The following is a 60948-nucleotide window of genomic DNA, read 5'->3' on the forward strand; positions in this document are numbered from 1 at the left end:
TTAATTTTTCTCTCAAGACACTATGTATGCTCTGTATGCAAGTTCCATGTTTTGGCAAGATTATATAACTTGAAGCTATCGACCATTTACAACTACATGGTCTCTTCCTTTGCCATAGCCCAAGTTAACAAGAAATAGACTAGTATTGTATAAAATTTTATCTTATTTTATTTGCTTTGAAAAATTATTTTTTTTAAGCTTGGAGGAAAAGACTCTCTCTCTCTCTCTCTAAATTTCACTACTACAAAAGGGTTTTTTTATGTCGCCGTATCTACATCAATTATAAAGAAACCGATGTAGTAAATGATACGGTGACATTTTTGTAAATTAAGCAAACTTTTTAAATATAACTACAACGGTTTTTATAAAACCGCCTTCGATGTCAACATTACTAAGGCGGTTTTATAAAAACCGTCTTTGTTAGTGGATCTAACTACTGTGGTTTTTAAAAACCGCCTTTGATGGAGGTTATAAAATTTTAAATTTTTATATTTATTTTATTTTTCCCTCTGAATTAATAAAAACAAAACACAGTCAGGAACAACGCAACCCTAACGCGAACCGAAGGTCTCCGCAGTCTCTTCCCCTTCCTTTTTCTCTTCTCCTTGGCTCCTAATCGAGGTCCCTCTGCACTCTTACTCTGGGGCCTTTGCTAGACCTCGCTCCCTCAGTCTCTCTGCTCCGTCGCCACAGAGGTTGATTTCGGCCACCATAAGCCTTATCTTCTGATTTTGCCCAATCCAAGTTGCGACCATCAAAGCTATTTCCACCCACACGGTAAGCATCTTACAAATCTACTTTTTCAGTAACTCCTAATTTCAAATCTCGTCAAGTACAACACCGAAAGATTGTTGTATATCTCAAATCTATTAGATAGAACTACTATTGTAATTTTTATTTCCATTTTTATTTAGGGATTGCATGTTCTTTGGATTTGAGATTGTGTGGATGTACTGTTGGTATTCAAAGCCATTGTATTTTGCTAAGAGATTGGTAGCACCAGGGTACAATCAAGGTCTGAAGGGTTTTTTGCCAAATGACATTTCCAAACTTCATAATCTGCAAATCCTTTGAGTATGAAATAGTTTCCTTTCATGAAAACATTATGATTGTAATTGCAGAAAATGATATTTTTTTAGTCCTTGCGTTTTGCATTCATTTTGGATTATTATTATTATCATTATTATATGCAGGTTTCTTCTCCTACAATAATTGTTGAAAGAGTAGGGTCTTTTGCTTGGGCACATAAAAGCTGGAGAGTCAGAGAGGAGTTTACACGCAGCTACAATTAATCTATTTGCAGCTACTGAGCTTCCACTTCAACAAGCTATCCTCCCCCCTGTATTGACTTTTACAAATAAGCAGTACATATCTTTTGTACATTTAAATATTGTTGGCATGTAATAATAACTCCTTCCAAAACATGATTGATTGTCAGGTTTTGCAATTGCGTAATGATCCAAATCCTGCTGTTAGGGAAGCAGCTATTTTGTGCATTGAGGTAAGCATGCTTTATCTTTCAGTCATTTAGTATTTTGTATATATTGGCTAAAGGACTCACTTGCATTATCATGTTACTTGCCAAAAACGGGGTTCATGCCATAGCAATGGCTAATTTCAAGCTCAAATAACCTCTTTCAAATGTAGGAAGATTATTATTAAGTTACTGTTACAAGCTCAAATAACCTTTTTCAAATGTTTCATATTAAATAAATTTTTAATATAACATATTTGTTTGTTTATTTGGGAAAATTATCATATTTTTTTTCTTCTTTTCAAATTCATATGTACTGGAAATTTTGGATTTCAATTTCTATTTTCAATAATAACAGGAGACAAAAAATTAAATAAAAAAATTAAAATAATGACATTTTCTGTAATTATTCAAATAAAAAAAATATTTTCTTAATTTCTTGTACATCTTTTATATCTATGAAAATCGACTGTTAATTTCTCAAACTCTTCGAATTGTGCAATAAATTAAAATCAAACAAATAATACTAATCACTTTCTCTGCTTCACAGGCAATTCTAACTCGTTCTTTTACTGAGAAAGACTATAAGAAAATAACAGTAGCTACAACAAGGACACTCCAAATGATCAAGAAAGCCAAAGAGCTAGCAATCCTCTGCACTGCACAAGTTGGCCTTGTCATATTCTCCTGCACGAGAAAGCTTTATGAATATGCCAGCACCAGCTTTACAAAGGTCCCGTTTTCCTTATTTTTTTAAAATATTTTTCCCTACATGAACTTGTGTTTAATTTTTAAATAGTGTATAATTGCTAAATGTTGCTCCTGTATTCCTTTTTTTTTTCAGAGGCCTATTGAAGGAAATGCAACAATGAATTAGGATTTAAGAAGCTGACTTCACATATTGGAATATAGTAAAGCGCTGCATGTAAGTACTTCAATGCATTTTGTTTTAATTGTGGCATAATTTCAAAGGCCTGTTTTTATACGCTTGTCTAATTTCAGAAGCGACGAAGTGGACCATGAGAGAAACAATTCAGCTGCAGTTATATTTCTTACTATTATTTTTAGCTAGTTCTTATAATTGAATTTGTGTTCAATTTTTTTGTAGAATGCGCCTTACTTGTGTAAAAAAGATGGGATTGTTCTTCACTGCCTGCATGTAAGTTCTCTAAATTAAAGGACTAGTGTTTTGGAGTTTCGTTTCTCCTTCTATATTGTTCATTGTCAATGGTGTTCTTTTCCCATTCACGACTTCCTTCAGCACAATCCTATTGTAGATGTAACTTTCTTATGCACCTAAATGCTTTTTATTCATCTGACCAAAATACTTGTGTTGTTGGTTAGCTTGAGTACGTTGGATTATTATCTCAACTTGAAAACATCTAGCTGAAAATATTGTGTTTAATACAAAATTAACTTTATTAAAAAAAGGTTAAAATATTATTGAAAATAAATATAATATATTTTCTTGATTATTCATAAGTATATTATATTAAATATTTTTAAGATAAATTAAAGCACCTAAAATTAAAGTACGTGTAAAATAAGACATGTGAAGTATATATAGAGTTAGGAATGGGTATTCAATATTTAGGATTACAATGAATATCTTGATTACCTTCTACGTACCCAAAATGTATTGACCGCTAGTGATTGACATCACTTTTCTTCCCTTCATTTTTTATAGATAAATAAAAAATAGTAATGTGACTTTGTACAGATAAATAAACTATTATTTTGATTTTATATAGAACAACACTTTGTGTAGCTTTTGATTTTATATTCTAATAAACTATTATTTTAAGAATCTAAAAATTACAATAATTTTCTCTTAGTGCATAAAGAAGATATTACAACTTGAAGTTAAGATATGTTCATAAATCCTCCTTCAAGTCAAATGTATGAATAAATTGACACAAGATTTTAATTTAATTATTAGTTTTGACTTTGAATCTTTAGAGAAACATTCTCACTCACACCAAAAGCCTATGCCTTGATCCCTAGCTAGGCAGCCAAAATGTGTTAAATTAATCAGTAGATTTATTGCTCTGTTAAACTCACAATTATACTTTGAAGATACGATGTTTGTCTCTTTTAATGTGCATTATACACTTTAAATTAAATGTATCTTTCTTAGAATTTTAGGAGTGAAAATGATTTTAATTAAGGCAATATTATCAATCATCTATAAAAGGAACATCTTGATATACAAATGCTTTGAGGCAACATGAAATCTTTCAAATTGTTGATTGATATAATTCAAACTTTCATGCTCAAGGTAAATATTGATTATCTAAGATGGAAAGCTATACAGTTCTGGTTTTGCTATTTTCTTGTTATAAAATTGACAAAAGGTTATCGGGGTTGAATGCTTGGAATTTGGAAAGCAAAATAGCAAATATGAAATCTTGTCAAATTAAAAATAATTAATAATTCTATATCGGTTCAGGACACAACTAATGTAGAATGTCTAGCATTATACATCAGTCATTAGAACGACCGATGTTGAATGATGACTTTCTACATCGGTTATTAGGACAACCGATGTAGAAATCTAGCATTCTAAGACGGGTTTGGAGATCGACCCGTCTTAAAATGGGCAGATTTTTACATCGGTTGTTCTAATAATCGATGTAAAATGTCAGAATACAACATCGGTCACTCAATCGTCATTGTGTTTCAACGACACCGGGTTACAATAACGCGTAATAACCGATGTAGAAAGGCGTTGATAACCGATGTAAAAAGTCTATTTTCTAGTAGTGTCTTTACTATAGGAAATTTAAAGATGTAGATGTGGCAACAAGCATAGTCAGATCCGTGCCAGAGTCTTGCCCAGTGCATGTCATATCAAAAGGAAAAGTGCAGAATATTCAACCTCCAGGCCATTCTTAAAATATTAGTAACGCACTATCAAAATATTTAAAAGACGTCAAGGGAAGTATTTAGTCTCAAGATTTAAACAAGTGCGTGCGTGCACAAGTTTTACACTTACAACTTCCATAATCCTTTAAGCTATTGTGTTTAAAATATTTTAAGATTTGATGTTGGAAAATAAAATGTTAATGAATTATCAAGTTGTTATCCCGGACTTGTGCATTAAAATTTGTAACAATACTTTCCAACTTAACTGCAAACCTTAACTATTTACTACTAATGCATTAGCTTAACATAAATATATCTATATAAATTGAAAACAAGTTTACTATATTTTTATTATAAATTATTGATATTTTTTAATAATAATATTTTCATTATTTTAATTTTTTTTATTTTTTTAATTTTAAAAAAATATTCTAAGACGATTTTTGGAAAAATCATCTTAGAATATTCAAATTTTTTTAACTTTTTTTTGTTTTAAAAAAAATACATTCCAAGACAATTCTCTGAAAAATCGTCTTAAAAAGTTGATTTTTAAAAAAATTGTCATGAAATTCTCATCAATTTTAAATTTTTTAAAAATGATTCTAAGACGGTTCTTTTAAAAACCGACTTAAAAAATATACTTTCTAAGACAGTTTTTGAAAAAACGGTCTTAGAATTCTTAATTTCTTTTTTAAAATACATTCTAAAATGGTTCCTAAAAAAATCATCTTAGAAATTGTACCTTGTAAGATGGTTCAAAATCATCTTACTTAAAATATATTTTTTCTACTAGTATCAAAATTCTTGACCCCAATATGACCTTTTGGAAACTCAATATCATACAATGATCATTGCAATTTTCCTTGTCAAAAAAAGATTAATTAGTATGTTCAAAACTTTTAGACAAAAAGTAGTCGACTTAATATGATTTTTAGGCTCTAGACAAATTGAGTATGATATGCTAGAAAGGAACACTATTAGTGATTATGAAAGTATCATTATTTTAGAGATAATCTTCACATTAATCTGCACATAAAAGATTAATTAGTATTATGCAATTAGCTATGGAAAATATTTGCATAGTCATTCTTAGTAATCTTTTAGATAATTCAAGCAAATGCGTTAAAATAGGCTAACTAAGTAAGATTGAAAGTAAAAGAGCAAAGTATGAGAACATCAATGATATGAATTGCATACCATATAAAAAAAGATATTGGAATTACCATGGCGAAGATTTGTTCTTTGTTGAAAGTGTACAATTGTTGAAATTTTAATGGGGTGAATTTATGTGTATGGGAAGTTGCTGCTTTTATATATAGTAAATGGCTTGATAATGATATATCTGGCATAACTAAGTGTGTCAAATTGACACATATAATCATTGTGTCTTTTGTTGGATGTATAAAATGTTTTTTTGAATTTACAAGATATTGGTTTAAACCAAATTTGTTAAGCATTGAGCTAGCTATGCATCTTTGCAAACTATTAGTCAAATCTTATAGCTATTTGTAAATATAAAAACAACTTGATATAGTAGTTTATTTGAGCACACTCGCCTAGATAGCAATCTCCTCTAAATGGTTAAATTTTTTTTTTTAAGGCTTTATTTTTTATTATTTTGTTCTTCAATTTTCTTTCTTAATTAGCAAATATGCAAACATTGTTTTGATATTTGTTTAACTTAAATAATAATATTTAAAAATTTTAAATAATATTTTTCATCTATATCTTTTAAAAAAATATGATTTTTTTAGAAAAAATCATGTTAAGTATGTTCAGAAAATTTAATAAATTCTCCTTAAAAAACAAAAAATTATTAAATTGGATTAAATTGTTACTTAGCAAGTAACAATAGTCAAGAATCATTAACAAAGAATATATTTTCTGATGTTAGGAAACTAAAAGAAAAGTCTAGTGTCATAACTATCTTAAAAACAAAATTTAATAGTTGTCTAGTGCAACCCAACATTTGATTTAATTTGTTTCTGGGCCATATGTTTAGATTCATACTCTTGAGTCAAGAATATGTAGGAGCCTCACAAAAATATTTGTCATAAAAATAAAGACAACAAGGAGAATAATATATATATATATATATAAAGAATATTTATGATAAATTTTTTACTTTTAAAATAATTATATTAAAGTTTGTTAACATTTAATTCTTAAATTATTTACAATCATATGAATATAAAGAGAAGGATACCAAATTCATGTAAATTTAATTATTTGTCACCTTTAAAATACCAATGACAAATTATAAAATGGAAAATACTATTGAAAATAAAAATAAATGATGTTTGAATATTTTGTCTACAAGTATAAAAAAATTGGTAATCTCCACAATAAGGAATAAAAAAATATTTATCTAAGAGGATTAAAGAATATTTGTATCCTTACAATAAAAACTATTGAAAGAGAATAAAATATTTTATAAAAAAATTAACACTTCATTTTTTAATCTTAAATATTATATTTAACTCCAAAATAGAATAATTAATATAATATTAATCTACTATATATAAAAAAGAATATTTGATTCTATAAGGTGATGAAAGTGATAATCCCATTTGCATTCCCTTCTAATAATTCAATTAATTAATGTAAATTTTATATTTATTTTTTTCGAATAGAATCTTAAATCAATTATAATATATATTGTTCTATTGTAAAACATGCAAGTGTAAAATTACTATATATTAATATTTATTGTATTTTTTAGTTATTCAGATTATTCAATGTAATTAAATCAATTGAATTATTATATATTAATATTTATTATATATATTAATATTTATTATATATATATATAACGAATAGTATACATTGAAACATTCATTTCTTTTATTTATTCAATTTTTCAAATTTAGATTATTCGGTGTAACTAAATTAATTAAATTTTTGTAATAAAAAAATTAATTGAATTTTAAATCAATTATAATAGATAAAATCGTATAAATTGTGCAATATGAATGATATTAAAAATGCGAAAATAGTTTATTTATATTAATAATTTAATGTCTGGAATTAATATGCGTAACAATTATCTATTTCTATATCAGGTTATCTTTTCTCTTTTTTGAATTTATTATTTATCATACAAAATTATTTCTAGAAATAAATTAATTTAAGAAATTAATAATTCGACTTTAATAATTTAAAATTTAACATTAATCATGCAACTGTTTTCATATACAATGTGATTATTTTTGCAAGTAATTATTTCTTAATACTATATTAAAAAAGGATGGGAAAATTGTTAAAAAATAAAATATATTGAAAAAGGAAATAAATCCAACTGTTTTCTTACTAATATATTTTTAGAAATATGTTAAAAAAAGAAAAATAATTTTTAAAAATAGTTAGTTTTGGGAATAATTTAATTCTGAAATTAATACGTGTAACAATTATGTATTTCTTCTAATTTCTATTTTAAATTCCACGTGCATTATTTCTCCACCCCTTTACATGCTTCATTCCCTCTTTTACTATCTGACTTTTTTTCTCAATTTGTTTCAGTGTCTTCCAGTTTACATTTTTCTTCTTTTTACATTATTTGCATAATAATATTTTTAATGTTTTTTTTTCAATTTCACGGGTGTGACAGAAGATGTTCTTATACATTCATGTAACAATTTCTCTCCTTTAATTTTGTTTATCACCTACTTATGCAATAAGTGTATACAAAACAAAGAGATTATGACTATGAATGATGTTGATGACAAAGCTTGGTGATGATTGACAGTTTTGTGATGATTTTTTTTTCATTATTTTTTTTAATGTTTCACAATATTATTTATATTTTTTTTTCTTTTTCATCCATATTATTTCCTTCAAATCATCATTCTTATTTTGTTGATAACACAAAACTCTATGTTGTAATAGTAGTCATCGTTCTCTCATCCATATGAGAAAAATATACAAAACACGTATTACTCCATTTTCAATTAATTTTGCTCAAAAACCGCACATATCAATTTTGCTCTTTATTGATTATTTGGACTTAAAAAATATAAATATGATACTAAAAAAATGTATATCTACGCTATCTATTAATATAAATTGGCAGAAACTTATTATTATTATTATTACTATTATTATTAATGTAATTAAAATAACTATCATCATCATTATATAATTAAAATCATGATATTGTGCATGTTTAATTGAGAACAATATTACTATTTAGTATTAAAATCATATGAACGAAATACACAAACAACAAACGTCGATTGCAATAATTTTTAAAATAAATATTATTAATTAAAAGATAAAAAAGATAAAAATAAATTTTGATAAAAAAAATCATACTTATGTAAATTTGACAAAAAAAATCATAAAAATAAAATTTTTATTTGAGAATAATTATGATTTTAATTAGCATGTTTATAATTCAAACAATATAATACTTTTATGATAGAAAATACAATTTATTATTACGAGTCAATTTAATACTTTGGTGACAAAAAAGATGGAGAGGTTCGACCATTTATACCACAACACATTTATTATTATGATTTTAATATTTAATATCTCCAAAATAAATGTATTACGATTTTTATTTGTAATTTAATAATTTCCTGAAGTAAAGAAATTTTAAAAAATGATATAAAATCATTTAAAATATTAAATTCAGTATAATTTTATTCTTATTTAAATATATACAGAACATAATTTTTATTAAGAATTGAAATATATAGAAACTTACTGTCTATAATATTGACTGTATTAAATTAAAAGAGATTCTTAATATAACAAAAATCACGGTCAATAATATTGACTATATACATTTGTTTAAAATTGATATAAAAAAATATATCTTTTAGAATTAATTAATAGTGTCATTTGATTTAATGAAAATGTTTGATATAGAATCAAAACTCACAAAACAAGTGTTCATGGTAAAATAAAATGTTCAACTAAGAAGGGTAAAACATGTGATGTGTTAAACCTTGTTTTTATTTGATTGAAAATTTTAATTAATTCACTTTTTAAAACCTAAAGTATGTGGCACATTATCCGTTCCGCAAAAGTAGAAAACTTAAATTAAAGTATATTTTATAATACACACATTTATATTTAAAACTATTTTATCAATTTTTTAAAAATACTTGTATATATATAAAATAATTCATAACAAAATAAAATAAAAAAACTATATATTGCAAAGTATAAATTTAATATCCGTGCAAAATTATACATTTTATTTATTGTGATTTTGCTTCCTAATATTTCTAGATTTTTTCATTTGGGCTTATCATTGGCGTGAGTCTAAATTTGTTAAGTGATGACATAACACATAAAATGTCATGTAATGACTGCCACATCACCCCTTTTAATTTCCACAGATTTTTTTTTTGTTTTTGAAAAAGACATGCCTTTAGAGTAGGCTTGGGTGACTTTAAAACCAACTCAAAATCTCCCCCTCCCCCCCCCCCCTCCCTTTTTGAACTAGATCTTAGAACGATCTCTTTAGAATTGACACCCACCAACCACCATAGCCACCACCAACCACCATCTCCTCCCCTAACCTTTATTGTACTGCCATCTCTCTCCCAATCCCATCACCACTGTGACACAGGCCGCCACATGACCTCCCTACACCATCACCACTCTACCATCATTATCAGATTTGTCGAATCCACGCCCAAAACCATCACCCATCATTTGATCCGAACAAAACAACATCAAAACCACTACCCCTTGTCGCAACCACCTCAACGACTCTACCCATACCCAAAATCATGCATGCAACCCTCCCTCTATCACCATAAGTGTTGCGCGAGCAAAACTCTTACCGTTGACTCTAAATTCAAATTTTTATTTGAATCTAAAATTGTATTTTTGATTCGGGATTGTGAATTTGAATTTTAGGATGACACAAGATTAGAGATGCAAAGTGGCTTGTCGATTTGTATTCTGGTATGTGCAAGATCTGAGATCGATTTGACTTTGTATTGTTAGAGTTGGCAAGGCAAACTCTAAACACATTTTAAAAAATCATTTAAATATATTAATGGCATGGGAAAAGCATAATATGGTGCGACAAATACATGACATTTTGTGAACCATGTCACTCCTTAACAAGGCTAACAAAGGGTACCAAAGATAAAAATTTGAAAAGATCAAGTTTAAAATAAAAAAAAATAATAAATAGCAAGATGAAAATGGATATATTTTTATATAAAAAACATAATTAAACCTAAAATATATATTACAAACTTTAAAATAAATAAAAAAAGTTAGGGAAGCCAAGGCACCCCTACCCCCTGACGTAAGTTTCTCTTTGGCCCCCAAGTTAAAGCTCCTTGTATGTGTGGCTTAGACCTTTCTTTTAGTGATAACGCTTTGGTTCAAGTCTATTACATCATTAGGATCAATATTATTAAAATTGGTCTGGTCATTGATCCGATTGAGGCACTGGATTAATGGATCAAAGATCCAATAGGTGGATAATTTATTGTTCGAATATATCTATATTGAACAATTAATATATATATATATATATAGTATCTAATAAAATGTGATCAATTCATATTTTTATACTCTAAAACTAAATTTATTATCATGATCAAACTATAAATATTATATAATCATTTGTTATTATAAATTATTTTGTGGGTATTATCATTAAATAACTAAGAAAACTCTTATTTTTTAAGAGTAATTACAAAAGTTATCGAATGATCATAAATAAGTATAGTGAAGAAGTATAAAATACATAAATATTACAATATATCATGATCAATATGATAATAATTAGTTATTATATATTGTTATCAAGATAAAAAAAATAATATGAATATTTAAAATTAAAATCTCGCAAGAAAATAATAAAATTAAAAGCCAAAATCGTGCTCTATGCAAAACGTGGCATATTGGGGACTTTTACCAAAAGGGGATAATTTTTTTTTTCGATCTTTTCCATTTGGGGGTTGACTTTAAATTATCATAAAAATTGGGGTAGGTCCTGAGAGGTGCTGGGACGTCTCAGTTAAAAGTTGTAAGATCTCTTACGATTTTTATTTATTTTTTATTTTTTTTAAACTAGAGTCATAAAAAAATTCATGACTTCAGTTTAATTTTTTTTATTTATGGCTTCAAAGGTGTATATTTTTTTTTAACTTACGACTTTGAAGTCCTAAGTTTTGTTTTTATTTTTTTTAACTTAAGACTTTGAAGTCGTAAGTTTTTTTTTTTTTTTTACGTTTTAGGATTTTTTATTTGTATTTTATTTTCTTTTGTTTTCAAATTTTTTAAAAATTATAAATAATTTTATTAATTAATTATTAAATAGATATTTTTAATTTTACTTGTTATTAGTTTTATCTAATATCTTGTATATATTTTTTATATAATTTTATTTAGTATGCTATATATTTTTTTAATATTTTTTTCTTTGAAATATTTTATATATTTTTAATATTTTTTAATTTAATATATTTTCTATATTTAAAATTTAGATAATTTTTTAATAATTTTATTGAATTTGATTTTTTTTTTGTAAATGAAATAAAAAGTATCATAATGATATTTAATATATTTTTTTGAATATTATTTATATTTTAAATACTTAAATTTTAAAACAAATATTAAAATATTTTACTACAAATATTAACTTATAGTTTATGAAATAATATTATTTATTTTGTATAAAGAAATTTACTATTAAAAATATCTAAGAATTTAGTAATAAAAGTAGTTGTTGAATTAAAAATAAAATAATACATTAATATAAAATGAAAAATAAAAATTAAAAAAAACATAAAAAAGTAAAAGCTATATTAGTCATCTACTTGTTTGTATAGACAGACAGTTATTACGATTATGTTAAAAATAACATGTAATTTTTATTTAAATGTCTTATATTTTTAAATTTACTTGTTTTAAAATTTAAGTATTTTATATTAAATATACAAAATATATTAAATAAAATATTATTAAAAAATTATATAAAATATTTTAAATAAAAAAATATTAAATATATATATTAAATAAAATCATATAAAAATTAAAATATTTATTTAATAACTAAAATTATTTACAATTTTTAAAAAAAAATTGAAAGCAAAAGAAAAGAAAATAATGAGAAATATAAAGGGGCACATGACCGAAATAGGAAAGTTAAAGGAAAAGGAAACGTTAACAGAAATAGGAAAGCCAATAAAAATAATAAGAAATATAAAGGGACACATGACTCACACCTAAATTGTAATTAAAGTTTTACTTGATTATAGAAATAGAATTTATGGAGCAGTAATATGTAATCAAAGTCTAATAGTTTAAAAAAAAATAATTGTACCCAAAAAATAATATAAGTATATATTGGTACCTAAAAAATAATATAAGTATATATACATATATATAGGTCGGCCTATCAGGCTTATAAGACTTTTTAGTAAGCCTAAGCCTGGTCTATTTAATTTAATAGGCTTTTAAAAAAGCTCGAGCCTAACCTTTTAATTAAATAGGTCAATTCAGGTCAGGCTTTATGTAGGTTAGGTCGTATACCCCTGTAGGCCGGTCTGGCCTATTCCCACCCCTAATGTTGACTGTATGTAATCATAATACTAGACTAGTAATGTGGTCCAGCCCAACGGCAACGGCTCTTCACGCATTCCAAATGTTTTGCTATTCGCTATTTTCAAGTTTTCGAGTATGTTGATGGTTAGAAAATAAAATAAAATGAAAGAAATAAATAAGAAGAAGATGTATAGTCGTTAATTAAATAATAAAATAACAGTAGAAAAATAAATTTAATTGACAGCACATGAATATTGCATTATAACATACAATAAGCAGAAGAAAAAAACAAAGCAGGGAAAGAATTATTGAGCCTGGATTGAAACGCGCAAACACAATCCTTAGAGAGAAAACGCCCCCACTGCATGGATAAGAAATTCTGATTGCGCTTCTTTCCCAAGATACGACAACCCATTCGTTCCAATCATGTGTAGCGAAAGGATCCCCGAACCTTATGAACACCAAGGCTTTTGCTCTCACAAAAATAAGTTTTTTATAGGAAAAGAAAGAGACAATTTTTTGGGGAGAAAGAAACCATTGCTCTGTCATCTTTTTTTAGAATGGAGGATATATATATATATATATATATATATATATATATATATATATATATATATATATATAGGCACAAATCACCTTGTGCAACAAACAAAATATGATTGTTGGAAATCAACCTACAGTTGTCAAAACAAACATAATAAACTAGTTGACTCATTAAAACAAAATCTTAAGAAAATATAAAATAAATATTTTATTTTATAAAATAGAATTAATATAATTAATATATATTTATAAATTTTAAATTAAAACATAAATATTTACCAACGTTCCCCCACATAATTTAAAATTTTAAAATATATTTTCTAAAAGACAATTTGTATAAAAACATAAGAGAAAGAGCATGTGATATTGTATTTCGGTATAAGGAACCTTCCGGGTTTGAGTCTTATACCTAGTGTTTATGAACTTCAACCCAAGAAAAATGTAGTGACTTAATTGGTCTTGAACTACATATTCTTTAACCGGACTTTAGTACACAACCCCTACAATATTGGCATTCAATTAAGTTCTAATCAGTGGTAGCGCGTTACACGGCCTTGCGCTTGTATCTTGTTTCGTGAGTATCACTTAGAGATTAACCCATATCTCACAATGGCGACCCCACCACCACACTCACTAGGTGAATCCTTAAAGAGTGGGTTGTGACCCCCACCCCTACAATAATTGTCATCGGATTCATTAAGAGGTATTTTTTTTACCAAAAATACACATATATAAATACCTCAACCTTAATATTGCCACAATTTATAATACATCTCGTCATAGGAATGAGAAATGGAACAACTCCGCCAAATTTTATTTTGGTGTACTTTAGTCAGCAAACAATTTCGTTGTTACCCGTTGAACTCCATTCATGGGATTACCAATCACATGGAGACAGGTGTCCATTGTTGTAACTAAATAATGGGCTTTAATCTCATTCCCCTCGATGACTCAAATACTTGTTGACATGTCAACATTTTTGTAAGCGGATCTGCAATATTATTTTCTGACCTGACAAAGTCAAGAGAAATGACACCATGAGAAATCAAATTTCTTATAGACTTATGTCTCACTCTTAAGTGTCTTCTTTTTTCATTAAAATTTTGCTTGTCACTTTAGATATAGCAATTTGACTATCACAATCCATTGGAATTGGAGGTATACGTTTATTTAACAATGAAAAATCGCATAATACATTTTAAAGAAATTCAGCCTCACTAGTAGCAGTATTTAAAGCAATAATTTTTGCTTTCATGTGAAATAATAATTTGTCTAGTAGATTTTCATGATACTGCACAACCAACTAAAGAAAAGACATAACCACTTGTCAAATTTATTTCATCAAAATCAACTTCAATTTTGTATCACTAAATCCCTCAATTAGTTTCCAATCTACCAATTGCATGTGCAATATCAGACGGGCCTATAGAAGTTTGTCAAATGCAACAAAGAACCGATACTTTGAAAATATTTATGTGAAGAAATTCCTTTACTCAAATTTTTATTTAACTTGATGGATGAGTCATAAGGAGTAAAAGCATGTTTTGCATCAAAATAATTAAACTTCTTCAATAGCTTTTCAACATAATAAGATTGGGTAAAAGTCATGCCATCATTTTTCTTTATAAGTTTAATTCCCAAAATCACATCTACTTGACCAAGGTATTTTATGTCAAAGTTTCTAAACAATAAGGACTTCACATCATTTATGAAATGCATATTACTACCAAATATCAATATGTCATCCAGATACAAACATAAAATGACACATCCATCATCATCAAATTGTTTCACATACACACATTTATCACTATCATTAATTTGAAAATCATACAAAAGAATAACTTAATCAAACTTTTGTGTCAATGCTTTGGAGCTTGTTTCAAACCATACAAAGTTTTAACAATCTATTTTTTAAGGAAAAAGATTTTCAAAGAAAGTGACATCTCTAGATTGCATAATAGTAACATTAGAAATTCAGTCACTTCTAAATTAACAACTAAGAATCCATAAGTAGTATTATGTAAAAAATATCCAATAAAATACAATTAACATTTTGTTTCAATTTTCCTTTTCTTATTAATAAAGATGTTAACCTTTACTAGACTCCCCCACACTTTAAGATATTTCAAATTTGATTCTCTTTTTCTCCATATCTCATAAAGATTTTTTTAAAAAAAAAATATAAGATACCATATCAAGAAAATGACATACAAAATATAAAGCTTCACTCAAGTGTTCATTTTATTGCTTTATGTGTTGTATTTTCACATGTTTATTATTATTATTATTATAGCAAGAAGCTACATATATAGAGTTAACCAGTCACTAACGTGTAACAACAAAATATTTACAACAATAACGTTAAGAAACAGAAAATAAAAATCGAACAAACTTCCTAAAATTAAATATTTGTAATGTTCAAAAAGGAAATTGACCAAGTAAAACATCGCTTCCTAACATATAGGAATGAAAATTAGTGGGATGCTTTTAGTTTTTCACATAAACTAATTCTAAAAGCATTTTATCTTTAAAACCATCATTAATAAAGAAAATATATTTTAATAATAAATTTAAAATTATAAGAAAATATTTTTCAACATTTTCACACTAATTTAAAAATTTTTAAAAATTAAATAATATAAAAAAATCATTTTTAATGGAGCATAAAGACTCAATGTATGATGAGGACAAAGCAAGGAATAAGGGCAATGAACCTTTAGAAGGACTTGGAGGACCTATGGCAAGGGTTAGAACAAAGAAGGCCAAGGAAGCTCTTCAACAAGTGTTAACCAAACTATTTGAATTTAGGCCTAAGTTACAAGTGGAGAAGCTTCAGATTGTTAATTGCACCATGTTCCAAGAAGAGTAGAGGGTGTCACTTTTGTTGAGTGGTTTTATTAGCATTTTGTTAGTTGAAATAAAGACCCAAACTTCTGTTAAAGTGGCTGTCAATTTTCTTGGGATTTGCACCACCTATGGGCTTGTTTTAATTTAAAGAAATTAAGGTTTAATAAGGTGAAAACTCTAGGATTGTGGCTGCCTCTTGGCTGACCAAGGAGTTGCACAATTTTCCATATGTTTATGTGTCTTAATTCTAGTTTTAATTAGGTATAATGACACCATCAATTGTTGTTATCAATTCTAGTTTTAATTAGGTTTAATGACACCATCAATTGTTATTATTGGTGATCATGTTACTTGTGTAACCAACTTGATGTCATTCCTATTTAAAGAATGCACATTTTCTAATAAAAAAAAAATAGACCTTGAATTTGAGTTTTTAATCACCTTCTAAAGTGTGAGAGTGAATCTTCTTAGTTACTTGAGTGATTCAAGAAATTGGTTTATCAAGGAACACCATCTTGTGTGTGACACCAACTCCGGAGGAGTGATTCTTCCAACCTCCTTCTTCATTTTCCTTCTTCATCTTTCTAAACCTTCATTCTTTAATCCTACTTGAACACCATTGTTATCATCTTCATTTTTCATCCAAACACATTCAAACTTTGAACCAAATACCTTACATTCAACCCTCCATAAACTCGTCACTTTCTCTCTCATTCAATAAATTTCATAAAAAGAAAGAAAGAAAAACCTTTGAAGATCCATCTTCAACCCTTGTGCAAATGGGCTTACCTCAATGCATTCATTATACACATTTTGATAAAACAGGATGTTACCGCAAAAAAGACTATGCAAGAACAAAGTATAAAGCTTTTCTCTCTAAGACTGTTAGAAAATAAAATAAAATGAAAGAAATAAATAAGAAGAAGATGCACAGTCTTTAATTAAATAACAAAATAACAATAGCAAAATAAATTTAATTGACAGCACATGAATAATGCCTTATAACATACAATAACCAGAAGGAAAAAATAAAGCAGGGAAAGAATTATTTAGCCTGGGTTGAAGCGCACAAACGCTATCCTTAGAGAGGAAAACGCCCCCACTGCACGGGTATGAAATTTTGATTGCGTTCCTCTCCCAAGATACGACAACCTGTTGGTTCCAATCGTGTGCAGCGAAAGGATCCCCGAACCTTACGAACATCAATGCTCTTGCTCTCACAAAAATAAGTTTTTTATAGGAAAAGAAAGGGACAATTTTTTTGGGAGAAAAAAATCAGACGTTGTTCTGTCATCTTTTTTTAGAAAGAAGGAAATATATATATATATATATATATATATATATATATATATATATATATATATATATATATATGCACAAAACCACCTTGTACAACAAACAAAAATATGATCGTTACCGTTGGAAATCAATCTAAAGTTGTTAAAACAAACATAACAAACTAGTTGACTCATTAAAATAAAATCTTAAAAAAATTTAAAATAAATATTTTATTTTATAAAATAGAATTAATATAATTAATATATATATATATATATATATTTATAAATTTTAAATTAAAACACAAATATTTATCAAACACCAACATGGAGCAACAGTACTAATAGACTAATAGTGTTCAGTGTTCACACTTCACAGCATGGAGTATGTAATACTAACTTTTTCAAGTTTCAACGAACAAAGCAGACTCTATTCACATGTTCAATCATTCAACTAATTAGAACTTTTGAATGAAAATTCATCGCTTCCATTTTAATTATACTTAAAATATATCTGAAATTTGATTCATCTGATTTTGATCTAATGATCAAGATTCATGATTTGCATCAAAGCAGAGCTTCCCCTGTATACCATAGCAAAATCCCATAATTTTACTCATGGATGGCTTGACCAATAGCTGTAATTACATACAAATGTATTGTGTTTGTAACTCTGTTAGTTAAGTCTATGTAATTATTATGTTTTCGAAAAGGTATTTATGATAGTAATTTATGTAACCAAAACTGTAATGTTATGTTTAAAATTGGTTTCTGAAGGCTTCGAGACATAGGCCAAATTCATAATTTAGAGCGTAAACCACAGTAGTTGGCTTTCAAGTCTCTCAACATGCATTTGTGAGAATAAAATATTTCTTCCTTCTCAAAAAGAAGCTTTTGGTTTCACTATTTGACCTAATTCTGAATTTTGGGCTAAAACATAAGTAACGAATTTTCCTAAATGACGATATATTTTATCCTTAATATATATTTTTTATCCCAAGAATCTGAAACCAAATTATAATGAATTTAGAACTAGTGCACCCTGATCAACTGTATACCCCCTTGGCAAAAAGACATATTATTTCAAAGTATCTTCTCTCGTATATTTTACATGAGCATTGATAGATTTTTTTATTTTTTTTTAAATGAGTAGATATAGTTTAACTTCTACGAGGAGGCATTCATCTTGTGCAATTTTCTGTTCTCATGGCTTAGTGAGATTCAGATAATTGATACATACAAGTTCTAAGTTCAAACTTTATAGTGTCATTGAAAAATAAAAAATAACTGTTGTAGATGAAAAAGTTGTGACATTTAATTGGATTATTTGTGAAAAAAAAAAAAGAGAAACTGATCTCATAATAACACATTTCATTGCTAGTGATAAAAAAAGAAACATACATTTCAAACTAAGTAGTTAGCATGTGCTAGGAAAAATTCTAAGATCATTAGTATCTCAGTATTTTGGACGAAACACACCAATAATTCTTAGAAAGTTGACAACAGCAAATAAGAAAACAGCAGTTCCTACAATAGTTGAACTGAATCTCCAAGGGTCACGGAAGTACACAGATATCAGCATACCCATATAGTGTTTCCAACAGCAGTTATAGTGTTCATTGAGTTCCTTTGTGGTTTTGCCGTAGTAATTTGAAGTCACCACAACATGCTTGCAAAGACCATTTATCATAGTTGCCAATTCAGTGTGGCTGCCAAGTTCATGCTCAATGATTTCTGTGTCAACCAGCAGCTCCACATCCTCTTGAGTGTGAATCAGTGAGTCAATTAGAGTCACATAGTTGCATATGAAAGGTTGGTCTGAATAGTGACACTGCTCCAATGCAATGAGGTTCCTTAGAACACATTCTGTGACTTGGTTTACTTTCAAATGGGGTATTTGCAAGCGAGCTTTGAAACATTTGGAGAATGGTAAGCAACCAAAACACAAGAACCAGCTGAGGATTGGAGTCTTCTCAAACTTTATGTCCAAATAGCTCCTACCTTGAACTTTCTCAAAGTTAACACCAGCCTCATTCAACTTTGTTGCAGTTCTAAGAACACATTCCACTTGACAAGGGGTGAAATGTCGTGATGGACTCACATTCACCCCCTCAATCTGGAACTTTGTAGGCAAGTAGGTGAATCTGATCAAATCAGTAAAGTGTTTGCAAGATTTACAATTCTTGATCATCTCCACTTTAAAACTTGGCTTGTGTGAAAAATAATCTTCAAAGTAGTTAAAGGCAAGCTGAACAAATTTGACACTGTTATCTTTTGTGTCATTGTCTCCAAGGATGACCCTTGTGTGCAATTCCTCCAACACAAACATGGGAATCTGATTTTCAAGTAGTGACAAATCGCGTTGAGTCATCTTGCACACCCATGATGTGGTGAACATTTGATCATTCTTCTGTTCAGATTTGTTTGCTTTTCTAAAAAACAGCTCCATGATGAAGACTGAGTCTAATAGGATCATGTCAACAAACTTTTCATCCTTGTGGAGTTCTGGCTTGGAATAACAAATACCTACCTTCTCTCTATTCTCTTCAAGGAAGGATTTATATTGTGACAAAGCTAAACCTTGCTTGTGAGATAGACGTTTCCAAAAAGCATGAAAATACCTTTGTTTCTGCTTCTCCTGCTTTAGTTCTGGTTTGTCACTGTGAAGAGGGCCTATTGAGATGAACTGTGGTGTATAGGCTTCTGCATTCAATTTCAGGAGATGAGGAGGAACCTTGTAAATGCAACATTGGTCATGCACCTCAGGCTCAATCTGTTCAGGAATGTTAATTATGTGCTGGATCTGAGGTTTGTTTTCAGGTAAAGGAGTATAACTAGTAGCAGAAGTCATTGAAATTTGAAACACAAGTTTCTCTTCCCTGAGAGTAAGAGGAAAAAGAACATGCATAAATCACTTGCAATACATAGAAACTGAACTTATAGCTACACTTTCAAGGTTTTAAATTGCAATCACAATGCTTGATATTACTAGAAATGCAGAAAGATGTGACCAATGCAGCTACAATTGCTATTACTTTATGGTTGCAAAAACCTCCAAAACCTTTAAAGACTGGCTTTTAAAACCTTGTCACTTTTCACTTCTCACAATGGCCTGCATAGCACTTGCATTTGATAAAAGACCAGCTAAACTTTTGTGAAGAAAAATGACAAGAAATTTGAACTTGACAATGCAAAAGAGTACATACTTACGCCCACGCAACACCAACACCAACACCAGTTGAAAGATTTGTTTCACAAGATAGAAGGAATCAAAACAAGCATGCCAACACAAAAGTCTTTTTCCATTGGCAAATGAGACCAAGAGTTAAAAAACACAAGCCTTGGCGGTTTTGGTAAAGTGGAATAGAAAGTGTTTTGTTTCTCAGATATGGTTACAAAACTTTCAAGGGTTAATATGCTGCTACCTTGGAATGTGAGTCATTGTGAATTATGATGCTCTATTTTGTCTGTTTGCGCTTTTGCATGTGAATTTGTTTTCTGCAGAGTGAGAATTCTTACTTGTCTGTCGCTAATGGGAATATTTTATTAGAACAATTAAGACTAATACTAAATTATAATATTTGATTTGATTATTATCATTATCATCAGATTAAAAAACTAGTTCAAAAATCATGTATTTAGCTACAAATCATGCCTGTATTTAACCAAAAACATCATGCCTGTATTTAAATATTTTCATTTATCACAATAATCTAGAATTTTGTATTTAGGTTTCGAACGTGTGATTTGAATTTTAAATCAAATCAAATTCATTCTAATTTTAAATTTTATTGATGAAATTTAGGATTCTAAATATGGGATAATTATAGTGAAGATTATATTTTAAGGTTGAAATCATTGTGAAAAGATATATGTCTATATTTATTATTTGACAATATTTACTATAGATTTGTTTTCGAAGGAAAATATCTATACAGAAAAGGGAAAGAAATATTATATTTTTATCTACAGATATAGTGAATAAGAAACCATAGATATTAGATTGTCTTCTCAACGGTTTTATAATCCTGTGGTCTTTCCCACTTGCTATTTGTTTTATTTTGTTCTATTTTATTTTCTCACTTGCATTTAACATTTGTCGACCAATTTAAAAACTTAAGTTCACTTCGTTCATTAATATTCATTTAAAAAATTGTGTTGAAAAGGAAAATCACAATTTCAATTGTACTAAATTTTTTTATCAATTATGAGTAATTGAGTTCGACCCTTCAAGAGAAAATTAATGCCCTGTCAATGTGCAGTGTTACTTTTTATCTTTTGGGAATTAGTAGTATGTCGGCCAAGGCTCCGGTGAACCAATAAAATATATGTTCCATTATGGACCATGTATTCTAACGGGGTATAGAAGGTTGTTTTTCATTTTTTTTTTATATGTGAGTCGTGTCAGTAATTTTGGATCATACATGTATATAATTTTTCATCTTTTCATTATGCCTAATTTAGATATGTTTGTTTTCGTATTTAGTTTTTATCATAATTTTGAGTATGAAAATACGATGGTTTCATTCATTTTTATACAATAATTTTTTCTTTACATAGAGCCCTGGCGCAGCGGTAAAGTTGTGTCTTGGTGACTTGTTGGTCATGAGTTCGAATCTGGAAATAGCCTCTTTGCATATACAAGGGTAAGGCTGCGTACAATATCCCTCCCCCATACCTTCGCATAGCAAAGAGCCTCTGGGCAATGGGGTACGAAGTTTTTTATAGATAGAAAGCATGCGATTAAGATGATTGATCGACTACTACTCAGGTTCACATCATCTGGTATCAGAGCTTCGGCTCTTGATACAGGTTCTATCTTATCCTATTATTTTTCTTTGTAATTTGTCCTGGTTCGTGTTTTGTCCTTGTTCTGTTATTTGTTTTTCTTGTTTGCGTCTTGTTGCGTTCTTGTTTGTGTCTTTGTTTCGTTCTTGTTCTTGTCACGTTTGTGTTCTTGTTGTTGTTCTTGTTTCTAGTGTCTTTCAGACTTTGTGTCAAAAAAAAAAATTGTTTGGGTTCTGTTTCAAGTAAAAAAAAAAAAGTTGCAGAAATTTTGAAAAAAAAAAAGAGAAGAAAAGAAGAAAGAGAAAAAAGAGAAAGTGAGTGTTTGATCTTTGAACACGAAATTGAGGCAGTTAGAGGCTTTTTTTTGGCAGAAAATCGTGTACCAAATCCCCTTATCTAGATTCTCCTCTGAATTCTGAGCGTTTTGATATATAGTGGGCCTCAAACGGATAACCGTAGCAAAAGTTATGAGCATTTGAAGTTTACTTGTCATATCTGTTATCTTATCTGCTATCCTATCTGTTATCTTATTTGTTATAATATCTGTTATCCAAATTAAATCTAATTTGTTATCCAAATCTGATCTATTATCCAAATCAAATCAAATCAAATTTTTTATCCAAATCAGATTTGTTATCCAAATCTAATCTGTTATCCAAATCAAATCCAATTTGCTATCCAAATCAAGTCCAAGTTGTTATCCCAAATCTAATTTGTTACTCTGATAATTATATTGTCTTTCCTTTTATTTTATATTACCTTGTGTGTTTAATTCAGTCCATCCAGGAACTTAAGAGGGAGTGAGTGGTAAAAGGCAAGAGTGAAAACATCACACAAAAGCCTATATTGAGAGCATCAAACACGAGTGAACTACCATTAAAGAGAGAAACACGTGAGTAGAGTGTGGTGAGGTCCTGAATTTTTTTTAATTTACTGCAAAATTCTTTGTTCCTTAATCATGGCAAGAGCTGGTGACAATGGTGGTGTATATCATCAACTGGACGAATCTCAACGCTTATTTCTGGACGCTTGGACTACACAAATGCAACGTTTGTTGAACCGTAACAAAGAAAAGCCCTACAGACGAATAGCCAAATCTTCTTCATTTACTCTTAAACCTCTATCCCCTAGAGAAGTGTGTGATGACCAAATCAGAATGGGAGAAAAGAGAGAACAAGAGAAAGAAAATAGTGAGGCACCACAAAGGAATATAAAAAAGAAGAGTGATACACCCGAGGAAAAGAGTGATACACATAAGAGAGAGAGTGATACACATGAGAGAAAATTTAATTATTTTGCAGAGGCGAGTGAAGTGAGGAAAGTGTTACCTGCTCATGAACCACTCAATCTACAGTATTAGAAAGACAGTAAAATTTCTACTGATAATTCTAATGAGTTTACTATTTCTATTTCTCCTAGTGTTCAACCATTATTGCAGGAATTTAAAAATGTCTTTCCTAAGGAGATTCCTCATGGACTACCACCTTCAAGAGGCATAGAACATCAAGTTGATCTCCTCCCCGGAGCTTCATTGCCTAACAGGTTTTATTTATTCAGGCTGCTGCTATATTCTAAATTTTAAATGAATTTAGATATTTTACATATTGTTGTTTGATCTTACCTTATACTAAAGCATAACTTCCAATAATATTTAAATGCACCACTCATTTGAAGGTTCTAGAGCATCATTAATATATATATATATATATATATATATATATATATATATAACTTTGTGCATGTTCTTATTTTTAGAGGTCGACGTAGTAAATTAAAATAACAATCATGGGCTTCTAAAATTTAAAATAAATAAATAAAGTTAAAATAATTTACTCTATAAATGTTTTATTTTTGGATTTGTTGCATCAATGTTCAAAATTTAGTTACGGTATATCATTTTAATTGTTTAGCATTTAAATAAACTAATTGAATCAAGATATGATCAAAGTGACATCTCTCGTGTAGATTACTCATAAAAAATGTTAATGTGTGTAATTATTTAGATGAGTGATGATTGCCCCAAAGGAAAGTTACCATTTAATTAATTTAAATACACACATGTGATGTTAAACGTGTGATAATTATGAGGTTTTCCATGTGAATGATAAATCAGATCAAAATATGGGTTTGTTATTTGATATGCTTTTATTATCAATGTTTGAACATCACAACAAGGATTTCACTAGCAATTAATACCATTGTCCAAAGACTTGATATTAATGGTGCACTAGATATCTTGAGATGGGTTATAACATTACTTAAATGCATTGATGACTGTTATGTGAGTTTATTGTATTATTTGTTTTGATCTTTTTAGTTGTTGCTAATCTGAATTCGGTTTGGGTTCTTAATGGTACAACAAATTTTAAGGACTGGAAAGAAAACATGCAAATTGTTATGGGCTGACCTTGCATTAAGGATTGAGAAACCCCTTCTCCTACGGATTTGAGTACCTCACACAGAGGAAACTGTGTGAGAAGTGGGATCACTCACTCAAATCGCATGAGTCTTATGATCATTAAGCATGACATTCCTGAGGTCTTTAGGGGTAGTGTTTCAGATGATATAACTAGTGCCAAAGAATTCCTTACTGAAATGGTATCGTATTCATTTAGTGCTAATTTCTCTACCTTCACAGTTTATTCAGTTTAAGATCTCTTATAACTGTCAGAAGGAGAAATGGTATCTTAATGAGCTCATTTCATACTGTGTGCAAGAAGAGAAAAGGCTGAAGCAAGAAAGGACTGAAAGTGCTCATGTTGTAAGTACCTCAAAAGACAAGGGCAAAAGAAAAAAAAAATCGAGGAGCCCAACAATGAAGCTATTAAGGGTCCAACACAAAAGAAACAAAATCAAGGTGACAATTCTTTCTTTTGCAGTAAGCCTGGACATGTAAAGAAGAAATGTGCCAAATATCATGCTTGACATGCAAAGAAAAGTGTGTTTCTTACTTTGGTCTGTTCTGAGGTCAATTTAGCTTCAGTAGCCAAAAACACTTGGTGGTTAGATTCTGGTGCCACTACTAACATCAGTGTTTCAATGCAAGGTTGCCTAAGCTACCAGAAGCCAATTGATTTTGAAAGATGAATATATGTTAGAGATGATAAATCGGTGAAGGAGGAAGCTATAGGGCATTTTAGATTATTATTATGTACTGATTTTTATTTGGATTTGAAAGACACTCTTGTTGTACCGTCATTTAGACAAAATTTGGTTTCAGTTTCTTATTTGGACAAATTAGGTTATTTGTTTTCATTTGGAAACAATGTGTTTAGGTTGTCTTTTAATTCAAATATTGTTGGAACTAGTTCACTCTTGACTTGTGATGATCTATATTTGATAACGTAGCTTCCGGTGGTGAATCCTTTAATGCATAATTGTGTGGTACTAAGCGTAGAATTGATAATACAAACTCAGGAGCATTATGGCATAAGTGCTTAGGTCACATTTCTAAGAATAAAATTGAATGAATTATGTTAAACAAAATCTTGGATTCCATTGATTTCACAAGCTTTGATGTTTGTGTTGAATGCATTAAAGGTAAACAGACCAAAAGCAAGAAATTAGGTGCATATAGAGCTACAGACGTGTTGGAATTGATACATACAAACATTTGTGGGTCATTTCGTACACCTTTATGGAATGGTCAACAATATTTTATATCATTCATAGACGATTACTCTAGATATGCATACCTGTTTCTTATACATGAAAAGTCACAATCTCTGGATGTGTTCAAAAAATTTAAAGTTGAAGTTGAAAATCAAATCAACAAAAGAATCAAGAGTGTCAGATCTGACCGTGGTGGAGAATACTATGGAAGATATGATGGTTCAGGTGAACAACGTCCGGGGCCTTTTGCCAAGTACCTAGAGGAATGTGGAATCGTCCCACAGTACACCATGTCGGGGTCACCTAGCATGAATGATGTGGTTGAAAGGCGAAACAAAACTCTTAAGGATATGATAAGAAGAATGATTTGTCATTCCAACTTACTATAGTCACTCTGGGGAGAGACACTAAAGACTGTAGCTTACATTCTAAATAGAGTGTCAACCATGGCAGCTGCCAAAACACTTTATGAGCTTTGGGTTGGGCGAAAGCCTAGTCTGAAACATTTTCATATATAGGGATGTCCAGCTGAGGCAAGGCCTTATAAGCCAAATGAAAGGAAATTGGACTCCCGAACAATGACAACTACTTTATTAGTTATTCTGGAAGATCCAGGGGCTATAAATTTTATGATCCCAAATTAAAGGCAATTTTTTAGATAGGAACTGCCACATTCTTTGAGGATATTGAGTTTGGGGGAAGAATAAGGTTAGAGACTTTGTCTTAGAGGAAGAATCAATAAAAATTCCAGAACCGATTTATATAGTTGCTTTTGATAAAGCAAATTTGGAACCTCTACAAGATATTGTTATTGAATCTCCCACTCAAGATAATTTGGTTGCTCATGAAGAACAAACTCAAGATCCTCAAGAACCTATGCTTCATGAGCCAGTACCTTTACGGAGATCTATAAGAGAAAGGAGAGGTGATATTCTAGATGATTATGTGGTATTTCTCGAAGAACATGAGGAAAATAATGGTATGATGGAAGATGACCCAGTCAACTTCCATAAGCCATGCAAGATTCCAACTCAAAAAAGTGGATTGAAGCAATGAATGAGGAGTATAAGTCCATGCAAGACAACAAGGTTTGGGAACTTGTCCCATTACCAGAAGGTGTAAGACCCATTGGTTGCAAATGGATATTTAAGACCAAGCGGGATTCCAAAGGTAATGTGTAGAGGTATAAGGCTCATCTTGTGGCAAAGGGCTATACCCAAAAGGAAGGGATTGAATTTAAAGATAATTTTTCTCCAGTTTCATCGAAATACTCTTTTAGGACAATCGTGACTCTTGTTGCACATTATGATTTGGAGCTTCACCAAATGGATGTCAAGACGACATTTCTCAATGGCAACATTGATGAGACAATTTATATGGTACAACCAGAAAACTTTGTATCAGGAGATCCAAAGAATATGGTTTGCAAACTGACAAAATCCATTTACGGGCTAAAACAAGCATCTCGTTAATGGTACCACAAATTTCATCAAGTAATTATGTCATTTGGTTTCGAGATGAATCTTGTTGATGATTGTGTGTTTCACAAATTCAGTGGGAGCAAGTATATTTTCCTGGTCTTATATGTTAATGACATACTGCTTGCCACTAATGATATAGGTATGTTGCGTGAAACCAAGAGATTTCTATCAAGAAAATTTAAAATGAAAGATCTTGGTGACACCTCCATTGTATTAGGAATTCAGATACACCGAGATTGATCTCGGGGTATTCTAGGATTATCACAAAGGAGTTATATCGAAAAGGTACTTAAAAAGTTTGGCATGTAGGAATATAAATCCAGGGATACTCCAGTTGCTAAGGGAGACAAGTTCAGTCTCAAACAGTGCCCAAAAGGAAATTTGGAAATTCAGAAAATGCAGAAGATTCCCTATGCATCAGCTGTAGGGAGTTTGATGTATGCCCAAGTATGTACGTGTCTAGATATAGCATACATAGTTGGGATATTAGGCAGATATTTAAGCAATCCAGGAATGGATCATTGGAAATCAGCCAAAAGAGTTATGAGGTATTTGAAAAAAAACAAAGTATTATATGCTCACATACAAGAGGTCAGATCAGTTGGAGATCACTGGGTATTTTGACTCAGATTTTGCAGGATGCCTAGATAGTTTGAGATCCACTTCAGGTTATATTTTCATATTAGTTGGTGGTGCGGTTTCTTGGCACAGTGCCAAGCAAACCCTTACTACTTCATCAACTATGACGGCAGAATTTGTGGCATGCTATGAGGCATCAAATCATGGAATATGGCTGAGAAAGTTTGTCACAGGACTGCAAATTGTGGAAGGAATTGAAAGACCACTTAAGTTATATTGTGACATTAAATCAGCTGTATTGTATTCTAACAACAATAGGAGCTCGATCAAGTCGAAGAATATTGACATCAAGTTCCTAGTTGTTAAGGAAAGGGTACAGAGTGGACAAATTTCCATATAACACTTATGAACAAACTCCATGATAGCAGATCCTTTTACTAAGGGACTTCCACCCAAGGTCTTTCATGAGCATGTTGCTCACATGAGTGTTTTACCGTTCGAGGAATCTTTGGTTTAGTGGGAGTTAGTCACTTTTATGTATTTTATGTTCTATGTTAGATTTTATGTATGTATACATTGACTTTTGGATATATTTGGTTATGTGTGTATATATATATATGTGTGTGTGTGTGTGTGTGTGTGTGTTTTATTATTCTGTTATTACACTTTGTATATTAAGGTTATTAAATGATCTCATTGAGGTAAAGTAGGACCAGTTGAAAATAGACGTGTACATGCCATTTTCACGTAATTTTCATGCTACATATTTCATGATGAGTCTATGTCATTTGATTCTGTCAGTATTAGTAATCATTGATGGGTTTAGTTGTGATTGATACAATGAAAATTGTTTTGGTTCTATGTGCAGATGTAATCAATGGACAATATTTTTTGAATATGTTCAAGACATGTAATGACAAATTTTGAGCTCATAAAGTCTAACACATTCATAAGGATTGTAAGGATATATATATATATATATATATATATATATATATATATATATATATATATATATATATATATATTACATAATTGAATGAGTTAGGGCCATTATTTTATTAGCCAAAATATTAAAGTGGTCTAATCAATATAAAATTATGGCTAAGGACATATATATGGTATGAAAGGCTAATTACGCAGATACCATTAGCGATATTATAATTTGATGAGGGCCAAATTATAATGATCAAATTTGGGGTAACTGATGACAGTTACCAATACTAGAGGTTATGATCCCCATTTGTAGAGAGAAGTGACAGAACGTACAATTTGAATTCTTTTTCTCTTTATCCCCATCAGAAGAAAAAATACACTGAAGAACATAAAGCTCTCTACATTTGGAAGATCATAAAACCAATCTTGATCCTCATCAAACTTTCATCACTCCATTATGGCTAATCCAAGTACGCTTCTGCATTTAGTTTTCATCATGATTTTGAGTATGAGAACACGATGGGTTTCATTCATCTTTATGCAGTAATTTCTCTCTACATGGATAGAAAGCATGTGGTTAGGATTGATGATCGAATATTAAAATCAAATTAGGTTGATTGATTGAATCCCTACAAGCCATTTTTATAAAATTAGACAATGAGCTTATTATTCTTATCTAAATTAAGGTTATTTAGTTAACTCTTGGGACTGAATTCAATGATCTCATCTCCTGCAACGTCATCCAACCCCAACAACACCAGCATGTTCGATGAGAATTTCATTATTAGGAATTGGTGGGGAAATTGGGAAACTTGATCCTTTTGAAATAATACCCTTAAATAAATAAAATGCAACCAAAGAGCAAGCCAAGCCAAAAAAGCCAGTAGTTTTATTTGCTATATGAAACTCAACGCTTATGGAAACGAAAAATTGTCACTACTAGAACTACATGATTATTTCACGTTTTATATAACTAAAAAATAATATAATTTTCATATTCAAAATAACTCAAATGATAGCAACGTCAATTTTTCAAAGGTTGTGGTGACAAGGAAATATAAAGTTGATTCAATGGCAAAAGGTAAACAAAAACAGACCGTTTTTAGATTTCAAAATAACTCATTGCTTAAATTTTTGACTTAATTAAGTTTTTCATACCTAGAAAATAGACTATTTTTAGATTGACTTAATTAAGTTTTTCATACCTAGAAAATATATATTTTTTAGATTACTACCTAATATTCATTTTTTTCCAACCAAGTACCTGAAAAAAATTTATGTTTCATTTTACTACATGCTGTTATTCCTCTTCCGTTAAGTGATGACATGACAGATAGAGTGTCATGTCATCAAGCCTTATCATTAACACCTCAACACCATGCCATCACCTTTTTCCCTTTCTCCAATGGAAACGACCACCACCATGTCACTACCGTTGACCATGCTACACCACCACCGTCATCCACTGCCACCATCATGCCGTCCAACACCTTCTCCCCTTAGAGTAGGTACCTTTTGATATTTTTTCTACCTAAAATGCCATCACCCCCATTCTCTCCAGCTCAATCACCCCAACAATGCAAGAACCAATATCTTCCACAAGTTCAAGCGGGACCAAGAGCAACACAAAAAAATAAAATGAAATATTGTTGTTTACTTAAGCTGGATCCAATTCGAAGAGAAGTTGATAGGAAATTAGAGCAATTGGGGTGAGATGATGAGGATGGGGAACTTGGGTTTGCTTACCACTTCTACTCTTTATTCATCACATCGATGTAACAACTCTATGCATGTGTTAATTGTTCCCATGAGAATGAAGCATGATGTAGGTGGTGAGGCGCGACAGCGTGGGAGATTTTGAACCACCCTTGGCTACGGCAACCACTGTGTGAGATGACATATGTGATTATTGCACGCCTCCCCCGCTTCAACTCCCCCGTGTCTCTGCCTTCGCACAAGCAACCTTCTAACACGCCATCTTCATCATTTTTTCACTTTGCAAATCTTTTTTTTTTCTTTTCAAAAGTTTTTTCTAATGCCATATCTAGTCTCATAATCTCATTTGCAATTTTTTTCCTGATTATCTATCTGTTGTGGGTTCAATATTTTATGTTGAGTTTATTGTTCATTGAAGAAAAAAGAGAAGGGGTTAAAGAAAGGGACAAAGTGGGTTTAACATAAATCGAAGAATTTTTTATTTCCATTTAATTTTTTGTTGCTTGCTTCCTCACTCTGTACCCAAAACCGACACTGTTATTTTTTGGCTTCCTTACTCGGTTGGACGACGCGGTGGTGGCATAGCATGATCGACAGTGGTGGCGATTTCCGTTGGAGAAGAGGAGAAAGGGAAGAAGGAGAAGGGGAAGAAGGTAATGACGTGGCGTTGATGTGTCAGTGCAAAGATGCGATGACGTAACACTCTGTCTATCACATCATCACTTAATGGAAGGGGACTATCATGAATTAGTAAAATGAAATATTTTTTTTTCAGGTACATGTTTAAAAAACAAAATGAATGTTAGGTAGTAATCTGAAAATGACCTATTGTCCAGGTATAAAAACTTAATTAAGCCTAAATTTTCCATTAACAAAAAGGTTAAATTAGTATTTTGATTCTTTAATTTATTATTTAGTTTTAATTTGATTTTTTTAATGTTTTTAGGTTTAATTTGATTTTTTTTAATTTTTTAAATCAATTCAATTTAATCTTTCAATCCAAATCGTAAGAAATTACACTTTGTGTCAGTTCAAAATCGTTACTAAGAGGTTTTAAACCATCATAAAATACATATTTTTTTTAAAAATAAATCAATTTTAAAAATTAGAGGAATTAAATTGAATCTAAATAAAATTAAATAACCAAATTGAATTAGTTTTAAAAAATAAAAGATCAAATTAAACAAAAAATTTAAAAAATTAAATTAAACTGAAATAATAAATTAATAAACCAAAATATTAATTTAATTAAAAAACTAATAAACTAATCACTAATATTTATAGATTAAAAAAACTTAGTTATACTGTCACTCAGACGTCAATCTATTGAGTTGCGTTTCCAGATGCTTCTAAATGTCAAGAAGTGATTTGAGAGTAAGGGGTAAATGAGATGTAGGGCAAAATAATAAACTACATGTATGTTGCAAAGGATTTTACAAGGTTATTGGAAATCTCAAGAACCGTGGGTTGCTTGGGGACTGGATGTAGGCACGGGTCGTTGCCGAACCAATATAAAACTTGTGTTTGCTTTCTTCTTCCCTACGCTCTTTACTTTTCCTCTGTGCACTTTTTATTTTCGCTTTACTTTTGTCTAGGTTATTGTTTTTGTTCCTTACTTTCTCATAACTTAGTAGTAAAGCCTAATTGAATCTAGCAACATTAAGAAGGATAAATTTTAATTAGTCAAGACACATTCATAATTAATTCAACCGCCCCCCTCCCCCATTCTTAATTATTCTGAGGCCACTTATTCCAACATGTATATATTTGAAGGTCAGTGAGAGCAAATTTATATTTCTTATTTTGTATGTTGATGACATCTTGCTAGCAACTAATGATCTTGGTCTATTAAGTGAGACTAATAAGTTTCTCTCTAACAACTTTGAAATGAAGGATATGGGTGAGGGAGGCTATGTGATAGGAATAGAAATATTTCATGATAGATCACAAGGACTGTAAGGCTTGTCTCAGAAATCATATATTAATAAAGTTTTAGAGAGATTTAGAATAGATAAATGTTCAGCATCTCCCGTTCCAATACAGAAAAGAGACAAATTTAGTCTCATGCAATGTCCAAAGAATGATCTGGAATGGAAACAGATGGAAAATATCCCTTATGTGTTTGTTGTTTTGGGAGTCTGATGTATGCTCAAACATGCACAAGGCCAGATATTAGCTTTGCAGTTGGTATGCTTGGTAGATACCAAAGTAATCCAGGATTGGATCATTGGAAAGCTTCAAAGAAAGTCTTAAGATACTTGCAAAGGACAAAGGATCTCATGCTTACTTATAGGAGATCTGGTCATCTTGAGGGAATTGGATATACAGATTCAGATTTTGTTGGTTGTATAGATACAAGAAAGTCTACATTTGGTTATATATATCTTTTAGTCGGAGGAGCGATTTCAGGAAAAGTGCAAAGCGGTCAGTCATTGTTGCAACCACCATGGAGGCTGAATTTGTGGCATGCTTTGAGGCCACAATTCAGGCTAATTGATTGCAGAATTTTATTTCAGGACTTGGAGTAGTTGACAGTATTGCCAAGCCGCTGAAAATTTATTGTGATAATACCGCAACTGTCTTCTTTTCTAAAAATGACAAGTATTCTAAAGGTGTTAAGCATATGAAATTGAAATACTTTGTCGTTAAAGAAGTTCAGAAACATAGAGTGTCAATAGAACATATTAGCACTAATCTAATGATTGTTGACCCTTTAACAAAAGGGTTACCGCCCAAAGTATTTACTGGTCATGTAGTGAATAAGGGCATTATGTCTGCTAGTGAATGTTGAATGTTATTATTATTATTATTATTATTAATGTCTATTTGACACTTTGAGCTCATTATTGTGTAAGTTTCTGAAATTTTTGTTTTCTACTTTATGTGTATATGCATGCAAATTATGATGTGGAAAACATATTATGTTTTTGTTAATGAAAGAATGACTTTTGTTTGAACCCATTATGAACTTCTCATTTTACAGTCATATTAAAGAGAAGAATAATATAGTAGTACATGGAAGGGAATATGTTGATTAAATGACATGTAACCGCCATGACTCTTATTGTTTTTTATCTTTAATTATGATTAATGATGGAGCCAATTTATCTAAAGTCTTTCAATGCACATTATGATTTATGTAATTATTAAATCATGAAGTGTTATGGCATCACAAGAGTCAAGTGGGAGAATGTTAGAAAAAAAATATTAAATAACATGATAATATGACTCATGTGAATTAAGGGCCTAAACTTGATTTAATAAAATAAAGGGACCTATTGGCAAATATGGGAAGTTAATAAACGGGAAGTTAGTAAACTTCTGATAACTAACTTGATGAAAGTTTGTTAATAAAAGGCAAAGGGTTCTATGTCTGCCATGAGAGTTTTTTCCCTCTAATTACCCATCAAGAACGTGAGAGGAAAATAAAAGAAGGAAAGAGATAGATTAGGACAAAAAAGATTGAAAAACTTATGTCTTTCACGAATCAAGGTAAGTTTTACTTACTTTCAAACTGTATGAGGGAATCATAGATTCTAAGATCCTTACAATATGTAATAGATTCATTGAATATAAATGTATGAAATCTATAACTAGCAGTTTCTCTTCGGTTTAATTTTCAATTGAAAAACAATTTTTGGGTTTGTATACATATTTTGATTTCCTTTGTTATTGTTAAAATTTCTCACATTGATTAGGAATATGTCGGAATATTCCTTGTAAGAAATGGACAATCATTTTCTCTTACAGTTAGCTTATGGAAGTGAGTTGAATTCAACTCAAATGTAATAATTATCTCATGATATAGTGCTTATTTAACAAAACATGGATTATTGAGCGCAAATGTAATAGAGATTTGTTGGTTGGTTCTCTGTACCTTGTGTTCCAAGTCATGATTTTTCCATTGTTGTAGTTGATAAATTGTGAATGAGATATCTTTCCATGGAAATTTTTGTGCTAACTTCTTTGGTAATTTTTTAATGTTTTTGTTTTCATATAAAGTTAGAATTAAAGGCAAGTTCTCTGGCACAAGGTTGTATCAGTAACAAGTGATTTATCATAGGTTGATTAGTTTAGAGGAAAAAGGAAATTGTTTCAATATTAATGGCTTCCTCTGCTCCTAGTTACATCGCAGTACCTGAAATAGAACCCCAGATTGAGCACATAATTGGCATTCCTAGACAAATTGAGCACAAAAAGTTGTATCAGTATCAAGTGATTTATTGCATGATGTGTTATGCATTTACAAGGTTCCTTCCAGTCTCAGAAAGTTGAATAATAGGGAAGCCTATGCACCACTTTGATCTCAATAGGCCATTTTCACCACAAACAAAGCATAACTAGAGCCAATGCATAAACTGAAGCAAAGGTATTTTCTTGCTTTCTGAGAACGTGTGACAACCAAAAAGGCTTTGGCCAAATATAAAGCCTTCCTCAATGAAAACATTGAGAAGATTCACCACAATTATTCAGATCTAGAGCCAGATAGCATTAGTAATGATGAGTTTGTGGACATGATCTTGTTATTAGACTAGGTCTTCATTTAGGAGCTGTTTTTGAGAAAATGAGAAAAATGATTACATGTTCAGCACATCATGGATTTGCAAGAGCATCAAGAGAAACCAGTTACTACTTGAAAATCAGCCTCCAATTTTTGTCTTAGATAAGTTATATAGAAAGGTTTGTGAGTTAAACAATAGTGTTAGCTTTCTCGAGCTTGTATTTAACTACTTTGAAGACTACTATCCACACAAGTCAACAAGTGATCCAAATAAAGAGATGGTCAAGAACTTCGAATCTTGCAAGCACTTCACTAATTTGGTAAGGCTTTTTTGCCTTCTGGAAAAAGTTCATGGCAAGGAGTGGATGTCATCAGAACATTTCACCCCTTGTGGTAAAAATGAATGTGTCCTTAAGACTGCAACAAAGTTGAATGAGGCAGGGGTTAGCATTGAGAAAGTGCATCCCAGGAGCTTGTTAGAGATAAAGTTTAAGAAGGTTCCAATTTTGATTTGGTATCTATGCTTAGGCTGCAGCATACCATGCTCCATATGTGTCAAAGCTCGTTTGCAAATCCCTCAATTGAAAGTACTCCAAACAACATAATGTGTCCTAAGGAACCTCATTGCCTTGGAGCAGTGCCACTATTCAGACCAACCTCTCAAATGCAACTATGTTTCTCTAATTTAGTCACTGGTTCACACACAAGAGGATGTGGAGTTGTTGGTTGACAAAGAATCATAGTCCATGAACTTGGCAGCCACCATGAACTTGATAAATGGTCTTTGTAAGCATGTTGTGATGAATTGAAATTGCTTTTGCAAAACCTTAAGGAAGCTCAATTATCACCACCATTGTTGTTGGAAGCATTTTATGGGTATGTTAAGGTCAGTGTACTTCCGTGACCCTTGGAGACTCAGCTCTACTGTTGTTGGTGTTGTTATTTTCTTATTTGCTATTATCAACTTTCTTGTGTTACCAATTTATATCATCTAAAACACCCAACTGTTTGTTGTTGTATTTTAATTTGAGGGTTAATTAAGTTTTTAGTCCTTAAACTTTTTCATATTCTAATTTGTAGCCTTTCAAAAGTTTTTAACAACTTTTAGTCCTTCATTAATTTTTCTTCAACATTTTTAATCCCTCTAAATTTGTTTGCCCATTTTTAGTCCATTGTTTATTTCTATTGCATCCACTAAAAGTTGACTAAAAAATTATGAAGGACTATAAATTGAAATATGAAAATTCAAGGGATTAAAAAGTTAATTAACCCTTTAATTAATTACTTCCTTTCCTTGCATCATTGTTCAGCACTTCAGCCAGTAATATATCACGTGAGTGTACTTTTGTGAAATGATATACAAAATGTTCATTAATTTGCTGTATCAGGCCAATATACTCTTTTTTTGCATGACCCTTTGGTTAGGGGAAGTCATTGTTAGGGCCAGCTTAAGGCTCAAGCAGCCCAAGTAAGGGCTTCAGGCCCCCCCAGAAAAAGACTTCAATTTTTTTTAATACTAATATACCTCAAAAAAAATTATTGTAAAATTATATTTAAAAATAAATTTTAATTAAAATATTATAAGTAATTGTTCATCTTTTTATTGGTATTATAAGTAACAATTAATGAGCAACAACTCTTCACCAATATCATAGCTTTGTTTAGAAAAAAGAGATTTAATAGTTAATAGTTAAAGAAATCCAAAAAAATTTCTTTTATTTCTATTCTCTTTCTATTCAATTCTAATTCTGTCTTCTTTTCTCATTGTCTCTCATACTTCTTTGTCTTCTCACCTGCTTCTTCAGTTTACTTTATTATTGTTTCACTTTGACACATTAGCCAATAGCTCCTCAATACCTATTTATTTATTCTGATCACTTATGTGCATGTGTCTCTATTTGGAGAGTAGAGGGAACAATTGGCATTTCTTCCTTTTGAGTGTGTCAATATCAGGTAAAAGCCAAAAATAGAACTTATTGTACTCTTATTTACTCAAATTTTCTTTTGTTGATAATTATTACATACTTACATGTTCCTTTATCAAATTATAATTGTCTTTTCTATTGAAAAGTGTTAATTTAATAATCTAAAATCTTATACATACAGTAATAGTCATATTATTGTATTGACAAATGATAAGTTTTATATATATTATTAAGCTTCTACCCCAAATCCTGATGAATTGCGAGATTGATCTCAAAATAAGATTATTTTTTATTGTTTTATTAATGAATAATGATTAATCTCAAAATAATTTATGCAGGTTTAACAAAAAGGTTGAAATTTGGAAATTAAGTTTAAGCACTTACCAAAGAAGAGAAAGAGACTTGAGACTTCAAGATACTACGATCAAGTTCATTTTCTTGACAACCAGAATCAGGTTTTATTTTTTTAGCTCATTCTTATTTTATATACTCATCTTTGTAGTGTTTTATATATTATAATTTTTAATTTCGTACAAATATATATATAATAAGTATGTCAACTAGAAAATATGAATCAGGTTATTCAAAACTTCAGAAAAAGAGAAGAGTCGAGGCTTTAATTGCATCACAAAAAAGAGCTATGGATAAATTTATAAAAATAGATGATAAAAATGAATTAGAAAATATAGGTGGGTGATCTTTGAATGAACAAGATAACAATTTAGATATAGGTGAAAGCAACAATAGAGAAGTAGTTAGTGATGACGATAATTATAATTCTGATTCTCAAACTCATGATAACGAGGAGGAGATTGGGAGACTAGATGATTCTACTTTTGAAAATATATATGATCCAAGTCAATGAAAGAATATTGATACGACTTTGAGAGATTTATTAGTAGATAAGGACCCTATTAAAGTTATTGATATGGATTTCCCAAAGGATAAATATTCTAGGTACTTTTCTTCATCAAATTACATTCAAAAATTTCCTAATGGAGAGAAACATGAAAGAAAATGGCTAATTTATTCTAGAGATTTGGATAGAGTCTTTTCTTTTTGTTGCAAATTATTTAATGTTGATTCTTGTACAAGTAAACTAGCTAACAAAGGTAGTAAAGATTGGAGAAATCTTAGTGCTAAGTTGAAGAGTCATGAAATAACGAATGAGCATATTACTAACATGAATGCATGGATTGATTTGGAAATGAGATTGGTAAAAAATAAAACAATAGACAAACATGTTCAAGAACAAATAAATAGAGATAGAGAACATTGGAGAAATGTGTTGTTAAGAATTATTGCGGTTGTTGAAACCCTTGGTAAAAATAACAGCCTTCAGTGGAAAAAATGAAAAGATCTACCAAGAAGCTAATGGAAATGTTTTAAGTCTAATTGAAATGATTGCAAAATTTGATCCAATCATGCAAGAACATATTCGTTGAATTAAAGACGATGAAATTCACAACCATTACCTTGGGTATAATATACAAAATGAGTTGATAAATCTATTAGCAGGCGAAATCAAAACAAAAATTATAAAAAAAATTAAGGATGCGAAATATTATGCAATCATACTTGACTGTACTCCAGATATAAGTCATCAAGAGAAAATGTTTTTTGTATTAAAGTGTGTGGATATTTCATCAACTCCAATACAAGTTAATGAGTATTTTTTAGAATTTTTAAAAGTATATGATACAAGTGTAAAAGGTCTTTTTGATGCTATTATAGATGAATTAAAAATTGTTAGACTTGATATTAATGACCTTAGGAGACAATGATATGATAATGGATCTAATATGAAAGAAAAACATTAGGGTGTGCAAAAAAGATTCTTTGAAACATGATAATTTGTTAGATGTTGATAGATTAGATTTATTTTCAAAATTAAATATTTTAAAGGAAATTATAGGATTGGAAAATGATAAACCAATTGATATTCTTAATTATATAAAAAGAATAAATTCTTTTCCAAATGCATATATAACTTATAGAATAATGTTAACGATACTCGTATCAGTTGCTTCAGTTGAAAAGAGTTCTTCAAAGCTAAAAATAATAAAAACTTACTCAAGACCAACAATGTCTCAACAAAGATTGAACGGATTGACATTATTGCCTATTAAAAAAGAAATGTTAAATGAAATTAATAACAACAATTTAATCGATAATTTTGCATCACAAAAAGCCTGAAAAATTAATTTTAAATAAAACACTTGACATTATTTTTATTCTAAATATAAGAGTACTTAAGTTGAAATTGAGATATGGAATAATTTTAAAGATTAAAAGTGAAAAATTTTAGTTGAAATTTGATAAAATTATAAGATACAAGATAAATTTTTTTAAGCAAAAATTAAGGTTTGACAAGAAAATCAAAATAATAAAAATATATTGCATAAGTACTAAACAAATAGAAGCAGTAAATTAGAAACATATGATAATAATAATAATAATAATAATAATAATTAGTCACAATCTATTATTAACATTCGAATATATTTATCCCACTTTTTATACTTTCGGGACTAAATTTTGTATTTTCATCTTTCAGGGACGCATTTATCAGCGAAGTGGGAAGACGAAAAGTCAAAAAAATATTATGACAAATATGCCCCTATATGGGCAATCCACGTTGACAATCATTTCAGTGACAAATTTATTCATCCGTACCACGTAATATACTTTATTAACGGTGACGAATGAAAGTTAATGGTCGCACTTTTTACACTTTCAAGGACTAAATTTTGTATTTTCATCTTTAAGGGATACATTTATCAACAAATTACACATTGAGGAACAAAAGTGACTATTTAACCATGATAATTTTAATAAATTATTTTATGAGTAAATAAAAGGCCTCATTCTTAAATTTGCTGTAGGCCTCTCAAGTCCTTGAGTCGCGTGGCCATTGTGCCAACAATTCCTATGGTTCAAGTTTGGTTCTGGAAGCTGCCAAATTATCAATGTGGAATTGGCTGAAGACTAGAACAAAGGGGTTTGTGTATCCAATCCTATCAGCTGTCTAGCTAAGGGATGAGCTCAACTTGGACTTGAAAGGAATCGCATGGGATACTGAACAGCTGCCTTACATCAGGAACATTGGAGTGTTTTAAAGCCATTACTAATGATGTAAAAGGGGCTATATAAGGAGGGTCTGTGCTAATTATGCAGATTTTCAAAATTGTATCACTCATAACAGTTCTGGAGTCACTCTGTTGGCTTTCAATGTTGCGTGGATGGGGTGGAATCAATGCAATATGCGTGATCGATGAGCAATATAAATATGTTTAGTATGAAGGATTAACAGCTTGAAGAGGGAGTAGCCGGCACGTATGACATTATAAAATGTTGTTTTACCTGGTCCATAATTTGTAAAACAATCTATATTTATCATTTGAGAATGTTTTACACTCTTGCAATATCGAGGTTGGCTTCATTGTAGACACACCTAGCGTTCCAACTAAGCTTATTAATATACTGCTAGCTTTTTTTTTTTCTTGTCACTTCCATCATTTTTCTCCAATTTTGGCTCATCCTTCATGCTGCACCTTGTGTTCCTTCAAATAAAAAATAAGACTATAGGACCATATGATCCAAATACTGTGTACTAAGATTATAGTATCATTATAACTATTCTAGTTTTGTGCTCAGGAAATTATAATTAAACTTCTAACTTCTACAATTACATTACCCCTTAATTACCTTTCAGTTTTGGACATGCAGGAGAGAAGTCGTCTAGATATATTGATCTTATTTATAGAAAATTTTCCCTCATCATTTGATTTTCTTAAAATATCAGTCAACAAAGTGTCTGAGAAAATGATGCACAAAGCTTACACAAGAAAGCAAGAAATTAATCACATTAACCAAGTTTGGCAAGGACATCGTTCAGAGAAGATACAGTAGCAGCATAGTACTTCTCTGCTTCTGGGCTGCTCTTAATTTTTGCTGCATGATCCAGCTGTGAAACAAAAATTAGCTACTTTCATTAATACTCTAATCTCAAATACTAACAAGGACAAAACTTGCATGCATTTCCTTAAGTACTTTTGGTACTGTTCTCCAATTAGAATTAGAATTTCACCTTGATAATCTATGTTTATCTTTAATGCTAACTTTATTGTGTAGATTACCAAGGAGAAACTTCAACTCTAATAGCAGAACAGACCAAAAATTACCTAAAGCACTATGGGGTTAATTAATTATCTCCTCTTTTTTTTCTGTGTTTCGACTTACATTGCTGATATCCTGGAAGAGCTTGCCAGTGAGTTCCTTGAGTGATTTCTTCTCATCCTTAGGCTTTCCAGCAATGACAGTGTTGAGATCAAAGCGCAAATACTCAGCCCTGAGACGCAGATCATTCTGAACATATGGCCAAGCCTTCTTTTCAATCAACTTCTTAACACCAACAATCTCCTTGGCTGATTCCTTTGCCCTTTGTGCAGCCTCAGTAGGAGACAATGGTTGAAGGAAGAACCTATCTTTCAATGGCAGCTGAAGGTCTCTTGCTTCATCTGAGTTCAACGTTCCAGCTGCCATATTCCATAACACACCCACCATGGTTATAATTATAATATCTTCAAACTACATTCTTTATGTCCCTAATAACAACCCCACTTCAAGAATTCTTTCTTTTCTTCTTTTGTTTTCGTTGTCTTTGCCTCTAACCCTTTATCATAAATGAAATCTACCTCTAAAATCAAACTCAATTCTACCTCAAACTTTTCCACCCCATTTCTATTTTTCTTCTCTCATCATATAATGCAACATGCACGACCTATTTTCTGTTCAAAACTTGCTGTCCCGTGGTACAATACTACTACTATGTCACAAAACCCCTTTTTCAGATTTTTGCTGGTTTCCTATCTTTCCCTCTAAAACCAATTTCAATTCTATCTCAAAACTTCTCTACCCCAATTTCCATGTTTCTTCCCTCAAGCCCTCGTCTTTTAATGCAACATCCATGACCCATTAATGATTTTCACTAGACAAGTTATGATCATTGCATAGACATTTGCACACATGTACATCAAGTAAGAAATAAAAGGCAAAAAGGAGTTAATCTAAACTAATCAGTCGCATGAATAATCAAATCAAAATTAAATACAAATTTGAAAAAGTTCAGTTTTAAAGAAATTATTTTCCAAGTTCTGTAAAGAAATCAGCAAGAGAGAGAGATCAATTTTCATGCACTATCAGTAGAGATTTTTACACTCTCAACTAATCATCATTTCTTCAAAATGGATTGAATTGAATTGTAAGAGAAGAGGGAGGGAGAGAGAGAGAGACACATACGCAATCCACCAGAAGGTGGGGGAGGTGGTCCAACTTTGATAGATTTGGCATCAGCAAGCACAGCTTGAACAAAAGAGCCAGTGGCCAAACCAGCAGCAACAAGTGAAAGCACTGCCCTACGGCTGCTTTGTACCTCACCACTCACTTGTTGTTGTTGTGCTCTAACTGTGAACCCTGCACGTGTGACTGAGGCCACCCTGCTTCCACTCCCCACATTCAAGCGTGTGGAGCCACTCACCTGAAGGCTACCTTCCAACACAGCCTGAGAGGAACCACGCAAGCCAGCCATTGATGCCATTGCTTGAGCCATTCTCTTTGATCCTTCCTTAGTAGCTAAGTTTTTCTTCCCTTGTAGTAGTACTTCGTTTTTGTGGAATGTGACAAGAGTGAAAGAGAAGCATGAAATATTATAATTTGGTTTTGTGGCTACAAGTGTTGGTGTGGGGGATCATGATGGGTGTGTGTGTGATCATGAGAATGCCTTATCTCATTATTTTCCACTTGGATAAGTTGGATGTGGTCTTGGCCAATCATGCTCCATGATTTGTGCTGCACCATGACATGCTGGATTCTGTGTCCAACGTGGACTTTTACCACTATGACATGTGGATTTCCGAGATTATTGAATAACTTTTTTTTCCTTGTATACATACTTTTAGTTTCAGAAAAAAAAAAATCCTGCAATTGTTTCTTATTATGTAGTATACTTTAATTATTAAAAAATATTAAATAATACAAGACAAATTAATAATTCAAGAATCATCATAGTTTTAACTAATTTTTACATTATCCTTAATTAATTGTTATTAATTTCTTTTATAAATTAAAAAATTTGGATATGTATCACACAAAGATCAGTTATAATCAGGGCATATTTAAAGATCCAAAATTACTTAATAATTTTTTCATTTAACACATTTTATATTATTCATTGAAATTTATTTAAAATCATAAAATTACGTGAATTTCGTTTTTTATTTAATTAAGAGTTTATTAGAAAGTATATTAAAAAAAATAACTTGTAAAAATATTATAAAAAAATATATTTAAGAATGTATTATATCACTCATCATACTAATATATTTATGACTTTTTAATCCATTGTTCTCACTTTCACTTGTTGAAACTTGAAAGCTCAACAAATTGACTAATGTTGACGTCGTCCAATCAGCTAGCTACTTGAGAGAAAGAAAAAAAAAACGTATATAGATAAATTACTGTGCATCACTATCAATTATAAGTATTTTATTTAACAGTTCACAAGTACATAGATATCTTTTGAGAAAATAAATATGTGCATTTTTTATATAATATTTCATAATTTACACATTTGAATTTAAATAGAGTATATGCTAGTGGTAATATTTATTCGTAATAATTAAAAACTTATTGAATAAACCAATGTTTTAAGAACTAGATCAATATATATAACATAATTTAATTATTCAATACTCCAAATTTAAAATAATTGTCTAGAAAGTACCTAATATCTTAAATAATAATATTCATGACAATACAAGTTCATAAATAAGTTCCAAACATAAACAAACATTTGATTTCTTTAAATTAAAATAAACATAAGCTCGAAAAAATTAAGAATTTATAGCCAAGGAATCAAAGTTAGGTCAACTTCAGGTGCTGTTTCTTCATCAAACTCATCAAAGAAATTTGAAGCTTATATAAGTTATGCCAAAGAACAACTAATTAGTGCAACAGAAGCAAGACACGGCAAGAAATTAAAAACCCAATCCACAAAAATTGAAACAAGAACTAGCATAAACTCCTTCATCAATATAGAAAGTTAAATCAAACTAAAATTGTAATTGTTGGTGAAGTAAAGAAGTACCTGACCAAGCCAATAACGAATGCCCGGCCAAGGATGTTATAGGAAATGAAAATGGTGGATTTGGAAAATGCACGTGACACACCAGTGTTGTGTTGGACTTGGTCAAACAACCCAATAAAATGAATGAAGCATATATCATTCTTTTATGGAGAAAAAAAAAACAGAAAAACATTATAGTATTAGATAGAATAAAAATAGAAAAAGAAATGAATGAAATGTAATTTTTCTAGGCATGTATAAATACCACCTTACTATAATTACTATACAATCAATTTCAACATGAGAGAGAGAGAAAAAAAAATATAAATATATATTTTCTAGGTGTAATTGGGTTGTGAGTTGAGTGTTTTGTAAACATCTATCATATAATTTTCTCTTTCAATAAAAGGTTTAAAGCAACCTAAAGACGTACGCATAATTGATTGAACTCCGTTATCAATTTTGTGTGTGCTTATTCCACATTTATTTTGTTTCTTGCAAATTTGATTATAAGAAATTAGTGTAATTTCCCAACAACTGGTATTAGAGCTTTGGTTGTTATTTTTGTCAATTATTATAAAAAATTCAAAGGGAGTTAGATTTGAGTGGGAGCAATGGCTGCAGAAGAATGAAAGGTGAAAATAAAGAACTTTGATAGTGCGGACTTTGGCTTTTGGAAGATGCGAATCAAAGGTTATCTATATTAGAAAAAGTTGTATCAACCTCTCTCGGGAAATCAATTGGAGGGCATGAAGGATGAAGATTGGGCTCTTCTTAATAGACAAGCCCTCGAAGTTATCCAATTGACGTTATCTCGCAATGTTGCTTTCAACATTGCAAAAGAAACAACCATGGTGGATCTTATGGAGGCTATTTCCAATATGTATGAAAAGTTGTCAGCCTCAAACAAAGTTCATTTGATGAGGAGGTTGCTTAATTTACGGATGTTAGAAGGCGCATCAGCAACGCAACATCTCAATGAACTCAATATAGTCACAGCCCAATTAAGTTCAGTTAGAACTGAATTCGATGAAGACGTATACCAGCATTGATACTTTTGTCTTCTCTACCCGAATGTTAGAATACTACTATCACAAGCGTGAACAGCTCATCGGGAAGTAATAAGTTGAGGTTCAACTGTGTTCATGATCTGGTTTTCAGTGAAGAGATCTAGCAGGGAAAGTCGAGTAAATCGTCAACCTCTTTAGTTTTGCATATAGAGTCAAGAGGAAGAAATTCAACCAGAGGATATGGATGTGGAAAATAAAAAGACCATAGGAGGTCCAAATCCAAGAATCATCGAAGTTCCCACAACTTGAAGTCTATCGAGTATTGGAATTGTGGAAACACCGGGCATTACAAAAACCAGTGCAAGATTGCATCAAAGATTCAAGAGGAGAATGTTGAGGCAAATGTTATTGTTGGATCAAGTGATCTCAGAATAATTAAGAAGGGGGGTTGAATTAATAATTAATGTGTCTTGACTAATTAAAAATTTATCCTTCTTAATGTTAGTAGATTTAACTAGGCTTTTACTACTAAGTTAAGAAAGTAAAGAACATAAACAATAATTTAACCAAAAGTAAAAGCGGCAATTAAAAGTACACAGCGAAAATTAAAGAGTGTAAGGAATAAGAAGACAAACACAAGATTTATACTGGTTCGGCCACAATCCGTGCCTACATCCAGTCCCCAAGCAACCAACGATTCTTGAAATTTCTTTCAACCTTGTAAAATCCTTTACAAGTCAAAGATCCACAAGGGATGTACCCTCCCTTGTTCTCTTTGAACAACCAAGTGGATGTATCCTCCACTTGAACTGATCCACAAGAGATGTACATTCTCTTGTTCTCAGTATAACAACCCAAGTAGATGTACCCTCTACTTGTACCACAAAGGATGTATCCTCCAATGTGTTAGGACAAAGAATTCTCAGGCGGTTAGTCCTTTGAATCTTTGTAAGGGAAAACAAAAGATATCTCAGGCGGTTAGTCCTTTGAAATCTTTTGTTTAAGGGGAAGGGAAGAATCAAAAGAATTCTCAGGCGGTTAGTCCTTTGAATTGTCTTGAAAGAGGGAGAAGAGAGACACAAAAGAACTTAGGCGATTAGTCCTTGAACTCTTTTGGCAAGAGGGAGAAGTGAATGAAGAAGAAGAGTAACACAAGTTTTTGGTCAATGAACTTTTCTTGAAAGAGAAAGTATTGAACAAAAATTCTTAGAAAGATAAAGAGAAATGAATCAGAAAGTTCTGTAAAAAAATGTTACTTGAAATTCATGCCATGGTCACATATTTATAATCATTTGATGACTCAAGTTAAAGTTTGTGACTCTTGGAAATTTCTTTAAAACTAGTCATCTTTTAAAAAATTGTGACTCTTTTGAAAACTAGTCACTTAAAAAGTTGTGACTTTTGAAAAAATCTTCAGAAACAAGTCACTTTAAAAATTGTGACTTTTGGAAATTTATTTTTCGAAATTAGTCACTGGTAATCGATTACCATTATAGTGTAATCGATTACACATCAAAAGATGTGACTCTTCATGTTTAAATTTGAAAATCAAAACGTTTAGATACTCTGGTAATCGATTACAAGCATTGTGTAATCGATTACACAAGTTTGAAATGGTTTGAAAATGTTTTATCACAAGTTGTGACTCTTGAAATTTGAAATCTAACGTTTTAAAACATTGATAATCGGTTACATGATTATGGTAATCGATTACAACTTTGTAAATCAGTTTTGAAAACAATGTTGGCTACTGGTAATCGATTACCAGAAAGTAAAACTCTTTGGTAAAAGATTTTGTGAAAAATTCTTGTGTTACTCAATGTTTTTGAAAAACTTTTTTAGTACTTATCTTGATTGAGTCTTCTCTTGATTCTTGAATCTTGAGTCTTGAATCTTGATCTTGATTATTCTTGAATCTTGATTCTTGAAACTTGATTATTCTTGAATCTTGATTCTTTGAAACTTGATTCTTGAAGCTTTTTGACTCCTGATTCTTTGGAACTTGCTTAACTCTTGATTCTTTGGCATCATCAAAATAATCTTGAAAGTCATTGCTTCCACAATCTCCCTTTTTTTGATGATGACAATCCTGAAATCAAAAGAATAGATACAAGTTTTGTTCTACCGTTCACTCATCTTTTTCTCCCCCTTTCTTTTTGAATTTATGCTTAATTTTAAAACTTTTGAAAATATAATATATTGATTTCTAAAATACCCATTTTTCTCTCCCCCTTTGACAACATCTAAAAGGCCAAAGTGCATAAAACATGAATAATTTGAAACATACACAAAGCATAATTTGTAAAATAAACATAAATGATTTTAAAACATATATAAAGCATAATTTGAATAAAACCAATTTGAGATGCAAACCACTTAGTCATATATCACAAACCATAAACATCATGTTCAATCATACTAAGCAAATATTAAAAGAAATACTAAGTGTTCAAATGTCATACTAATAAAGCCAAATACATGGCTAGAAATCAAAATACTAATAATAATAGTAATGTCTAAACTGATGGTGGTGGTGGAGGTAAATCAAGGCAGTCGTGAATGATGGTGACATCTTCTTCAACCTTTGCAATCCTTGAGTTCATCTCCTCGAATCGTGTGTCCACTTGAAGTTCCAAGGAGTCAAACCTCTCACCAACATAGGTTTGAAGTCCATTAAACCTGTCCAAAATACTCTTAAGGAGAGAAGAGTCCTCTTCAAACCTGTCCAAGGGATGAAGATTATGCACTCAAAGGGGAAATTACCAAGACTTCAATCAGTTGAAATTGACATGTGCGAAAACTGTATATTTGGAAAGTAGAAAAAAGTTAGCTTTCAGACAAATAGAAGAACCCCAAAGAAGGAAAAACTCAAGCTTGGTCACTCTAATGTTTGGGGACCAACATCTGTATCATAAGTTGGTGGGAAACAATACTTTGTGACTTTTGTAGAAGGTATAGGTTTACTTTCTAAAACACAAGTCAAAAGTATTTAAGGCTTTTAAGATCTAGAAAGCCATGGTTGAAAATGAGACATGGTTGAAGATCAAAACGCTCAAAACTGACAATGGTGGTAAATATGAAGACACAAAATTTAAGAGGTTCTGCTATAAGTATGGAATCAAAATGAAAAGGATTGTATCAGGTACTCCTCAACAAAATGGTGAAGCTGAGCATGTGAACAGAGAACATTGACCTAAAGAGCTAGAAGCTTGCATGTCCAATTAGGCCTACCAAACCAATTTTAGGCAGAAGCTATCAACACAACAACTTACTTGATTAACCGAGGTCCATCAGTACCATTGGAACATAGAATACCATAAGAGCTATGGAGTGGGAAAGAGGTAAAACTTACAGATTTTAAAGTTTTTGGTTGTGTAGCTTATGTACATATTAGTGATCAAGGTTGAAATAAACTTGATCCCAAATCAAAGAAGTTCACTTTCATTGGTTATGGTGAGGATGAGTTTCACTACCGCCTTTGGGATAATGAAAACAAAAAGATGATTCGTACTAGAGATGTGATCTTTAATGAAAAAGTAATGTACAAGGACAAACATAACAAAAACACTAACAACTCAAAACAAAGTGAGCCAATGTATGTAGAGGTGGATGATGTCCCAGAAACTCCTGTAATTGAAAGTCCTCAGCTAGAGGAATCAATGGAAGATAATAGTGAACAATAACTCGATATGCTAGAGCATTCTACTCCAACTCCAATATTACGAAGGTCTTTTTGACCTCATGTTCCTAACAGGAAATACATGAATTATATATTATTGACTAATGAAAGTGAGCCTAAAAACTATGATGAAGCATGTCAAATTATATATGCTAGCAAGTAGGAGCTTCCCATGAAAGATTAGATGAAATCTTTAATCTCTAATCAAGCATGGGAACTAGCTACTTTACCCATGGGAAAGAAAGCACTTCACAACAAATGGATTTATCGAGTGAAGAAGGATCATGATGGCTCCAAGAGATACAAAGCCCAACTAGTTGTCAAAGGATTTCAGCAAAAGGAAGGAATTGACTACACTAAAATCTTTGCTCTAGTTGCGAAACCAAATACTATCAGATTCGTCTTAAGCATTGTTGCTAGTGAAGAGCTCTACCTTGAGTAATTGGATGCGAAAAATGCATTTCTTCATAGAGACTTAGATGAGGATATTTACATGCACCAACCTGAAGGTTTCTTAGATAAAGGGAAGAAAAATATGGTGCATATTAAAGAAGAGCTTGTATGGCCTGAAACAAGCTCCAAGACAATGCTATAAGAAGTTTGATGGCTTCATGCACAAGGAGTATGCCATAAGTGCAATCTCAACCACTGTTGTTTCTTCAAGAAATATAAGTCCAATTATATCATTTTGTTAGTTTATGTCGATGATATGCTAGTAGTAGGTTTAGATATGGATGAAATTAAAAACTTGAAGATGCAACTATCAAAAGAATTTGACATGAAGGATTTGAGTCTAGCAAAGAAGATCCTTGGGATGCAAATCTTGAGAGATAACCAAATAAGGGTTTTGCAATTATCTCAGGTAAAGTACATCAACCGTGTTTTGCAAAGATTTAACATGGTAGATACTAAGCTAGTTATCACACCTTTGGCTAGTCATTTTTGCCTATCCAAGGATCAGTCACCTCAGATGGAAGAAGAAAGAGAGTTCATGGCTAAGGTTCCATATGCTTCAGCCATTGGAAGTTTGATTTACGCGATGGTTTGTATGTGTCCAGATATTGGCCATGCAATAGGAGTTGTAAGTAGGTTTATGTCAAATTCGGATAAAGCTCATTGGAAAACAGTTAATTGAATTTTGAGGTATCTACGAGACACCATAGCAAAGGGTCTGTACTTTGGTAAAGGAAAATTAAATGTACAAGGCTATGTAGATACAGACTTTGGAGGTGAAGTCGATCATCGAAGAAGTACCAGTGGTTACATTTTCACTATTGGTGGGTAAGGTGCTAACATTGAGAAAGATCCAAGGAAGTTGGAATTCAACAGATATGTTAACTAAGGTGGTGACTATTGACAAACTAAAGTTGTGTTCAACTTTCAATTGGCTTGTGTGAATAACAAACTGGAGAAAGTTGTTGCATTGATCAAGATGTGGAGACAAATTGAAATTAGTCTTCAAATGGGAAATTATTGGACTTGGTCATACAACCCAATAAAATGAATGAAGCGTATCATTCTTTTATGGAGAATAAAACAAAAAACCAATATAGTATTGGGTAGAATAAAAATGAAAAAAAAATGAGCAAAATGTAACTTCTCTGTGCATGTAAAAATACCGCCCTACTATAACTACTATACAATCAATTCCAGCAAGAGAAAAAAAGAGAAAGAAAATAATATTTATATATTTTCTAGGTGTAGTTGAGTTATGAGTTGAGTGTTTTGTAAACGCCTATTATATAATTTTCTCTTTCAATAAAATGTGTGCAATAACCTGGAGACGTAGGCATAATTGGATGAACTTTGTTATCAATTTTGTGTGATTATTTCGTATTTATTTTGTTTCTCACAAATTTGTTTATAAGAAATTTGTGTAATTTTCCCAACATATAGGGGTTTCAACTCTGAACTTTGAAGGCACAACTAGCTCTAATGATGGAAGACACAACATTGATGTGGCGATAAAGGAAGACAAAGAACAAGAGCATTTCGCTTGCAGCCTTTTAGTTTTAGGGAAAATTTGCCATGTTTATACATTATTTCTTAGTTCATAAATTTTAAATTCTACATTTATTCCATTAAACAAATTTTTCCATTTGCTTATAACTTGGTTTTACACAAATTGTTTAGCACAAGCTTAGTCCTTGTGGACACCACTCTCAGTCTTACAGTGTATTTATTACTTATGCGATTTAGTTCACTTGTTAATCTGGTTAACAAGTTTTTGGCAACTCCCCCAAATTTAAGTTTCACTTGTCCTCAAGCAAAAGGGAAACAAAACTATACCAATTAATAACTAAGAAACCCTAAGCTAAGTTAGATCAATGGTAAGACCAAGGACTATGATCAATCCCAAATTTCCAAGACACAAGCATGCTTTCAAACACATCCAACCACACAATGACAAGATCACACTTGTCAAACTACCAATGATGAAATCATAAAGAAAATGCACTTAGAGCTCAAGAGGTCAACAAGCATGACACTAAGCAATGAACAAGTAAAGAAAACTTCAATTCCTCACAAGGCTAGTGTGTTACTCAAGCACACAAGTGTTTTGGCATTTTTACCAATTGGAGTTACACAACTCAACTTTGCACATCATCTCACTCATTGCAATCCTACACACAAAGATGGATCACTAAGGGTTTTATTAGTCTGCAACTTGGTTGGACTAACAATGAAATTTGGTTTTTCTTGAATTCAAAACACCAAAGGTCTTGGGAGAGCATTCACTATTCCCTTTTTCATTTCATGAGGCAACCAATTCACAATAATAACCTTTTATTTATTTACACTACATAAACAAAATCAACAATAATTTTATTTCTTTACTTTGATTTTTTGATTTCTATATATATTTAAAAGTTAGCATGTGCCTCTTTGTGTGTGTTGTTGTTTCCAAAAGTTCCATCTATCACTCATTTACAAATATCACCCTCCCTCAAATCTAGAACAAATTTGCCTTAAAACATATGATATGGTCTCCTATTCCCTGAGAAAAGGTGGACATATTGTGTTTCTTATCTAGTTCATGGGTTCAAGAACAAATTCATTCATTACACTAGGCTCAAAAGGGGGGTGACAAGGGATTCATCATTCATACACACAAGGCTGACTTTTTGGCTAAGTGATTGAAACTAAAATTAAAACAAACAATGTCTTGATCATATCCTTCTCATGTGTGCATTCAAACAAATCAAAGAATCATGCAAAATCGGGCAAGCAAAACCAACGATTCTCTCATCAAACAAATGCACACTACTCACACGGATAAACATAAAACATTCAAGACTTAATTCAAACCGCTTCACACCATGCAAGATAACCTTGATCATTCATGCACATAAAAGTTATAAAACCATCAAAGGACCAAAACGTGTATTCACTCAAGACCTCAATTTTCATGAACGATTTTTTTTCCAACACAACATGCATTACGTCTCAAACCAAACACTAATCAACATCCAAGTTCATACCCCCAAAATAGTAATAACAACTAGCACACGCATAAACTAGTGTTAGCTAAACTGAACATAACCAAATCCTAAATTAAAAAGTATCAATTGAAACTAAAATGCAGAAAAGTAAATATGTCCTAATCAAATCAAACATGGCCTCAGCTGAAGCCATGTCCTCCATCCTGATCCTTCTCCATCTCCTAATCAAATCCAACTCCTACTCCTCCATCTCCCACCTCTTCCCTGATCCTCAGCATCATCATCATCAGTGCCATCCTAAGCACCCTGCGCAGCAACACGCTCCTCATCAAGAAAAGTAGGCCTGACCCCAGGCCACTGAACACGACCAAAGAAGGCCTCCACTGTAGTCTAAGGCTAGTGCAAAGAGAGGTGGTGCATGCTCTAAAGAAACAACAACTATCCCACGTGCAAAGACTGGAGGGTCGCCTCAGAAGTGAAGTGTTGAGGAGCAACAAAAGCTCGGGCACGAGCCCGAGCTTGGCTAAAAGAAACAGCCTCAGCAGCAACATTCCTCTTGCAACATCTGGTGGGAACATCTAGAAGGACGATGACAATGTCTACAAGGACCTCACAGTATCTCTTGAAATAACCTAGATCCAAAACCTTCCCAAGAGACTTCAACACGAGAGAAACATGTCCCACTCCTTGACCGCAACAGAGATTACTAATCAAAGCAGGGAATCCAAGCATCCTATAGTTAATTTGTATCGGTTGGCTGATTTGAGAAGAAATAATGGATCCCAAATCCATATCCATCCCATAAATGAGCTCAACCCAATCATGATCAAAGTTGATGTCACAAGGGTGAGTAGTGAGCATGAAGTTATAATAAGAGAAGACACTCCAAGACTTGGTAAGAGTGGTCATGGACTCCCTAAGGACCCTCCTGTAGTGTTCTTCGGGAGCTCAAATCCTTTGCCTGGCATGCAAATCTTGGCAGCCATCACCGTGTGATCCTTGGTGTTTTCAGCCACTAATCATAAGGGGTGAGGAAAGCATCATTCCCGGGCATAGGTTGGAGGTTCACTCGGGTCTTCAGGAAAGTGTTCAAGGTGCAGGCATCAAATTTCAAAGTCTTGCCCCACACCTTGACCTTGGTAGGATAGATCCCCTTTATATCATAGGCGTTGGTATAAAACTACATCACCAACACCTCATCAACGTTGTCCTTGGCAGGATGGTCAACATCCGATCCCACTTGCAATGCTCCAACTCATTCTTAATAGCATCGAATTCTCCATATTTGAGGAAGACTTGCCTTTCAAGGCACACTGTTCGGCCTTATAAGTGGGATCAAATGTTGACCACCCTGGCCAAGGACAACATTGATGAGGCGTTGATGATGGAGTTTTATACCAACACCTATGACACGGAGGGAACCTATCCTACCAAGGTCAAGGTGTGGGACAAGACTGTGAAATTTGATGTTCTGAACAACTTCTTGAAGACCCCGATGAACCTCTAACATATGCCCGATATTGATGCTCTCCTCACTCCTTGTTATTAGTGGTTGAATAGAACCAAGGATCACAAGAAGATGGCTACTAAGCTTTACATGTCGGACAAAGGATTCAAGCTTCCAAGAACACTCCATGAAGGATCCTTAGGGAATCCATTATCACTCTAACAAATTCTTGGGATGTCTTCTTTTATTGCAACCTCATGCCCATTACTCACACTTCTAACATCAACTTTGATCGGGTTGAGTTCATTTATGGGATCCAAATAGGGATGGATATGGATTAGGGCTCCCTCATTTCTTCTCATATCACCTACCTGGTGCTGACAGACAATGGGATACTTGGATCCCCCACTTTGATTAGTAATTTTTGTCGCAATCAATGAGTAGGACAAGTCTCTCAAGTGTTGAAGCCTCTTAGGAAGGTTTTGGATCTGGGTTATTTCATGAGATATTGTGAGGTCCCCCAAAACACTGTCATCATCCTTCCAGAAGTTCCCACCAAAAGCCACAAAAGGAATATTAGCTAAGGTTGGTTCTTCTAGCCAAACTCGAGTTTCTGCTCAAGCTTCTATTGCTCCTCAGTCATTCACTTCTGAGGTAGCCTTAGTCTTTGCAGTTACCAATTTTCTACAAAATCGGTTGCTTCAATCTGGTCACATCGAGTCCAATACATTTCTGATCATTTTAGCAAAACGAATTGGGTGAGCCATCAGGTTTTGTCCAGTCCGGGTTCTTAAAACATTGGTGATGCCTTTGTTTGGTAACACAATGTTTTTATGGTTTCCTTTTAGCTCTTACAAACAAAAACCATTAGATAACATTTAATTATCATGCCTTAAAAGCAGGTCTAGTACTAGAATAGTATAAAGCAGTATATATATACAAACACAAGCTTTGTTTCCCACCTTGTCTGCTGCTATTATTTTTAACTAGGTGTTTACTATTCAATTCATAAGACTTTTGAACTAGATGTATATACATTGATATCACCACAACTAGTACAAAGTAGGCTTGATGATTCAAGATGGTTTCTCTATTTTCTTCATTTTGGTCAAAACATGGAGCACACAAAACAAGCACAATAAAAGTTAGTAAGATAATATTTTAAGGAAAAATATAAGTAACCACGATTGACAATTGTAAATCCTAAGGATGCGTTTGATTCGTTAAAAAATAAAAGACTGGACAACACAAAAATATCTGTCCAATGTTTGATTTAAAAAATGATTGGGGGATAGTACAAAATAAAGAATGATGGACTGGACAAATACCCAAAAACTTGTAACTCACTAAACCTCATACAATTTTTTCTCCAGTGTCTAACAAAAGTAAAAATACAATACTATCTCTATTTTTCAACTTTTCATTATCCCACACCTTTTTTTTCTTTTTCCATATGCATCTCCTTCTCTAAACCTCCTTCTCCAAACATCATACCATGGCCGCCAGTGAGGACCACCTTGACCACAGGCATGGGCACCTTGACCACCGACAAGGGCTGTATGGACTGTTGTTGTTCTCTTTTTACTCATTATTTCTTTCTTTTCATTGTTAATTTATTCAAATGTTTCCATTGTCATCTTCCTCCTTGCTATATTTTTTTTTTCTTTTGGCCAACTCCGACAAGGTCGTGTTGACCACCATGTCACTGCTGCCATACCGTGACCCTATGGGAGCCTCGCGCCACGAGGCCTAACGCCCGGTGGCATCAGGGGTCGCACCTCCTCTGTGGAGGTGTATCTCCTTTGTTGCGCCATCAAGGAGCTACTAATGCACCTAGGATTTTGTAGTAAAATTTATATTATTTTATCCAGTACATAAGCACATCAAACAAGATATAACACAAAATTATTAGTGTTATGCATCGACCATCAAACAGCATACAATACAAAAAGTTGTTTTGTGACTCAGCTATTTGTCTAACATTGTTTTGTCTGTCTTGTCTTTTTAGCAAATTAAAAGCGCCCTAAACCTAAACTCCCTAAGTCTCTGAAACAATAACACTTAATCCTAAACCTCCACTGTCTTAGCTCAATCATAATTTGTGCAAAGGTGAGTTTAAGATAGATAGCGAGCAATATTTGCTTACCCTATTATTTGTTAAGTTATTATCAAGAATACTCATGTTATAAAGGATACTCATGTCATCAAGATAGTCACTCCAACTAACAAGTCACAACCTCAATCACCTTTTCCACACTCTTAAATCATTTTTTTAATTTAATTATGTGAAGTTTCTACTTGTTCATGTGGGACATACATCTCTTTTTCAATTTATGAGCCCTATAATAGCATATGAAGGAAACTTGGGATTGGGAAAAACTTACGTAAGCATATGTACCAAAACAACAAGCCAAACAACTTGAGTTATTTCCAAAATTCCGGTTACAGTAGTTTCACAAATATTCAACACAATTACCTGCCTTTTTTTTATAATTCCCACCAAATTAATAATTGATATTCGGATACTCCATTGAGAGCTAAAGATAAGCCTCAATTCTTAAACTTTATTTCAAGCTCGACAAATGTGAATTTCCCAAAACTATTTATGTGATCCATAGAAACATAAGCACACCCTAAGTATAAAAACCAAAAACATAAGTTCAACCAAAATTTAATAAGGTGAATCAGATATTCTGTACCTTACAATATGGCATTGCACATGAAGATGCAAGAGAAATGGATCACAAGAAAATAATCTTCTAGTTCAATGGGTCAGAGCTTGAAGGAAGTTCAGGTTACCAATGAGCACCTTGATTCTCTAAATCTTTTAGAAAGAGACATTGTTGAAAAAAAGAAAGAAAATAGAAACTAGGACTGATTCAGATGAAAAAATGTAGAAATAGAGTGTGCATTTGGGTGAGTGCATATATGAACTGCCCTGTTACCTTGTTAAGGCCATAATGGAATGCAGTCTTACTTTTAAGAAAGAATGAACTTCTGTTACCTGCTTTGTAACTCAAGATTGGTTAAGGCCATAATGGAATGCAGCGTTACTTTTAAGTAAGAAAGAGGAGCATCATCCTCCAACATCTCAAATAGTGATTGTAATACACAAAAATCTAAACATAATTAAATAAAACCAAAGAGGAAAGAATCAAACATTAAAGAATTATCCCAATATAAGTTTCCACTTTCCAAGTCCTGTAATAAAGATATCTTCCAATACTAATAATCACCCGAATAAGTTAGCAACATGAATAAAATTTTAGTAAAAGAAATCTTCCAACAGCATCCCCAGAACTAGACAGTCCTGAACAACAGTAATAAAAGTTGCAGTATATTTCACTGTGGCAGATACTAGTTTAACTCAATTTCAAACTGATTTTCTGTGAAACTTCTACAAAACTCTTATATGAAAGTCAATGCACAAGATGTTTGATACATAAATAGTATTCGGAAACAAGGTAAAACAACTAGACAAGACCCACAAAAGCATTAGAAGAGCTAGAAATGGTCCTAGGAACATTCAGAAATCTGGAAACAGAATGACTTGACATAGACTTGCATTCAATTGTACAACTTCCATCCTAGACAAAATATCATTTTTCTGCCAAAAATGCAGGTCAAGATTGCTATGGTATAACATGCAGCAGAGCTTTGAAATGCACCTAATATTACTTTCCATCATGTCATTTCTTATAACCTTTCATAATGGTATTTAATAAAATATGGTAATATGCAAACAATTGGATGGTCTTGTATAAAAAGGTTTCATATCCTTGATTCTTCACCTTGGGATCCATTAATAGGTGTTACATATAATAGAAAGTAACCCTCTAGACCTTCCCTTCCCTAATCCTCACCCTACCTGGAGAAAGATGGATCTGTTCTCAGTTCGTTACACTCACTGAAAAGAAATTCATCAAAATTTAGATTTCCCCATTTTTCTACAGTAAAATAACTATAAAGTGAAGAATATTAAGTGATGCTAGAATTTCTGGTGACTTATTACCAACCTCTCTGGATAACAGATAAACAACTAATCTTTATAGAGAAACCAAATAAATAATTGTGAAAAGCCATGCAAAAGTGAATGAAACTATTCATAAGCAACATTGGATCCAAGAGAGGAAGAGAAACAAATACTTAAAACATTTGTTCCCATCCAATCCACTTCCTGAACAGCTATATCATTACTCATTAGGAAATACTTATATATTTAGATTGTTAGTATTAAACAAGTATATTGGGAAATAATTAGAATAATCTGATCTTCTATGGTAAAACCTTAGATATTCCAAACATGTGCTAAGGCCCAAGAATCTATGACTGAAAAAAAATTTATGATTAAAAGTTTAGGGTAATGGGAAACTCTACCCATTCTAAAGCTTCTAGAATGTAATAAAGTTTAGTACCAGTATATGAGCCAACCTCTGGCCTTAACCATCCCATCAAAGTTGCACTGAATAATTTCTGAATTATTTATCATATACACAAGTTTAAAATTTAAAGGGGAAAACAAGTTCATTTGAAAGCATCAAATCAATGAAGTCGTGTTAAAAGTACAAATACTTACAAATGGTTGTCCTACCTGATATAATCACTTTGAAGAAGCACAACTAATGGTTCACAGAATTTGTGGTTTCTTTCTGTCTGAATCAGGACTGAGATCAGGTCATAAGAATGAAGTAAAGCATGATAAGAAATTTCCAGGTCATTCTCAATGTCTCACTATCACTGCAAAGCAAATACACCTCTCTCACAATTTCTCCAACAATATCCAAACTCCGAAAGGTTTGTCTTCAACTCCAAACCAAAAAATAGGAAGTAACCAAGTTTAAGAATCTGTACAAATTAGTTTGGAATAATTGTTGGAGTTTCATAGACAATCACAATTGTAAAAAATCATTGTCATCACACTTGCAAATTTCTTGGATAGAATTGCTCAAACCAATGTTTCAGAGCAGCTGGGTGAATTTTAAAAGCACGAGCAACAAAATTCTTGTTGCTTGTCGCAACCATGCTTGCAATGGAATATTTTTTGGAAGACAGACCCTTTTCCATAATCCACATATGGAACCTGTACCTAGGCTTAATGCGGTTCTCTAAGTCAAAGCACAAGAATGCTGGAAAAGTTACCAAATGCTCCAGCGAGTGTCCCATTTCTTGACAAAAGAAATTAACCTTTTGCTCTAAATTTTGAGGGTTTTGGCTAAGAATCTTAGGATAAATCGTGATCATCTTACAGACCTTCGAAAACTCAATCCCAAGACGTAGAAGGCAATCAAATCTCTTTTGTAACTCGACACTTGTTCCATGCATCTGAGCATACACATTCATGGTCAAAGCATTTTCGCCAAAGCCAATGGCGTGCAAGAAATTCAACTTGCTAATATTGTGAGTTGGGGTTCTCGACTCCTGAATCGCCTTCAAGCAACCTAGATAGCCTTCATCCTGGACTTCATTGGGATAGCTCGCAACAAAACTAACTAACAACCAATGATTCCCATCCTTGATCTTACCAAAGAACCATTCATGTAAACCCAAAGCCCTCATCACGTTGGGCAGATTACCCATCTTAACTGTCCCCAACACATGAGCATAATCCCTCCTAACATCCTCAACATCGTCGGAGCTCATTCCAAAGTATTTCAACAGCTTCACCACATCAACCACCCGTGTCTTCAAATCAAGCTCCAACAACTCCCGTCCATCTACAATCAACCGCGCCACATCCTCCTTCTTCGCACCAAAACTACAAAAATACTCAGTTGCTTGAACCAACTCCTCTTCCCCATGCTCCAAAATGACACCTACACCAACACCATTGTTCCCTCCAACGAGTTCCACTAAGCTCCTCCCACCATTCAAATCATAAAACAACCTTATCTTCCTACACACCCCAATCCAATCATCAACACTATTGTTCCCCTTCCCCTCAACACACTCAGCCAAACCAAGCTCCCCAAACAGCAATCCCAGATCACAAAACAAAGCCTCAACCTCATCACCCTTTTGGCCATCAAACACAAAGGGAAAAGCCAAACATATCCCCACAACCTGCGCATTGCAAAAACCATACCTTTTGAACCTACAAAGCCTACCCTTCAACTCAGAAGCACCGCACTTGAAAAAGCAGCCACTCTCCACATACAAAATCCCAAGCCTGTCCCAGGGAAACCCAAATTCATGGAGAACACGAGCAGCATTCAAAAGGGTATCATCTTCTGAGAAAAAAAAATTGTCTTGGGGCAGCAAAGAACCGAGCTTGGAGGGATGAATGCCGATGCTCTCGAAGAAGAACTCGAATTCGTTGATGGGGTGGTACCTGAGGAACTTGTTAAGGTTGTGGGGGAAGTGGGGAGGGGAGAAGGAACCACCGAGAGTAGTGGTGATGAGGGTGGTGAGGGATGTGAGGGAGTTCTTGGCGATTTTGTCAGCGTAGGCGTAAGGGATGCAGCGAGTAGCGTGGAGGTAGTCAGTGAGGGACTTCTGGCCCTGTGCTATCGCGAACTTCTTGTACTTCCAAGGGATCGCTGCTGCTGCTGCTGCTGCTGCTGCTGCTGAGAGCTTTGAGGTGGTTGTGCAAACATGGCGGTGGAGGGACATGTTTTTTTTTTTTGCTCTGAACTGAAGCCAGGGTTTTTGCTTTGCTTTGTTTGCTTTTCTCCTCTTCAACTGCTGTTTCCTCTTGTTTAATTTGATTTGCATTTGCCCCAAGGATGGCAGTATGCCACATTTGTTCTAAAGAGATTTTTTTTCATACCTCCTCTTCTTCTATCAAATTAATTTCTAAATTATAAATGTCGGTTGATTTATTTATTTTTTTATAAACATATCGATTGATTTAATTTTTTTATCAATAATAATCAACTCACATATAACGAAATTTGCAGATTGCAATAACCCATACACATTATTTAACAAGATAGACCCGTGATTAAAAAAATGTAAATTTAATTTTGTGATTTTTACGATTTTTAATGAAAGTATAGTTACCCTACAAAAAGCATAGTATAATTAATGAATTCTTGTTAATTTAGTAAACTAAAATTTATATATTTTTATAATTTGGATTGAATAATATTTTAGTACTTGAAAGTGGTGAGGTTGTTACATTAGTCTTTAAAAATAAGAAAATTAGTCATAAGCATATGAATTAATTGGTGTGGA

At 31.9% G+C, this 60948-nt stretch overlaps 3 protein-coding genes, 1 long non-coding RNA gene and 1 pseudogene across 8 annotated transcripts; 2 read left to right on the forward strand and 3 right to left on the reverse strand.

The window, feature by feature from the left end:
- The first annotated feature begins 544 nt into the window (after nucleotides 1-544).
- On the forward strand, nucleotides 545-2857 carry LOC114417734. 2 transcript variants are annotated; one of them, XR_003667900.1, is made up of 7 exons: nucleotides 545-777; nucleotides 915-1074; nucleotides 1194-1341; nucleotides 1439-1501; nucleotides 2025-2207; nucleotides 2319-2399; nucleotides 2583-2857. It is a non-coding gene; the product is annotated as an uncharacterized LOC114417734 (long non-coding RNA). The 2 variants fall into 2 exon arrangements; XR_003667901.1 differs by lacking the exon at nucleotides 915-1074.
- Nucleotides 2858-18883: 16026 nt separating this feature from the next.
- Nucleotides 18884-20919, reverse strand: LOC114418751 (putative UPF0481 protein At3g02645). Of its 4 annotated transcripts, none has more exons than XM_028384244.1 (2): nucleotides 20743-20919; nucleotides 18884-20411 (listed from the first exon to the last, which is right to left on the reverse strand). In XM_028384244.1, the coding sequence occupies exon 2, from the start codon at nucleotides 20381-20383 to the stop codon at nucleotides 18989-18991; it is 1395 nt and encodes a 464-aa protein (XP_028240045.1). In that variant the 5' UTR covers nucleotides 20384-20411; nucleotides 20743-20919; the 3' UTR covers nucleotides 18884-18988. The 4 variants fall into 4 exon arrangements, with proteins under 4 accessions (XP_028240045.1, XP_028240043.1, XP_028240046.1 ...); XM_028384242.1 differs by having other exon boundaries at nucleotides 20739-20918; XM_028384245.1 differs by lacking the exon at nucleotides 20743-20919 and adding an exon at nucleotides 20594-20732.
- Nucleotides 20920-34748: 13829 nt separating this feature from the next.
- Nucleotides 34749-36140, forward strand: LOC114420361 (annotated as a pseudogene).
- Nucleotides 36141-40801: 4661 nt separating this feature from the next.
- LOC114418752 (oxygen-evolving enhancer protein 3-2, chloroplastic-like) lies at nucleotides 40802-42808 on the reverse strand. Its single transcript, XM_028384246.1, has 3 exons — nucleotides 42372-42808; nucleotides 41313-41608; nucleotides 40802-41037 (listed from the first exon to the last, which is right to left on the reverse strand). Exons 1-3 carry the CDS (start codon nucleotides 42679-42681, stop codon nucleotides 40939-40941), a joined length of 705 nt encoding a protein of 234 aa, XP_028240047.1. The 5' UTR covers nucleotides 42682-42808; the 3' UTR covers nucleotides 40802-40938.
- A 9462-nt stretch (nucleotides 42809-52270) lies between these two features.
- Nucleotides 52271-60510, reverse strand: LOC114418754 (transcription termination factor MTEF18, mitochondrial-like). Its single transcript, XM_028384247.1, has 2 exons — nucleotides 56475-60510; nucleotides 52271-55608 (listed from the first exon to the last, which is right to left on the reverse strand). Exon 1 carries the CDS (start codon nucleotides 60484-60486, stop codon nucleotides 58690-58692), a length of 1797 nt encoding a protein of 598 aa, XP_028240048.1. The 5' UTR covers nucleotides 60487-60510; the 3' UTR covers nucleotides 52271-55608; nucleotides 56475-58689.
- Between the last annotated feature and the right edge of the window lie 438 nt (nucleotides 60511-60948).

Source organism: Glycine soja, chromosome 7, assembly GCF_004193775.1.
Source record: "Glycine soja cultivar W05 chromosome 7, ASM419377v2, whole genome shotgun sequence".
In the NCBI taxonomy this organism is placed as follows: Eukaryota; Viridiplantae; Streptophyta; class Magnoliopsida; order Fabales; family Fabaceae; genus Glycine; species Glycine soja.

What these genes read in the sequence shown, in the direction of transcription:
- LOC114418751 (XM_028384244.1), bottom strand. Translation starts at nt 20,383, where the DNA reads ATGACTTCTGCTACTAGTTATACTCCTTTACCTGAAAACAAACCTCAG.
- LOC114418752 (XM_028384246.1), bottom strand. Translation starts at nt 42,681, where the DNA reads ATGGCTCAAGCAATGGCATCAATGGCTGGCTTGCGTGGTTCCTCTCAG. An exon ending in CCCACCTTCTGGTGGATTGC is followed by an intron (nt 41,609 to 42,371) that starts GTATGTGTCTCT and finishes GGAATATGGCAG; the next exon opens with CTGGAACGTTGAACTCAGAT. An exon ending in TCTTCCAGGATATCAGCAAT is followed by an intron (nt 41,038 to 41,312) that starts GTAAGTCGAAAC and finishes TTTGTTTCACAG; the next exon opens with CTGGATCATGCAGCAAAAAT.
- LOC114418754 (XM_028384247.1), bottom strand. Translation starts at nt 60,486, where the DNA reads ATGCAAATCAAATTAAACAAGAGGAAACAGCAGTTGAAGAGGAGAAAA.